We start from the raw sequence: 72089 nt of genomic DNA on the forward strand, positions 1-72089 counted from the left end.
TCATTTGAAAAAATGGCGTCCTCGAGTTCGGTGGTGGAGGGAAAATTCACTTTTAAATGTAAGTATTATGTTTTCATTTACTTAAATAACTAGCGAAACCACAGTCAAAAGCCACACGTTTTTCTTTCTTATAAACTTCATCTTAACTCCTTTGTTACCATTGGGTGGCTTTATTTGTCAGGTGGTTAGACGCAAAAGTTGTGCTAATTACTTTAATAATTTTCAGGGAGCAAGGAGCAGACTGCTCAATTTATTAAATTGCGGTCTGAAAATGACCATCTATTTACTGGGGCAAAAAACTCCGCCAGCGTGGCTTGGAGGTAAGACAACAGTTGTAAAATTTGCAGTAGTCTGTCTCACTTTTGTATTACAATAAATATCACTCACCCTAGAAAACCCATAACATTAAGAAAAGCAGTAGATGATGCAATGGGTTTCACTTTTATGTGTTTTTGTAGTGTTGTCATGTAAGTTATGTCTACAAAGTTTTTAACCACATTTGAGTATCCAGAAATACGATTTCTAAACTATTTTCAATGCATGTCCTGATGTGTAATTTTTCAATGTTAACAATGCACTAATGTTAATATTTCATTTGCACCCCTGTGTTATAATGTTTCATAAGTACCCTTTTCTGCTTTTTTAGAGCAATTCTGGAGAAAATGAGGCTGCAGGGGAAGGTAACCCCCATGCAGGCAAAGAAAAAGTGGGACAACTTAAAAACAAAATATAAAGTAAGAAAGTTAATACACACATCTTTGCTAAAATGAATTGTGCTGTTGTTGTTAACAAGCCATGGTTAATTTGCTCTGCCTTAGGATTGCAAGTGTCCTGGGACAGGAGAGGGAGTGGGTGGGAAACCCACTGCTGAAACTTGGCCCTGGTTTGTCCTCATGGATGAGGTGTTGGGACAGAGGCATTCTGTCAATCCCCCTGTCCTCATCGCCTCAATCCCTGAGGACACACCAGGGTCAAGTTCAGCAGTGGGTGGCCACAGTGACGAGGAGCCAGCACCCGCAGCACCACCAGCAGGAGCACCCGCAGCACCACCAGCAGGAGCACCCGCAGCACCACCAGCAGGAGCACCCGCAGCACCACCAGCAGGAGCACCCGCAGCACCACCAGCAGGAGCACCCGCAGCACCACCAGCAGGAGCACCCGCAGCACCACCAGCAGGAGCACCCGCAGCACCACCACGGAGAAAGTGGGACTTTGAGGAGGATATGCTGAACCTCATTAGAGAGGACATGCAACTACAGAGGGATGCAGAGGAGAGGAGAGCTCGAGAGAGCAGGGAGAGGATGGACAGGCTGTTTGCTCTTCTTGAGCGTATTGTTGAGAAATAGTTTTTTTTTTTTTTATGTATATAAAAGAGAACTTTCCTCCTTTACAGTTTATTTTTTTATTTACATTAAATGAGGCAATATATATTTAAAAGAGGAAATTTAAGTTGTGAACCGTTTATTTTTGTAATCTAAGTTATATTAAAGAGTTATTTATTTTTTCAAACTTGTGTACAGTTTATTTAAAATGAATAATAAACTTTTTTTTTCCCATTTTTGTGCATTATTTTTTAAATAACTTGTTGGGATATGAAATAAAAAGGAATAGTTATTGACATTGCTTTTTTTTAATGACAGGTGCAATTTAAAAAAAAAAAACAATATTTTGGAATAACATTTGGAAAAAATAAATTATATAGATAAATAACATTTTGTAAATAATAAATAACCATTTACAACATAACTTGTATATCTTTTGACAACAATTTAAATGAACAGTACATAAAATGAGGTTTCAGCTGAGCAGGGAGACCCTGGTGGAGCTGCTGGACCTGGGTGGGCTCCACAATAGAGACCCTGGTAAGGCTTCTCTGCCGGTGGGTGGGACATCATCTAGGATTGTCTCCAGAGTGTTTGACTGCATAATTCCCACTGTCCACTGCATTGTCTAACAGCAGGTTTGCAGGGCTGACTCAATCGACGGCTGCCATCTCACTGAGATCATTTCAAAAAAGGGAAGAATAAAATAAATTAACTCACATCCTCAAATCAAAGCATCAAAACTTTCAACATGTAAACCCATTCTATGGACATAAATTTTTGGTTTTGGCCATTATAGCTTTAAAGTTCTCTGACTTGCCTGTTACAAGTAATCATGGTCAATGGGAACCTCCTCCAGGGCAGACACCTCTGCAGACAGCTGGTCACGCCAGGGAGCCCCACTGACCGTCTCCAAAACCTGCTCCCCCTCATCCTCCGCATCATCCTCCTCGTGCTCATCCTCCGGGGCCATGATGTCACCAACCCCAAGGCAGATGTTGTGGAGGATGGCACAGGCTGTGATGACCTGAAATGAAAAAACAAAACAAAAATGTATATAGTCTGGAAGAAAGAAGTTAATTATGTTTTTTGCAAATGTATTTTTCATTTAACTTACATGAGGTACAAAGGTGTGGTGCACCTCCAGCGCTTGCAGGAAGATGGCCCTGAACCTGGTCTTCATCATCCCAAAAGCATGCTCAATAATGGAGCGTGCCCTGGAATGATGAAGATTAAAGTGCTGGGCTCCCACACCTCGTACTGGCCTCTTGTAGGGAGTGATGAGGGGGAGTGGGTGTTGGAGACACGGGTACCCTCCGTCTGCGAGGATGAAGTGCCCTGGAGGAGGGTACACTGACCTCCTGTACAGTGGGCTGTACCGGAGCACCCGTGCGTCATGCACTGACCCCGGCCAGCCCACGTAGGTGTCGATGAAGCGGCCCTGATGGTCACAAACAGCCTGGAGGATGATGGACGGGAACAGTTTCCTGTTTCTGTAGCACTGACCATCGGGGCCGCTTGGAGGCTTGATGCGGACATGGCAGCCGTCGATTGCTCCTGCAGCTTTCAAGAAAGCTCTGTGTCTGGCCAGCCCTGCAAACCCACGGCAAACTGCCTCCAGGTCTTCTGGGGTGTTGGGGAACCGAATGACCTGGTGGCGGATGGCCACCACCTCTTCAGCGACTCGATGGACAATGCGGTGGACAGTGGAACGAGGTGTATCAAATGCTCTGGAGACAACCCTGTAGGATGTACCACACGCCAGCCAGAAAAGAAATACCAGGGTCTCTATTGTGGAACCCCATCCGTGTTGCCGGTCACTTCTCAACAGGTCCAGCAGCACTCTCAGGGCCTCCCTGCTCAGCCGAAAATCAGGTTGTGTGTCCATGTCATTAAAAAACCTGTCCAGCACTGGGACATTCAGGTTTATCCTGCAGTACAGGGGTCTGGTCTGATTTAGAGAAACAAACAAAAGAGAAATTGTTGGAAGATATTAAACTACTTTTAGTAAGTATTAATGGCACATTGGGGAAATCTAAGTTATATTTAAAACCTTACTTATGTACAAGTGTTATCTTGTATATTTGTATTTAATTTACTTAAAATATTAAGAATAAAAGTACAATTATGTATTCTGCATAAAAAAACTCCTTGTCAGGGTTTTTAGATATGTTGTTGCATTCATATTACTGTTTGGCTATGTGTATATTGCATTTTAATTCTGAATATGTTGAAGGTTGTTATATTTAAAGTAATTTACAATTTACTGTTGAGTAGTTTACTATACAACAATGCATCATATTGTAATGGTTTTGTAGTGTTGCTGTCCTGTGAGATTAAAAAAAAAACTCATTACTTCACATTTGTATGTGAATACTTAGCGAATGTACTTGCTTACAGTCAACAACAGGTTATTTTGAAAATGAAACGAGCACAATTTTAAGGATTTGTTGCTATACAGATGTGTGCCAAATAAAAGGTTGCATCCGAAGGCGAGCGGGAGTAGCCATATATATATATATATATATATATATATAGCTAGCCTATAATAAATGCACGCGCAAACATGCCTGAATAAGATCACCATGTTCAAGAGAATAAACTCCATAAAAATCGCATCTTCGTAAGGTAGCCAATAACTAAACATTTGAACAGCTTTATGTGTAATTGTGTATTTTGTATTTGTAGCCTATCATAACATGACAGTACACCCAATACTTGTGTACTCCAGCAATTAAGGACGCAACTTCTGAATTGGGATGCAGCAAACCAGTTTACTTTACCTGGCCACGGTCTTGACAAAGCCGGAGATACATCACCCGGCGGCGCCGGGGATGAAACATCCCCACCATCTCCTCCAATAAAACATAAAATAAAAAAAATAATAAAACATTTTTATTTTTAATAAATGCCGCGTAGGGTGGCAGCTCTCCTATCGCACCGTTGCTAGGCGACAGCATAATTGGGAACACCTGGTGGCATTTACAATCCTACTAAGGCTAGACTCGGAGCGTCCTTCGAATGCTGGGAAGGCTGGGTAGGCTGGGTCCTTCAACGGCTGGGAAGGCTGGGTAGGCTGGGTCCTTCGAAGGACGTGTCCTTCAAAGGACGCAGCCTTCACTTTGGGACACAGCTCTTGAAAACTTATGGACTTTGGAATTATATTCAGCTGTGCACTCATCAAACACTATAATTATCACCTATATGTTCTGCTTCAGTTCAGTGTCTGGTATTGTCTTTTGTGGATGTGTTGCATGTTGTTCGTTTGGATTACCGGTTGGATTTATTATACATTACCATATTGCCATCTTCATTATTGTGTATGTTTTTTTTTATACAACCTGCCCTGCGACAGTTAAAATTAGTACAATAATTGCATTATTAATGTAAAAATACAAAATAGAATTCTTTTGGAGGGGTTTCTTGATAGCGTAATGTTTATTTAATATAAAAACTGTCAACATTAAGTGTAAATGGAACATGAATTCACAAAAAACAAAGAAACAAACAAAGCATAAAACAGTGAGGCCTCATACAGAACACCACTGCACACCATTAGCTACTATTATATTTACAAAGGCGGCAGCCAATGAGCGTGAGGATTCACCGCAGGTCAACATGCTGAAATATATTGAGAGGGGCGACCATAGAGCTGGTAAGCCCCGCCCCTTCCGCAAAACCCCGCTGGACCTCAAAGTTGAAAAACCGTCAATGCAAGTGAATGGGAGAAAATAATTATTTTCTGGTCCCGTTTGAATTGTGCCATGAATGTGAACATATGTTGTCTGTGCATTTTTTATATAACTTTTCGTGTAAAGAATGCTACAATTTAGCGTGTAGAAGTTTGATACGGTTAGACTTTGTGTGAGAGCACTTTGTGGACTACAACTCTCGACGCGTTTGAAACGTCAACACCACTAGCACATGGACACTAGCTCACGGATCCCGCTAAACATGGCTGTGTCTTTGGTGCACTTCACCGCCTTCTTTCTGGGAGAGGACAAAATCGTTGAGGTTGGCGAAAACCACGGGTAAGTCAACTTTATGGGGTGACGTCACATAGGCGACATGTAGTCTTTCTCGTTATGTCTTTTCCATAACTGCTAGCCGAAGAATCATACCATATACTGTCAAACTCGTAACATGAAAAGTTATATAAAAAATTCACAGACAACATATGTTCACATTCATGGCACAATTCAAACGGGACCAGAAAATAATTATTTTCTCCCATTCACTTGCATTGACGGTTTTTCAACTTTGAGGTCCAGCGGGGTTTTGCGGAAGGGGCGGGACTTACCCGGGCGACCCATACCATCATAATTAAAACACTTATTATAGAAAACTATCATGAGTAGTCTTCCTCTCATGTTCATCTTAAGACAAAATTGTTGATCTGTCGACATTCTCACAAAACAATTTATAAAGTAAAAATCAAATGTATAAATGACAAATATTTCAGGACATGTTTCATGTTTGATCTTCACTGGATCTTTGAAAATCTTTCTTCTTTCTGAGCTGGGCTCTAAAGTCCTTGCAGAACATGAAGTATATAAGAGGATCGAAACAGACATTTAGCACTGAAATCAAGATAGTCAGCTCCTTCAGGATGTTTATTGCTTGAGCTGTTGTACAGTCACTGCTGAACACGTAAGGCAGTCTCACCAGATGATAGGGCACAAAGCACACGCAGAAAACTACCACTAGAACTAGCATGTTGCGTTTAGACTTGTCAAACTTATGCATGCTAGATGTGGTCTGTGTGGACAACTTGGCTTGTTGGATCTTTTGCAGAGTCTTCCAATATAGAAAAACCAGAGACATTAGCACAAACATGAAGACTACAATGGAAGCACAGTGGATGATTTTGTAGGCCACACTGAGCTCGAGACTGTGCTGGGATTCACAAGTAAATTCACCAAGCTTTTGACCCCGGGCTGTCTGAAGAAAGAGAATCAAATAGATGGAAGACGTGGCTAACAGCAGGAGCCAAGTAGCTGCGGAAACGTGGCGGGCGGTACGAACCGTCTGCAGAGAACGAGTCTCCAGTGGCCGGACAATCTTCAGGTACCTGAGATGACAGAGTGAAGTAATCAGAATGCTGTAAATATCAATTTGTGTTCCACTATGAGATTCATTTACAGTGTATAACATACACATATATCAATCCAGGCTTGGAAAAACATGCCTGTGGTGACATTTATGCATAATGATATTACGTTGCTTCTTGCACTTTTCACGACATGTATAGTGAGTGGCTCTAAGCACGTCTAGGTTTATCCAAAACAGATGAACTTGAATCTGGCAACATTCTGGCAATGAAATGTCCGGTGAGTGGCACTAAAAGGTTAATGCTCTAATGTACTATCTACAATCATCCTGACCCATACACGTTAGTTTTAACAAAAGCAAATGTGAGATAAAAATGCATTTGCTGAAGCAACCATGTCATTTTTATTTTAACTTGCTTCAACAAGTCTTTGAGACTATTTAGAGTGACTTGTTTGTCACAGGATTCAAGCTCTCCACATCTGAATGCTGTACCAGGTGAGTTACCAAGCAAGTTCACAGCATCTGAAAAGCCATATGCATGGAGCTGGTTATTTAGTTTACAAATTATCCAAAATGTTAAGTGTTTTGAGGTCATAACATAAAATTGTGCACGTTAGCACAAATCAAGTTACTGGTGTTTTACTTTACTGCCACTAGAGCTCATTTAAGATGGAAAGTGTAGTAAATGGTATGTATAAAGGCTTTTGGAGTTTTTCCAAAATGTAGGTAGAGGCACGTCTTTTTTATATATGTGCCTAGGTTTTTATATATGTGCCTAGGTTTTTTATATATGTGCCTATCTACTTGTTTGATTGCCTTTGATTTTACATTTAAAACCTTGAGTTAATTGGAATAATAATAACTACCAATGATTTTTATATGTCTTTGAATGTGTCAAACTCACTGCCACAAGTCATTACTGTGTGGTTGCAAAAGGTGTTTGGGTGTTCTCTTACAAATGGTCTCTCGTATTGCGTAAGATATCTTACGCTAGGGGAAAATCCTTTTTCCGCGAGATATTGAAGCCAAAAATTATCCTTAATTTTGTAATAATGCAAAACGCGTTGCGGCAGCATACAGACATAGGCGAGGTAGCTCGCGCGCCTATTGGCTGTTCTGCGGCAACTGCAGCAGCCTATCGAGCGAGGCCTGGCGTGATGCCAGACCCAATGAGGGTGCTTCGCGTCCGCTGCGTCACATCCCGCCGAAACGGGCATGGTCTAGGCCTATAAATACCGCTCGCAGACAGCGATTATCTGATTTTTCATCCTTCAAGCGAAGCAAACGCATCGCTGGAGCACCTTCAGCGGGACGAGTCACTGAAGTCGCTGGCCGCGCCGCCTTCCTTGCCTTCCTGCTGCGCTTTCCAGTGCTTATATCCTTTTATTCTCTGTACTCTGTGTGTGTGTGTGTGTGTCGCTGCCGCGACACACATTCTAAAAGAGCAGCGTCTTTTTCAAGATGCCTTCCTGCGGCTCGTGCAGAGCCACACTCAGCGACGGGGACCGCCATGTTATCTGCGTTTCCTGCCTGGGTGAGGAACATGCAGCTATCGCGCTCGCTGACGGCGGCTGCCCTCACTGTGAGCTGATGCCCATGGCGACTCTGAGGACTTGCCTGGCTTTCTTCACCGAGACTGCTCCCTCGCCCGCCGCTGTGTCGCGCTGTAAAAAAGCGCCGTGCCCAGCGGGTCCCGGAATCTTCCTCCAGCCGCCAAAGCTCGCCGGTTCGCCCGCCTGCTTCACAGGCTTCGTCAACTTCTCTTCCTGACGGACAGCGGCCGTTGTCTGCCGTCACTTCCGTCAACATCGCTGACAAGGAAGCCGTCAGGCAGTGAGGATTGGGCGAGCTCTGAGGATCTCGCGCCCCCTGCCCGCACATCGTCAGGCAAGAGAGCGTCCAGCGAGACGGAGCTCATGCGGATACTCGCACAGGCGAGCCTCTGCCTCGAGTGGTCTTCGCCCGAGCAGCCCGCTCACAACCGGCTGGATGGCTTTTTCCTGCCTGGGGAGCGCTCTTCGCCTGCGTCCAAACCAGCGCCCTTTCTTCCTGAGCTACACGAAGAAGTCGCTAAGTCTTGGAACGCCCCCTATTCAGCTAGAGTGCGTCCAGCTGTTTCTTTGGCATTCTCTGCAGTTGACGATGCCAAGAACAGGGGATACCTTTCGCTGCCGCCGGTCGAAGAGGCGATAGCGGCCCACTTATGTCCGCCCTCCGCTGGACGGCGCGCTAAGCTGGCCCTACCCTCTAAAGCTTGCCGCCGGGCAAGCTGCGTCAGCGCTGCACACCATGGCCACGTTGCAGATCTTCCAGGCCGATCTCCTCCGAAAGCTGAATGAGAAAAGACCTGACGCGCTCTGCGTGCCGGACTTAAGAAGCGCCACGGACCTCGCTCTCCGTGCCACTAAGTCCGCTGCACAGGCCATTGGACGAAGTATGGCCTCTCTCAATGTGACCGAGAGACACCTGTGGCTGACGCTCTCAGAAATGGCCGAGTCCGAGCGCACCGCGTTCCTCGACGCCCCGCTTTCTCCCGCTGGCCTCTTTGGATCCTCCGTCAAGGATTTTGCGGAGATATTTGCAGAGGTACAGAAAGCGTCACAGGCTATGAAGCACTTCCTCCCATATGCATGGAGCTGGTTATTTAGTTTACAAATTATCCAAAATGTTAAGTGTTTTGAGGTCATAACATAAAATTGTGCACGTTAGCACAAATCAAGTTACTGGTGTTTTACTTTACTGCCACTAGAGCTCATTTAAGATGGAAAGTGTAGTAAATGGTATGTATAAAGGCTTTTGGAGTTTTTCCAAATGTAGGTAGAGGCACGTCTTTTTATATATGTGCCTAGGTTTTTATATATGTGCCTAGGTTTTTTATATATGTGCCTATCTACTTGTTTGATTGCCTTTGATTTTACATTTAAAACCTTGAGTTAATTGGAATAATAATAACTACCAATGATTTTTATATGTCTTTGAATGTGTCAAACTCACTGCCACAAGTCATTACTGTGTGGTTGCAAAAGGTGTTTGGGTGTTCTCTTACAAATGGTCTCTCGTATTGCGTAAGATATCTTACGCTAGGGGAAAATCCTTTTTCCGCGAGATATTGAAGCCAAAAATTATCCTTAATTTTGTAATAATGCAAAACGCGTTGCGGCAGCATACAGACATAGGCGAGGTAGCTCGCGCGCCTATTGGCTGTTCTGCGGCAACTGCAGCAGCCTATCGAGCGAGGCCTGGCGTGATGCCAGACCCAATGAGGGTGCTTCGCGTCCGCTGCGTCACATCCCGCCGAAACGGGCATGGTCTAGGCCTATAAATACCGCTCGCAGGCAGCTATTATCTGATTTTTCATCCTTCAAGCGAAGCAAACGCATCGCTGGAGCACCTTCAGCGGGACGAGTCACTGAAGTCGCTGGCCGCGCCGCCTTCCTTGCCTTCCTGCTGCGCTTTCCAGTGCTTATATCCTTTTATTCTCTGTACTCTGTGTGTGTGTGTGTGTGTCGCTGCCGCGACACACATTCTAAAAGAGCAGCGTCTTTTTCAAGATGCCTTCCTGCGGCTCGTGCAGAGCCACACTCAGCGACGGGGACCGCCATGTTATCTGCGTTTCCTGCCTGGGTGAGGAACATGCAGCTCTCGCGCTCGCTGACGGCGGCTGCCCTCACTGTGAGCTGATGCCCATGGCGACTCTGAGGACTTGCCTGGCTTTCTTCACCGAGACTGCTCCCTCGCCCGCCGCTGTGTCGCGCTGTAAAAAAGCGCCGTGCCCAGCGGGTCCCGGAATCTTCCTCCAGCCGCCAAAGCTCGCCGGTTCGCCCGCCTGCTTCACAGGCTTCGTCAACTTCTCTTCCTGACGGACAGCGGCCGTTGTCTGCCGTCACTTCCGTCAACATCGCTGACAAGGAAGCCGTCAGGCAGTGAGGATTGGGCGAGCTCTGAGGATCTCGCGCCCCCTGCCCGCACATCGTCAGGCAAGAGAGCGTCCAGCGAGACGGAGCTCATGCGGATACTCGCACAGGCGAGCCTCTGCCTCGAGTGGTCTTCGCCCGAGCAGCCCGCTCACAACCGGCTGGATGGCTTTTTCCTGCCTGGGGAGCGCTCTTCGCCTGCGTCCAAACCAGCGCCCTTTCTTCCTGAGCTACACGAAGAAGTCGCTAAGTCTTGGAACGCCCCCTATTCAGCTAGAGTGCGTCCAGCTGTTTCTTTGGCATTCTCTGCAGTTGACGATGCCAAGAACAGGGGATACCTTTCGCTGCCGCCGGTCGAAGAGGCGATAGCGGCCCACTTATGTCCGCCCTCCGCTGGACGGCGCGCTAAGCTGGCCCTACCCTCTAAAGCTTGCCGCCGGGCAAGCTGCGTCAGCGCTGCACACCATGGCCACGTTGCAGATCTTCCAGGCCGATCTCCTCCGAAAGCTGAATGAGAAAAGACCTGACGCGCTCTGCGTGCCGGACTTAAGAAGCGCCACGGACCTCGCTCTCCGTGCCACTAAGTCCGCTGCACAGGCCATTGGACGAAGTATGGCCTCTCTCAATGTGACCGAGAGACACCTGTGGCTGACGCTCTCAGAAATGGCCGAGTCCGAGCGCACCGCGTTCCTCGACGCCCCGCTTTCTCCCGCTGGCCTCTTTGGATCCTCCGTCAAGGATTTTGCGGAGATATTTGCAGAGGTACAGAAAGCGTCACAGGCTATGAAGCACTTCCTCCCGAAACCGTCTGCACAGAGCTCACAGCCCCAGCCACCGTCCACTGCCGCCACTTCGCAGCGTCCAGTTCTAGCAAATGTGACTGTTCCAGTGTTTTCTGCAGGCAACAAGCCGGTTCTGTTGCCCGCTTGCCTGCACACAAATGCCGTTTTCCTCCGTCTCTCTACCTGCCTCAGGTGATAGAGCGGATCAGGGAAGAAGGATGCGCAGTACTGCATGTAGTACCATTCTGGGAAAACCAACCTTGGTTCCCAGTTGTGATGCAGCTAGCGAGCACTGCCCCATGGCCAGCGCCAGTGAGGAGAGACCTCCTCTCTCAGGCCCACGGCTCGATCTGGCATCCTCACCCGGAATTGTGGTCCCTTCATGTCTGGGCCATCAACGGGTACATGTCGAACTCCCTAAGGGAGTATTAAACACGATCACGCAGGCTAGAGCTCCGTCTATGAGACGGCTCTACTCCTCGAAATGGTCAGTGTTTTCGGGCTGGAGCCACCGTCCACTGCCGCCACTTCGCAGCGTCCAGTTCTAGCAAATGTGACTGTTCCAGTGTTTTCTGCAGGCAACAAGCCTGTTCTGTTGCCCGCTTGCCTGCACACAAATGCCGTTTTCATGGCTACCCAGATAAATCCCCAAGAGAGTGTATTTTCTGGTGTCCCGGCCACGGCCGATGGTGTCTCATGTGTAGTAAGAATGCCCACTGCCCAGTGCCCATCTCTACACACAAGAACAGCCTGTCACACAGGGCCCGCACACATAAAATCGACTCAGATCGGTTGCGCTTCAAACGTGGTAAATGTGCCCACTACCCAGTGCCCACAAACACCACGTTATGCATGTCTCACGGTTTCTGTAAAAACGAAACCAGCGTGCATTCGCTTCACTCAAGCGAACAATGCTTTCGGTGTGATAAATGTGCCCACTGTCCCGCGCCTACATCCACACATAGACATGACAGTTCCTACAGGACTCACCCAGCCCTCCCCATCGCAGTTGACCGCCACAGAGGAGTCGAGCGCGGGCAATCTGCCCGCTGTTATCAGTGCACCCCATGCCTCAAATGTCACGAGCGCGACGCTTGTGTTACAGCACACCGAAGCCTCTCCATCGCTGAGCGAACGGAGCGCGCTTCGTATTCAACCCCTAGCTATTCATGCTGCCCGGGGGTTTCGAAGTGGGTGCTGGACATTATAAAAAGAGGCTATTCGCTTCAGTTTCGCCGACACCCTCGCCGCTATATGGCGCGCGTCGAGACCACGGTAAAAGCAGAAGTAGCACATTTACTTAGAGCCGAAGTGGCGAAACTATTGAACAAAGGGGCCATAGAGCCTCTCTCTCAAGTTCAGAGCGAAGGAGGGCTATACAGCAGATACTTCCTGGTACCGAAAAAAGACGGGGGTCTCAGATCCATACTAGATCTAGGGCAACTGTACAGAGTGCTTGTGAAGCGACAGTTCAGGATGCTCACGACCAGAAAAATCCTTCCGCAGATTCGCCAAGGAGATTGGTTCGTGTCAATAGATCTGAAAGACGTGTATTTTCAAATACAGATAGCGTCACGTCACAGGCGATATTTGAGATTCGCCTTTGAGGGCCAGGCATATCAGTACACAGTCCTGCCGTTCGGTTTATTCCTGGCACCCCGTACATTTATGAAGTGCATGGATGCGGCGCTCGCACCCCTCAGAATGAATGACTCGCTGTCCATGATAGCGCGACTATCACCACAGCACGCGGTAGACATTCAGCGTACAGCGAACTCGTTCCGCTGCGGCGCATCTGTCCCGCTCAAGAAATTTCAAAAGATGCTGGGTCTCATGGCCTCAGCATCATCAGTGCTCCAGCTGGGCCTGCTGAAAGCGCGAGTCCCAAGCCAAGCGTGGGCATCCGGTCTGCTTCGCCTCAAGGTCAATCAGAAGTGCGTCACAGCTCTGAAACCTTGGAAAGCGGACGACTGGTACCAATCAGGTGTAAGCCTGGGGACTTCCTCGAGGGTGAGAGTGGTGTCCACGGATGCATCCACCTCGGGATTGGGAGCGCTGCTCGAGGGCAGACCGTTCTTCGGCCAGTGGTCAGAACGGGAGAAGCTCCTGCATATAAACTGCCTCGAAATGCTGGCAGTAGACAACGCGCTGACGCGTTTTTGTCCCTAAATAAAAGGACGCCACGTCCTGGTCCGCTCGGACAACATGTCTGTGGTGTCCTACATAAATTGCCAGGACGGCCTCAGGTCCAGGAACCTGTACAGGCTAGCAGAACGCCTCCTGGTATGGGCTCAGCGCAACCTGCGCTCGCTGAGAGCAGCGTACGTGCCAGGGCTCCTAAACATAGGACCAGACAGACTGTCCAGGAACAATGTTCTGGCAGGCGAATGGTCTTTACACCCACAGACAGTCCAACTGCTGTGGGAAGAAATTCGGCAGAGCGGAAGTAGACCTGTTCGCGTCTCAAGAAAACAGGGGATACCTTTCGCTGCCGCCGGTCGAAGAGGCGATAGCGGCCCACTTATGTCAGGGCATTACGAGCTTATGTGTCTCGCTCGTCTGTTTTCAGACAGACAGAGCAGCTCCTTGTTTCGTTCAGCGGGCATTCTAAGGGACTAGCCGCGTCAAAACAGAGCCTATCCAGATGGATAGTTGATGCTATAGCGCTAGCATACGCCTCCAAGGGCATGCAGTGCCCGTTGGGTGTCAGAGCGCACTCCATAAGAGGCATGGCCTCTTCGTGGGCCTGGTCGAGTGGGATTGCCTTGCAAGATATTTGTACGGCGGCGGGCTGGGCCTCCCCGTCTACATTTATAAGGTTTTACAACCTAGAGGTTCCCGCCCTGCAGGCCAGGCTGCTGTCGGTCTAGTTAACCAGTATTATCTGACCTGATGCTATCAGCTCAGAATGCTGCGTCTACTGAGCACAGCTCGATGATCGACAGTGAAAAGCAGTAGCACAAGATGTGCCTGGGCAAACTGTGTAAAACTCACATTTCCCCATCAGTTCAGGCCGTACCCCGCCCTGTCTGTATGATGAAATTCACGTCTAAGCGACGCTGCCATATGTGGAAGAGTGCGGCTTCGCCCCTCCCTCTTCCTGGACTCCCTGTTAGTTCCCTGGGTGATTGTGCACTATATGAACCCCGGGCTTTCGCCCTTGGGTCTTTGGTCTCAGATCTCAGCATGCACAGCGTTTTGCATTGGGTCCCCTAGCGTAAGATATCTTACGCAGTATGAGAGACATCTCGTAAGAGAACGTTCTCGGTTACTAATGTAACCTCGGTTCTCTCTAGAAGAGGGAACGAGTACTGCGTATCTTGCCGTGCATGCGCACGCTCTGGTTGCTTCGATGATGAAAAAACAGATAATAACTGCCTGCGAGTGGTATTTATAGGCCTAGACCACGCCCGTTTCGGCGGGATGTGACGCAGCGGGCGCGAAGCACCCTCATTGGGTCTGGCGTCACGCCAGGCCTCGCTCGATAGGCTGCTGCAGTTGCCGCAGAACAGCCAATAGGCGCGCAAGCTGCCTCTCCTATGTCTGTATGCTGCAGCATACGCATTTTGCATTATTTCAAAATTAAGGATCATTTTTGGCTTCAATATCTCGTGGAAAAAGGATTTTCCCCTAGTGTAAGATATCTTACGCAGTACTCGTTCCCTCTTCTAGAGAGAACCGAGGTTACATTAGTAACCGAGTACGTTTTTTGCACACTGCAGTGTGGTTGCCTTGGTGTTTTGGGTGGTTGCTAGGTTACTGGTTCAAACTTACAAGCCAAATCAACATTCTTTGCTAAGAGAATGTTTTTGCATGTTTCCCTCAATGTTTTTAAAACATGTTACATTATGTACATTTTAGTTAACACTGTTGTGTGATTAAGTGTGATCATGCATTTTAGAGACTTGAGGTATTCTGTACAAAATGGTCTCTAAGTTTTCATTCAAAATATCTTCATTTTTGTTTTGAAGATGAAAAAAGTCTTAGGGGTTTGGAATGACAGGAGGGCAAGTAAATAATGACATGATTTTCATTTTTGGGTCAACTATCCCTGGCTAATGCCCACTCTTAAATGCAAGTGTTTAGGTTTTTCTTACTCAGATTTATCATTAACCAGATTAAATAAGTGAGTTGCATACCTGTTTGCAGCAATAAAGTCCATGAAGAGAATACTTGCATACATGTTTATATAGAAGGCTGTTGCTCCAAAGCTGCAGTAAATATTGTGTATCTTCACGGAATAGTTAGCATTGTTAGCAATGCGCAAAGGTAAACAAAGACAAAGGAAGAAGTCAGCTGCGGCCAGGTTCTTCATGTAGACTGTGACGCTGGACCTGACACACTGATTAGTGCAGAAATACACACGCATTGTGATGCAATTCAGCACCAGACTGACAAGAAACACTAATGAGTAGCTTAATATGAAAACCAGGTGGGCTGAGACCTCTTTAAATTTACAGGAAACTTCTGTTCTGTTGGTTATGTTTGGTACTGTTGAAGAGTTGAAGATGGTAGCAGTCGCTGCAGACTCCATCTATATACACAAGAGAGACAGATACCAATGAGAAAACATTCTAATTTTCATTGTCATATACAAACTTTGCAATCTACTGTAGCAAAAAAAACTTGCTGTAAAAACAGCCAAATTCTGACAGTAACAATGTTTTACACTGGAACAGTAACATACTATAGAAAGCGATGCATTCTGGATAATATTTGCAATTTACAATAAAGCAGCCTGTTGCAATTTACTGTGAACATGTATATATGTAGAGTCCACACTCAGAAACTGTGCCCGAAATTGCCCCTTATACTATGTTGATGCCTGTGTATAAATCATTCAGTTGTTCAAATAATCAACACAATATTCTGAATATGATTCTTTCAAAATATCATTATTATACCACTTAAGTGATCTCATGATATAGTTTCTCAGAGTTACTGTAATTCATAATGTGAAGTCCATCATTTCACTCTTAGGGTCCAATCATACACCTGGAGCAATGTGGCACTAGGCCTAACGCAAGTGTTTTTTGCTATTTTCAGCCTGACGCAGTTATCATTTTCATGACCTGCGCCACATTGTTTAAATAGCAAATGCATTTGTGTCTATTTGTGCACCCATGAGCATTCTGGTCTGAAAGCGAAGTGTGTTCAGGCACATTGTTGCCTTGTTTCTATGTTGAGACAACTGAAATAGACTGCGCCATTAACCAACAAAAACCTAGTCTAATGTCAATGGCGCAGTATATTTTTATTTATTTAAAGGGCGCATTAGTAATATGAGCCTATAGGCAGGTGCACAACGCGCGTACAATCTGCTTATTACACAGGGACACGCAGCAGCACACAAACATACCAAATATAAAAAATAAAAGGATTACAATGTAAAAGATTATTATTGTGTACATAAAGATATGGTGGAATCCGGCTCGTCCTGTAGATCAGGGGTTCTCAAACTATCTGGAGATAGGGACCCCTCATAGGGCAGAAAAAATTCCAAGGACCCCCTCATAACCGCAACACAAATGTAATAGCTAAATGTAATAGCTAAATAGCTAAAGAGAAAGATGGGAAAGGGCCAGGGGCGTTTCTAGGTTTTAAAAACATCAGGGGCTGAGCCTGAAACATTAGGGGCTGGGGGTGGGTTACAAGATAACATGATCCGATACAGAGAATAATGTATATTTTAGGCCTATATGCAGGGGACAGCCACACCAGCCCACATTACCCCACAGACACGTGTATTCAAATGTGAGGTAAATAGGGGGGTTCGGGGGCATGCTCCCCTGAGAAAATTTGGATTTCTCGGAGCTACATATGTGCATTTTAAGGTGTTTGAAGGCCCCCAAAAACTGGATAACAATAGCTTTAAAAGCATGTCAGTGGGCAGCAGCATAAATTATCAAGCAGATAACAGATTCTTAAACATGAGAATGAGAATAAATGTTGAAATGAATGATCCACACTACAAAATGGAAATTGAGAATGTTTCTGCTTGTTGACAATACACAATCACATATTCCAGACAGGAATGGCCTTAAATGAGAAATCTTTCAAGGATTATTTTGCATATAGATGTTACATTTCAATCAAACACCAGTGCAATCTTTTGTTTGTTTATTTTATAAATATATATCTATACTTATATTTTGCTTATAGTTTCTGTAATTAGCAAAAAACATCTGTGTTAAATAGGAATACATTGTAATAATGTTAATCAAGCTGACTAAATCACACGACTGTGCAGCAGTTCCAACACACTCACAATAAAAATACAATATAATTTAAAACAAAGACAAGCTCATTATACAAAGGAAATAATATTACAGATCTAGACAAATTGGGTTGCTTATAGTTAAAAGAATGTCAAGAACGATCATTTAGGCTAGATGTATTTTTCACATTTTTGGTCACAAAATATTTTTTTATGACACGAGTCAGTTTTGATGACTTTGCAATATTGACAAAATGTTAGAATATTAATAATGTAAAATTACGCAGTTTTAATCTCCCTTTTGGTTATTTCAATACTTAATTGACGACAGAACACGACGTACATGCTCGTAGTTTCTTTTGCGTGATACAGGGCGCGCCGCATTTGCGCTTGATATCGAAGAGTGCACGCTGTGAGCACACGGCTGATACGACAGGAAAGCTTTACTGACATATGGCAGCAAAGCAGCAGCAAAGCCTAAGCACAATGAAATAAGGCGACTTATGATTTCGGGGGTTTACATAGGCTATTGTCCAGTTTCATTTTTGTCAGTCAACTTTTCAAAAAACATTCAGGGCTACACTCAAAACATTCGGGGCTGAAGCCCCGGCAAAATCGTTAACGCATGTGCTGAGGGGGTGCTAGATCATTGACAGGGGGAGGGGGGGGGGCTGCGCAATTATATATATATATATATATATATATATATATATACACTATTAATAAATGAGCTAAACTTGGCCACTAAATATTTAATATTCAATTATTTTAATGATCACAATTAAAGTTTCAATTTTATTAAATTGAACAAGCGCAACATTCAGCATTCAATCAAATATTCTAAAAGATGTATTAATTAATAATAATGTTATAATATGTGTGCGTACAACAAGCAAGATGTGCATTTGTAAATCCGGTGGCCGCAATTGATTTTTATTACAGTGCCGGCTGCAAAGATGAAGTTGACGATCGCCATATTCGTAGTGGACGCGCCTATAGAGAGAAATGCACATCATGGATTACATAATCAGAGAGTAGCCTTTTTCTTTTCGTTTTGAATTATTTCGTTTAAAGACATTTCAAGCTTTGTGTATTTGATGTATTTCTCATGTCTGTGTGAGGCATACACTGAGTTTCGTTAAGTTAGGATGAGATGCGCTCCAGTTCACGTGCAGTGCAAGTGACCGCGCGGGCGCCACCATGATTATTGTCTGTTATATTTGCATCTTATTCATTAAAAACAATCAATTGGTTGATGAAAAATGTATTAAAATTAAGATACAATTTATACAAAACGAAATTCACTTTAAAGAAAGGCTTTCTACAAAACAAAACTTAATGAAGTGGTCAAAATCATATAACCCGCTCCACGTCTCTCGATATATTGCGCATTCTATCTTACTCGTGCTGTTGCACTTTTCATAAATCAACATAAACGAAACAAAATAACATCATAATATTTGAACAAATGTGAAACTAAATGCGCTTATTTAAAGGGTTAGTTCACCCAAAAATGAAAATTATGTCATTAATGACTCACCCTCATGTCGTTCCAAGCCCGTAAGACCTCCGTTCATCTTCGGAACACAGTTTAAGATATTTTAGATTTAGTCCAAGAGCTTTCTGTTCCTCCATTAAAGTCAATGGACGTGTCACTGTTCACGTCCAGAAAGGCAATACAGACATCATCAAAGTAGTCCATGTGACATCAGTGGCTCAATCTTAAGTTTATCAAGCGTCGAGAATACTTTTTGTGCGCAAAAACAAACAAAAATAACGACTTTATTCCACTATTCATTTCCTTCTCTCTGGGCCTCGTAGTGTTTTTGCGCAGTGTTGCACGTCATCATGCTTTACACATGACCAGCGTCGGCCAATAGTGAGCCTACGTGGTGACGTGCAACACAGACACGCTGCGCAAAAACACTACGAGGCCCAGAGAGAAGGAAATTAATAGTGGAATAGAGTCGTTATTTTTGTTTGTTTTTGCGCACAAAAAGTATTCTCGACGCTTGATAAACTTAAGATTGAGCCACTGATGTCACATGGACTACTTTGATGATGTCTGTATTGCCTTTCTGGACGTGAACAGTGACACGTCCATTGACTTTAATGGAGGAACAGAAAGCTCTCGGACTAAATCTAAAATATCTTAAACTGTGTTCCGAAGATGAACTGAGGTCTTACGGGCTTGGAACGACATGAGGGTGAGTCATTAATGACATAATTTTTGGGTGAACTAACCCTTTAATGGCTACAACAATAGGCCTACAGACTCTCTGCAAATTGCTGCACATTCATTTAATTCAGAATTTTTCACAAACAAGTTGAAAGGCATTTGATGAAATCAAGTTCACGGATAATTGTGCGTGCATTTATTAATCATTATGATACTAAAATCATAACAAAGTAGGCTATGTAAATCAGATGAGCCCAGAATATGAACGCAACGTTCAACGCAACAAATGCATACACGTTAAGTTTCCTCCAGAAAACCATTATAAGAACGCTTAATGTGGCTTAATGCAGATAAGAATGTCCCCATATTATGGCGAAATTACGAGATATTATGTCGAAATAACGACTTTGACAGATTGACGTAATACAACAGAGTTTCTATTGGCCCAAAGTTAAAGCGAGGGGAGTGCTGATGAACACAATGCGCCTGTTTAATTGACTTTTATTCATTCATTAGCTGTGAGACGTGAAGTTAAAACCTGAGGGAAATGTTTTGGTAGATTGACGTAATGTAAAAGCCGAATGTTCATTGGTCTAACGTTACACGCGCGGGAGTAATGAATGACGATGGGCCCTGCACTTTCTCCGGGTGTGATTTTATAGCGAATTTTCCACGGACCCCCAGGCAGTGCGCCACGGACCCCTAGGGGTCCGCGGACCCCACTTTGAGAACCACTGCTGTAGATGGTCTGGTTGGTCGAGCTTTAACCTCGCGCACGAGCAGATCCATTTCCTCTCTGGAGAAGTGTTTAGTCTTTCTGCTTTCTGCGTGCGCAACTGGCTTTTAAAAGGAATGGGAGATGAGACTCTGACTGGTTTATTGCACGTTATGCCCAAAAACGTCTCGGTTACTGATGTAACCCTCGTTCCCTGAAGGAGGGAACGGGAGACGTAACGTCGATGTGACGACGTAATTGGGATCACTTCAGGGAGCCCTATCAACTTCGAGTGTCTACAGAACGAGCCAATGAAAGTTGGCTTGCGTGAATCGCGTCACGCGCCCCCGCCCCGCCGCGCGGGTATCAACAGGAAGCGGGCGCACGCACACATTGTTTTTCGCTGAGGAGCCGAGATTTATGACGGCCATGCAGCGATGGTCAGCAACGGTGGCGACGGGACGTTACGTCTCCCGTTCCCTCCTTCAGGGAACGAGGGTTACATCAGTAACCGAGACGTTCCCTTTCAGTCGCTCACGTTCGACGTAACGTCGACGTGACGACGTAATTGGGATCCCATGGAAAACGCCACGGTTGCTGCCACATCCAGCGCCCTACGCAAGACTCTCAGACCCCCAACTGCTGGGGCGGAAGACCTGCGTAGAGGGAGTTCAACTGCTGTTCCATTATACCCCACACAGCGGAACTCTTGGATAACACTGGGAAAGCGTACCTCTCCAGGGGAAAGAACGCTGCGGAGCCACATCCTGCCCAAAGGGAGGTAACATGTGGAGAATACACATATGGACTGGCCGAAGGGGCAGTGCGACATATGGAATGTCACTGGGGTGGCTCCACCCAAAGGGGGAGACACACCGGACAGTGACGGCAGAGCAGACTCTGCCAAGGGAAGACATGGGCTCACCGCAGGGAGCTGGTCGTGGAAGAATACACATATGGGATCGCCGCAGGGATCACCACATATGGAACCCAGCCTAGCACAAGTTACACAAGCATACGAGCACTAGGCCTGGCGTCGGACGCTCCGCAACGTCCGACTGCCGAAGGGGTGCGGAGGAACTCACAGGGTTCGCCAATGGGGAACTCGACTGGAGTAAAAAGCGCACGTATCCGTTCCTAGGAAGGGAGTGGCGCAGCAAGCCGACATTAGAGCGGGAACTTCGGTGTTACCGGCTAGTAGAAGCGAGCACACAGGAAGAAACCGGCTCAACACGTAAGCTATAAAACCTAGCGAACGTGTTAGGTGTCGCCCAGCCCGCAGCTCTACAGATGTCTGTCATCGAGGCGCCGTGAGCCAGCGCCCAGGAAGAAGCGACACTCCTAGTGGAGTGGGCTTTCAACCCAGGCGGGCAGGGCACGCCTTGGGCTTCGTAAGCCAAGGCGATGGCATCCACTATCCAGTGGGCCATCCTCTGCTTGGAGACAGCCTTCCCTTTCTGCTGGCCTCCGTAACAGACGAAGAGCTGATCTGAGGTCCTGAGGCTTTGCATTCTGTCCACGTACAGACGCAGAGCGCGAACGGGAGAGAGAAAAGCCAGGGCTGGGTCTGCCTCCTCCGAAGGCAGCGCTTGCAGGTTCACTACCTGTTCCCGGAAGGGAGTGGTAGGAACCTTGGGCACGTATCCGGGCCGGGGTCTCAGGATGACGTGAGAGTTATCCGGGCCGAATTCTAGGCACGATTCGTCGACCGAAAATGCATGCAGGTCCCCTACCCTCTTGATAGAGGCCAATGCAACCAGGAGTACTGTCTTACAGGACAGAATTTTTAACTCAGCTGATTGCAGAGGCTCAAAGGGTGGTCTCTGAAGTGCCGAAAGGACGAGAGACAAGTCCCAAGAGGGTATAGAGAGTGGGCGAGGAGGATTCAGTCTCCTCGCTCCCCTCAGGAACCTGACGATCAGGTCATGCTTTCCCAAAGACTTACCATCAACAGCATCGTGATGTGCGGCAATAGCGGCAACATACACTTTAAGGGTGGAGGGAGACAGCCTTCGCTCCAGCCCTTCTTGCAGGAAGGAAAGCACGGCTCTGATCGAGCAAGATCGGGGGTTCTCCTCATGAGAGGAGCACCAGTCAACGAACAGGTTCCACTTCAATGCATAGAGGCGGACCACCTGGGGATGGAGTCGCCATTCTCCCGGTAGCACCTGCTGCCGTGAGAGCTCGTCGGCTGCACGGTTGAGCAGGCCCGGAATGTAAACGGCACGAAGCGACCTCAGATGCTTCTGACTCCAGAGGAGGAGATGGCGGGCGAGTTGTGACATGCGGCGGGAGCGTAGACCACCTTGGCGGTTGATGTACGCAACGGTCGCAGTGCTGTCCGTACGGACCAGTACATGCTTGCCTAGTAGCAGCGTTTTGAAACGGCTCAATGCAAGACGTACTGCTAACAACTCGAGGCAGTTGATGTGCCAATGCAGTTGAGGCCCCGTCCACAGACCTGAAGCTGCATGCCCGTTGTACGTGGCCCCCCAGCCGGTGGTAGAGGCATACGTGGAGACCACAGAGTGCCTGGACACTTGTTCCAGGGGAACACCTGCCCGCAGGAACGAAGGGTCCGACCACAAGCTGAGAGTTTGGCGACAGTGCGGAGTCACTTGGACCCGGCACGAGCCGCTCTGCCACGCCCATCTCGGGACTCGATCGTGGAGCCAGTGTTGGAGCGGCCTCATATGAAGCAATCCGAGCGGCGTAACCGCGGCTGCAGATTCCATATGCCCCAGGAGCCTCTGAAACAGTTTCAGTGGTGCCGCTGTTCTGCGTTTGAGCGTGCTCACGCAGTTCAACACTGACTGGACACGGGCCTCGGTGAGGCGCGCTGTCATGCTAATCGAGTCCAACTCCATACCGAGAAAAGAGATCCTCTGCCCGGGGGTGAGTTTGCTCTTTCCCAGTTGACCCGAAGCCCTAGGTGGCTGAGGTGACTGAGCACCTTGTCCCTGTGTTCGCACAACTGCTCTCTCGACTGGGCCAGAATAAGCCAGTCGTCGAGGTAGTTGAGGATGCGAACACCACGCTCGCACATGGGAGCAATGGCCGCCTCCGCGACTTTCGTGAAGACGCGGGGCGACAGGGCCAGCCCGAAGGGTAAGACCTTGTACTGATATGCTCGATCGCGTCCTTCGCCAGTAGCACTGCGATCTCCGCCCTGAGCACCGGGGCATTGTCCGCCAGAACACGGGTGAACAGGATGCCCCTGAAAGCAGGGGGGCGCCGGGCGAACTGAATCGCATAGCCGAGTCTGATGGTACGGATGAGCCAGCGAGACGGGCTGGGAAGCGTTAACCAGGCTCCCAGAGACCGAGCAAGCGGGACTAACGGCACCACAGACGTACCCGGGGTGGGGCAGCGCGGCGGAATGCAGGGACCCGACTCGGACGGCACAGCGGCCTGAAGTGGGGTCTGGGTGTGTGGTGCAGCACATACCTGCTTCTGTCGAAGGGCAGAGTGAGTGTGTGGAGGCGACAGCACGTCCGGAACACAGCCACTGCTGCTCGCTGGCGATGAAAGAGGGGCTCGGGAGTGACAAGGCATGGCGGCGTCGTCGACTGCCAAGCGCACCCTCTTGGGGCCCAGAGGTTTCAGAAATTGCTCTTTTTTTGAAAATGTGGGTACCACGTAAGGAAACCAAAGATTTTCCGCCCGGCCCTCCACCGGGGGAAGGAGTGGCGCCTTCGCCATCTCCTGAAGAGCAACTTGATCCACCTCTGGGCCGCCCGTCTCAGGGTCGTTTGCACCGTCGCTTGCCTCCTGGTTTGGCAGCGGCCTGGACGGGCGGGGTCGGCTTCCTGCGGCTTGCTCCACGCTGAGGCCTGGATGATGGCTGCTGCTGCTGGGGCTTAGCGGGAGCGGAGGACGCCGTAGAAGGCCGACCACGGCGACGAGTAGATGGAGGGTCTGCGGCCGGCGGACGGGTGGGAGCAGCAGGGGTCCGCCGGGGCAGGATGTGCCGGATGGCCTCCGTCTGCTTCTGTGCGGCCGAGAACTGTTGGGCAAAGCTCTCGACCGCGTCGCTGAACAACCCAACCTGGGAAAGAGGGGCATCCAGGAACCGATATTTATCGGTGTCCCTCATATCCGCCAGGTTGAGCCAAAGGTGGCGTTCCTGGACCACCAGAGTGGACATCGCCTGACCAACCGAACGTGCGGTTTCCTTCGTCGCCCGGAGGGCGAGGTCGGTTGCCACACGGAGCTCCAGGAGGAGCTCTGGGTCAGAACCACCCTCGTTCATGTCCATGAGCGCCTGGGCCTGGTGGACCTGCAAGAGCGCCATGGCATGGAGGGCGGAAGCAGCCTGTCCACAGGCCTTATAAGCCCTCGCCGTTAAGCCGGACGAAAACTTACAGGCCTTGGACGGGAGGCGTGGATTACCCCGCCAAGAGGAAGCGGACGCCGGACACAGCTGCATCGCGACGGCCCGCTCCACTGGGGGGATATCCACATACCCCTTAGCTGCCCCGCCGTCGAGGGTGGCGAGGGGTGAGGAGCCACTAGAACGGCTTCGGGCACTATACGGTGCCTTCCACGTCCTAGAGAGCTCCTCATGCACTTCCGGAAATAAAGGTACCGGGGCGGCGCACTGAGAACCAGCACGGCCCGCCCCAAGAAACCAATCGTCCAACCGAGAAGGTTCAGGACGTGGTGGAGGATTCCACGCAAGCCCGACCTTCTCGGCGGCCCGGGAAAGCATAGCGGTCCATTCTGGATCTGGCTCGGACGACGCTACACACCCCGAGGGGGGCAACGCAGCCGAGTCGTCATTTCCAGAGGACAGCTACCCCTCCGATGCTGCGATCGACATCTGGTCATCAGCCGGAGCCCCAAAGGAAACGGTTGGTCGTTCCGGAGAAGGACCAAGGCGTCCACTAAGGGGCCCCAGTGGCGACAGCGCTTGTGAGGCGTGAGGGGCGAGGGGTGAGGGAGGATGACTCGACGGGGAAGCCCTCACGGTAATCCTCAGATCACCCTGGTCATGCGCCAAAGTAGGTCTATTCTGCGGGGCAGAATAGACACTAGATCGGGGCATAGGCGAGGGGACTGCACCTCCCTTGAGGTAAGCAAGTCTCGATCTCAGCGCTGCGATAGTCATATTCCCGCAATGGGAACATGAACTATCCACAAAAGCTGCCTCAGCGTTTTGAATGCCCAAACACGAGAGGCAACTGCTGTGGCCATCTGCTGGCGCCAGGGAACGACGGCATCCAGAAACGCACAAGCGGAATGACATCTTGAAAAAGACGCAGGGTCACGCTTGTGTTGGCTCTTTTAGTAAAAAATAAAAAAGGATTTAGAACTCTCTTTTTGTGTTGAGGCACCCAGGGGTAGCCGCAGTGTGAATGCACACACAGGGGAAACGCCCACCGAACCGACACACACACACACACAGACACAAACACAGTGCTGTGAAAACAGCAGTTGAGAGCTGCAATGCTCGCGGCCACCGCTGATCACGCCGTCACACCAACACAGGAACAGAGAGAGAGATGATCCTCTTTGAAGTCTTCAAGGCTGATTCTCATAGACAAAAAAGTCTCACAGAAACTCGGCTCCGAAGTGAAAGACAATGTGTGCGTGCGCCCGCTTCCTGTTTATACCCGCGCGGCGGGGCGGGGCCGCGTGACGTGATTCACGCACGCCAACTTTCATTGGCTCGTTCTGTAGACACTCGAAGTTGATAGGGCTCCCTGAAGTGATCCCAATTACGTCGTCACGTCGACGTTACGTCGAACGTGAGCGACTGAAAGGGAACACACCCTTTACTCATGAAGAATAGGTACAACCCTTTTAGACCATAAGCTGGGCGTGCTGACCATTTTAGCAGAAGTGGAATTGGACACGCCCTAAGTACACTTGCGCCATGCACTTTAGACCATGCGCTTAGATCTTTGAAATAGGGCCCTTACAATCAGTGATTAGACTTTGAATGATATTCATGATTCAGGCCACTATATCATCAATTGTATGCAGCCAACGTCACCTGATCTTATTTTCTCTTTATTTTCCTTGCCATTGCAAATGCACCTTACAAACACAGGCATTACATGCCGCACCCCCACGTCCGGGTATTTAAGGCAGCGTGCGAATACTCACATAAAGTTTTCAGCTGAGGAGCCGAGACGGGGTCCTGGTCGTGCCAGCGGAGGTACAGGAGGTGTGGCAATGGGCGTTAATGTCTTCCAGGGAACGGGGATTACATTAGTAACATAGACGTTCCTTATCTGTCAGTCACGTTCAACATTAATGTCAGTGACTGAAGAACTGGGATCCCTATGGAAGACACTAAAAATTCTGCCACCTCCAACTGGTCCCCCAGCACCTGCTGGGGTGGAAGAAGGGACAGGGCTGTGCACAGAGAATGACCTTCAATGAAGTTTCTATTACCCTGTACTGTGAGATTATTGGAATACACTGAAAAAGCGTGCCTATTCCACCTGGAAAGGAATGCTACGGAGACTACATCCTGCCCTTAGAGAGGTAAACATACTGTATGGAGTTACAAATATGGACTGACCGCTAGGGCAGTGCTACATATGGAAGATCTCTGTAGTAGATCCAGCCTTGTTCAGGGGTGGAGTCATACCGTTACAGAGATGACCGAGTGGACTTTGCTGAGGGAAAGTCAAAACCGGGGCTGACCAACCGGGCATGCACACAAGTATTTGACCTGGCATCAGATACCTCCACCGCATCTGACTGCCGAGGATGCTGGAGGAACTCCACCAGGGTTCACCAGCCAGGGAACTTTCCTGAGGAGCAGAATAAGCGCTTGTATCCCGTTCTCAGAGGGGAATAGTGCAGCAAGTGAGACACAGAGCCATCCTTCCTGTATATTTTCTGTTTGTACACAACACATGGGAAGACACCGGCTCCACTCAGAGATTGTAGAATTTTGCTAATGTGTTATGTGTCACCTAGCCTGCAGTTCTGCATATGTCTGCCAAATAGGCTCCCTGCGCCAATGCCCAGGAGGAAGCAACACTCCATGTTGAGTGAGCTCACACTCACAGGGGGCACGGCTCATTTGGCATTGGAACGCTAAGATGATGTCGTGCACTATCAAGTGGGCCAATCTCTGTTTGGAGACAGCCTTTCCCTTCTGCTTGCCTCCATATTAGACAAAGAGTTGTCGTGAGGTTCTGAAGCTCTGCGTGCGGTCCACTGACAAATGCAAGGCCTGAACAGGACACAGCAATGCAAGGGTTGGGTCTGCCTCTTCCGAGAGCAGCGAAATACACTCACACACACACACACATATATACCACATATTTTAAAAACATTTTTACGTAAAATTTATATTTATTTGCAACAGTTGTTAACAGCAATAATAATACATTTCTGTCATAAGAACAGCTAATCAGCTGATGGACATTGTGCTGCGTTGTCATGGGAACATCCCAGGTGAAGATGATGAGAAAATTACATTGTCTTTCATTGCTCCCTTCACCAAGTGCGTTCCAAACAACTACATAATGGCACGCAAGTCCCTGCGCCCTCCAAAGTCCTCACTCGAAGACATTGCTCGGTTATAAACTCAAGAATTAACAGAATGAAGTGGCAGAACCATGACACCAATAGTGCTTGATGTATTGCTATGTTAGAATTTAAAGGGGGGGGGGGGGGGGTGAAATGCTCATTTTCACTCAATCTCCTGTTAATCTTGAGTACCTATAGAGTAATATTGCATCCTTCATATCTCCAAAAAGTCTTTTGTTTTATTATATTTTTAAAAGAAAGATGGCTGTACCCGCCGAGTCTTTCCGGAAAAAAACAAACGGCTGGGGGCGGGCCGTGTGGGCGAAGCTTAGCTGTGCTAACGCGCCGAGCTAACAACACACAGAGACATTTGTTCAACAGTTTTACTCACCGTCCGGTTTCAACGCACAACCGCGAACCTTTATCATTGTGACTGCTCGATCCTTAAGCATTAGACGATCTGCAAATCCGTCGATCTGGGCTTTGTTTATAAAACAATCATTGTCGAAATGCAGGGAACAAACAGTCTTACACAACTCCGTTTATGCTCAGGAAAACAAACTCCATCCACGGGTTCCTTAACGCTGGGTTCTTTGGGAATCTGTGCAGGGTTGTCTTGCCCTGGCAACCAAAAACACACTTCTTTGGTGACATTGACTTCCCAAAAGCCGGGCAGGGCGCTTTGATGGCGAACTGCTTTCACTCTCTTGCTCTGGTCTACGAGTGCGCGCGCGCCCGCGATCTTACCGGAGAAGTGCCCTTAGGAGCCATATAAGGAAATTCCGCTCTATCTTACGTAAGACAGAGCCATACTCGAAAAAAACTTTCCGAAACTTGTGACAAACCGGAAGGAGTATTTTTGGAACAAAAATACTCCTTCAAACGTACAACTTAGTTTTTGAAACTTTGTCCATGTTTAGCATGGGAATCCAACTCTTTACCAGTGTAAAAAACTCAGTAAGCATGAAATAGCATTTCACCCCCCCTTTAAAATGATTTCTGTTCTGACTTGTGTGGTTTACCATTGTGCCTCTGGTTTAGTTGAGGATATGCCAAAAAAAAACATGCTACATGTTGCTTTATTTAGAAGGCAGTAAATGCGTAGTTGCTGAAGCAGTGTCTATTTGCTTGTAATATTAGCTCATTCATGTGTGATATATTGTGATGTTACAGTAATCTTTTATTTTTACACATGAAGTGTTTGAGCAGTGTTTGTAGTTTAATTTTATATCAAGAAATATTCTGTTAAGTTGACTCAAAAGAAATGTTTACAGTACTTACATAGTATAAATATTAGTTTTTAAACTTAAATGGTTCAAGGCAATCAATATCCCCAAATGAAATTAACTTCCATGGAATTTATTATGGTAACATATTGTAAATTAGATTACTGTAGGAGGACTTTAAATTAACAGTAAACTACTGGCAACCCCTGCCAGTTGTTACTGTTAATTTGCAGGGCAGTGATAATCCTAATGAAACGAGATAAAATGCTCATAAATTACTTCAAAAAGGTATTGAAATTATTATTTTTTTTTGCATGTGAGGTTATATATTAGACAGTCCAACATTTTTTCACCTACATGAACTTGAAGTAAAATAACCTATTTGCAAACAGTACATTCACATTAAACAAATACTGCTAACCTAATTGGTCAGAGTACAAATATTAACGATTAACAGCATAAATCATTGAAGAGGATATAACAATATATTGTATAATTCCCCTTTTAATAATAGGCTCCTATAATTATACTTATTATAAATCATAATTTGAAGTATTGTTAATCAATCAAACTTACTTGAAATCCACTTGCAACAAAGCTGTCCACTTTGGTGCAGTAGTTTGTCCTTCAGTCACTTCAATTTTCTTCTGCGGGTTCATGCAATAAAAGTGTGAAATATAAAGGAGCTGCAAAAGAAGGTTGTTAGTGATGTGTGAAAAAGGCTGGTATTTTGCGGTGAAAGAAAAAAGACAGATGCGTGTTGGTTATATTAATAGCTAAAGACAAAATGATATGCCGAATTCATATTCATGCGGTAAAGCATGATAATAAAGGTTATTTTTAGGTTTTGATACATTTTTGTTGTAACATTGAATTATTGATTTACAGACACTTTTTTTACATTTATTAAATGAAATGTATTATGTATCATTCATTTCTATATACAGGGCAAATTTGTTGCAAACGTCCATAAAGAAATAATATAAGTGTAATATTAATAATAATAATAATAATAATAATAATAATAATAATAAACTTTATCCACAGTTTTGGAGCAAAAAAAAAAAAAAAAAAAAAAAAACAAGTGCAAAGGCCAGTTGGAGGGAAGAAGATTAAGTTTTTGTGTGTGAGGCATTAATGTCACAGGTATCTGCAGAAAATCCAACTGACAAGATGTGTGACACAGAATGATCAAAATAATAACATTTAATAAACACAGACAACAATAACACTGCAAACATGAGTCCAAACTGAGGAGGGACGGAAGAGGCTCAAAATATATGTGGGACGGAAGAGTGTCAAAAATATATGTGACGTATATTCCAAATACACTGAAATATATTTGCATTGTTCACTTATATTTATCATTTTGAAATATATTCTGAAATATAACAAAAGTATATGATGTTAAGTGTGAAATATATTTGTATAACATGTAATGTAAAATATATGACATGGTCCATGGTCCAGGCCCATGGTGGCCAGTGTGACCACTGGTAAATCCAGAAACAGTTACAGCAAACCAAACCTGCTGTGAAGCCAGTAAGATTAAATAATGAAGTGTAAATGTAGACTTTTCTCCACATGGATGATGATATGAATATTGACAATAACAGCACTTTACAGCCTGTCACCATCATGCAAACATTAAATTTCTTCACGGAAGCCCTATTCATAAACACATGCCTGAATAATATGAACCAGCAACAGGCACAATTGATTAGAATCACAACAAATGATCCCCATACAGAAAAAAAAAATATATATATGTTGAAATATATTTCTTTTGTGTATGGGTCTGTTAGAAAAAACAACAACTGTGGATCAGCTTTGCAAAAGAGTGAGCGATGCCTCTAATGGTTTTGTGATCGATGTGAAACAGGAAACTGCTATGGTGGCTGTTGTCAGACCACAAGCAGAATGGAAACAACAGCAATATTAGGGCTCAATCTGCTATAACTGTGGTAAGCAAGGTCACATGCAGAGAGATTGCAGATTTAGATCTGAATCTAATAGAATAGATAAATACAATAGATACAAACAGCAGCAAGGGTATAGAAATAATTGCCCCCCACAGACACAACCACAGCAGCCACAATACCAAAATACGTGGCACAATAAACAATAGGGATGCCTACAAAGTGATGTCAGTTCCAGTTTCTCAATTATTAGTTTATCTTTCTCAAATAGCCCTGCACAATTACCACATTTGGCTCTGTGGATACCTCGAGTCTGCAGGTTTCTGCTGAGCCTCTGCCAAACGCAGAGGATGCTATTGAATTGGTTAAAGAACAACATGTAACAAGTGACGCACCACATCCTGACCACACAGACACAACTGATATTGTTGCAGTTAAAATGATCCATCCAAATCTTTGGTCAAAATTCAAGGATGATACAAGTTTTGTAGACATTGAGCCATATCAAACTAAATGGAAAACCACATCGCCAATGTCTGTCAAGCATTATCCATTGTCATATGACAAAGAGATTGGGATACAACCAATCATTGACAATTTTCTGGCACAAGGGGTCCTCATACCAATTCATTCACAATACAATACGTCTATCAACCCAGTTGCCAAAGCAGATTTGCGTGCAATAAATCAATTGATTATACCATTAGCACAGGTTGGTCCTGAAGAACCGACCATTATGAATTCTATTCCATGCACACATTCATTTTTTACAGTTGTAGATTTATGCACCGCCTTTTTCTCCATTCCTGTGCATTGCGATACGCAGCCATTTTTTGCATTCACCTTTAAGAGTAAGTGTCAGACTTTGGGGAATCTGTAACCAGAAAACCCCCATGCAGTGCTATGTCAGTGTCTTCCCAAGTCTTACACTTGGAACACACTCACACACCACTATGTGTCTCTGTCAGGTACATTTCCTATACTCTTATAGTCATCTTTGAGCAATTGTTGATTGATGTTATGTGTTTATTATTTCTGAATTGTCTTCTAATTGTTTAATTGTGTAATTGGCATGATACATTTTTACCTGACAATTAAAATGTTATATTTGATTTATTCTGTATGATTCTGATTCATTATTTCTAGTATAGATTAATGTGTGAGTCTGGGGTTACCTCAAATCTCTGTCCAGGATAGATCAAACCGAAGACACTAATGAATGGAGCAGGGAGCACATCATTCAGAGACCTTCTGATTTCAGACTATTACTGATTTAGCAAGTGTCACGATCCACACATACAGGAAAGGGAGAGAAACAGGTGGATCCAAAAACAGCTATTTTATTAGTAGGGCAATCCAATTCGTCATCATCCATGCAGGGGTCAAAATCTATATTAGCAGTCCAAAGATACAAAAGGAACAGACGAGGAACAGACGAGGAACAGACGAGGAACAGACGAGGAACAGACGAGGAACAGACGAGGAACAGACGAGGAACAGACGAGGAACAGACGAGGAACAGACGAGGAACAGACGAGGAACAGACTTGCGAAGTGTCAGTGACATAACAAGGACTCCGTAACACATACTAAAACAGATAGGGTATAAATACACAGGTAAATGACAATACTAATGGGGAATAGGCTGAGTGTAATAATGAGTGACAAGGGACAGCTGAGTGCAATGAAGAGACAAGGATCGTGGGGAATGTAGTTCAATTGTGACATACACCGTGGGGAAGGAGGACATCTAGTGGTGACCCGGGGAACACAACCCAGACACTGTGACAGCAAGTTGCAGTTTCGCGACTATAAAAAAAAAGTACACTTTTTGTTACGAGTCAGCAGAGAGCTTACACGTAATTTTACCCCTTAAAGGTAAAATAGATCGCCTCTGACTAAATTCAGAACTGGCTAGTTTGTGTTCGTGAGCTCACATTCGTGACGTGCAGTCTCAAAGGGACACCGGGTCCCTTGATGAACGAGTAATTGAATTGGATACCCAGAATAATCAAATATCTAAATGAAATCATAAGCAATATTTATGATTATTTTCTAAGAAACACAATCTAAATGTTATAAACATTTGAAACTGGAGTCAGATTAAGCACAGAGCTAAAGTAAAATTGAAACAAAATTCTACAAATGAAGTGAACATCACAGAACGCTGAAAAGACATGATACGCATTATACCTTCGCCCAAACCGTTGGATTCCGTCATTGGGCCTTTACAGAAAATAAGGTTCTTCATCTTAGTTTCAGAGAAACAACAGCTGACATTCCTTAACTGGTGCCATGAGGAAAAGGGAGTAAGAGGTCATCTTACACTCTCAAGTTATGTGCTCTGGCTACGGGACGAAAATAGCCTCTGGTGATCGCTCTGGAAGCTCCCCCTAGGACCATCCATTCATGTGATCCTTGAGGGAATGATTCCCCTGCAGGATTCCCCTCTATTTTTAGGTCTCACATTCTGTCATTGTTAGCTGTAGTAAATCCAACAGACGAGATGCACGATACAGAATGAATTATATAATCACTTAGAAACTTATAAACACTATACTGTACATAAAGTTATTGTGAGACAATGAAATGAGGAAAACTGAGGGCTTAAATACAAAAGGAAAGATTTTAAATGCAACAGGAAAGAACACAGCCACAGTTCCGCTGACAACTCCTGCCTGCGTATGAAATAAGGCCGCAGTGCTTCCTCCTGAACATGACTGGGCCATCCATTCATTGTGTAGCTCCACACTTTGTTCAGTATAGGATCTTTTAAAGTAGCTCTCTCAATGTCTTTTGCACCCACTGGTAGTTCCTCAATGTGTGAGAAGTAAAAAATACCTCCCTCTTCTCCTGTGTTGTCGACTGAGGCTCTGGGTAGGCGAGACAAAGCATCAGCGTTTGCATGATCAGGTGATCTCCTGTACTCAATATCATAGCTGTATGCCATGAGAATGAGAGCCCAGCGTATCATCCTTAATGTTGCTAAAGTTGGAACCGTTGACTTTGGTCCCATGATAGTTAACAGTGGTTTGTGATCTGTGAGTGTGAATTTCCTCCCATATAGACTTTTAGTGAATTTCTTTACTCCAAAGATGATGGCAAGTGTCTCCTTTTTGATTTGGGCATATTTTCTTTCAGCCTCAGTTAATGTCCTTGATGCAAAAGCCACAGGCCGTTCCTCTCCATTTTCCATGACATGAGAAATTACCGCCCCACTCCATAAGGTGACGCATCACATACAATCCGGAGTGGCATCCATGTGTTGTAATGCACCAACACCCTATTTTGCTGTAATAGCTGCTTTGCATCTTCAAATGCCTTAGCACACTCAGAAGTCCAAACCCACTTAGCCTCTTTTCTCAGCAGGTCGTGTAGAGGGTGGAGGATGGTGGAGGAGTTTTGCAGGAAACGGCTGTAGTAGTTAAGAAGACCTAAGAAGGACTTCATCTCTGTGACATTTGTTGGCTCAGGCGCTTTGTTTATGGCTGCAACCTTTTCATCAGTGGGGTGCAGGCCATCCTGGTCAATGCAATGTCCCAGGTACTCCACACTACTCTGAAAAAACTGACATTTAGACAGTTTCACTCGGACTCCATGTTTTTCCAGACGTGAGAGCACTTCTTTCAGTCTTTTTAAATGCTTCTCCTCAGATGAAGCATGCAGTGATGAGAATATCATCCAAAAAACATGTCACATGGTCCAGCCCTTGTAGAATCTGGTCCATAACAGACTGAAAAATTGCAGGTGCGCTGGAAACACCATAGCTGAGACGATGAAATTTGTACAGGCCCTTATGAGTGTTGACCGTCAAATACTTCTCTGACTCTTCATCTAACATCAGCTGCTGGTAGGCATGAGAAAGGTCAAGCTTACTGAATGATGTTCCTCCTGCTAAGGTAGCAAACAGATCTTCGGTGTTAGGTAGTGGGTATGTCTGCTCTTCCATACATCGATTAATACTGACCTTGTAGTCACCACAAATCCTAATTGTTTTATCTGCCTTTGGCACGGTGACTATCGGAGAGGCTCACTCACTCTTCTCAGTCTTTGAAATCACTTTCATTTTCTCCAACCTGTCCAGCTCCTTTTCTACTGCTTCCTTTAATGCGTAAGGAACTGGGCGAGCTTTGCAGAGGATTGGTGTGGTGCCTGGTTTTATGCGGATTTTGGCTTTAAAACCCTCTATGCAGCCTTGCTTCTCAGAAAACACTGCCTGGTGGCGCTGTAACACCTCGTTGACTCCTGGGGTCCACTCTGCCTGTGTAAGCACCCTGAGTACTGTGAAAATCTGTTTCCAGTTCAGGTGTAGTTCCTTTCCAATCAGAGCTGGTCTACTTCCCTTTACAATGACAAGAGGTAGGGTGACTTGCTGTAGTTCATACTGCACTGGTATCATGATGTATCCTCGAACAGCAATACTTTGGCCTGAATATGATTTCAGCTTTAACTTGGGGGCTGGTTTTAAACGGAAATGGTTCAGATTCTTCTGGTAGTAATCCTCAGATACCACTGACACAGCTGACCCTGTATCCAGTAGCATTGTTGTGCTCTTATCACCCAGTGCAACATCCACTGTGTACCCCTTTTCACAGCTTGAGGTGGAGTATACTCCATCCATACACTCCAAAAAGTTCAGTCTCTTCATCCCCTCTGGATGTATTTCCTTCAGCGTCCACATACTGTGTTTGAGAAGTGGCTTTTCCCTTTCTACATGCACGGTCTACGTGTCCAATTTTGGAGCAGGTATGACACTTTTCATTTATAAATCTGCAGTCACGTGCTGAGTGTCTTCCCTCACGGTAGCATGTCTGTTGTGTCCCAAAGTAGTTTTTTACTCCTTTTTGGCCTTTGCGTTGTGCTTTATTATCATTTTATCGTCTAAACTGTCCTTTCCTCCCCTTCTTAGAAAAGCTTGCACTTGACAGGGCATTTACCTGATGAGGCTCGCTGTGTCCAGAAAACTCCATTGATTTCTTTGACGCCAGTTCCATTGCTACTGCAATCTCACAAGCCTTCGGGAAGGTCAGATACTTTTCAGACAGCAACCTGCGCTGCACGGCATCTGAGCGTAGTCCACTCACAAAACGATCTCTCAGCGCATCATCCAGGTACTGTCCAAAAACACAGGTAGCTGATAGCTGCCTCAAAGCCACCACATAATCAGAGACAGTTTCACTCTCTTTCTGGTTACGCTTCTGGAAACGAAACCGTTCCGTGATTACAATCGGTGCCGGCTTGTAATGTGTGCTCAGTGCTCTCACCAGATCAGGATACTGCATAGTACTCAGTACTGTCTGCGACACCAGATTCTTCAGCAGCTTATAAGCATCATCCCCAATCACCGAGAGAAACACGCACACCTTATTTTCATCCTTGATTTCATTTGCCAACATCCACTGCTCCAGACGTTCCAGATGACTCAAAATCCTCCTTCGCGTCATTGTATTCGTCCACACGACCGACTGGCAAAGCCATGGCAGATTTTTCCGATGCTAACTGCTAATCCAACACGTGCCTGGTTCCTCCGCAAAAAAAACCCCAAAACTGGACTACGACCAGTGTACGATGACTCTTACAGTCCATTTACGCAGTGATATTCATTTAATATCCTCATCGCCATTTGTGGTGTATCGTGCAGGAGACAATAAACAGACCGGGAATGGCTACCGAAAACACGTCTTTACTGTGTTACTTCTCGGAACAGACTAAAACTACAGGTGCCGCTTGGCTGGGTAAAACACCAATAATCGTATATATATATATATATATATATGAATGTGAAAGAAGAATGTATGTGTGTGAGAGTAGAAATGTATGTGTGTGAAAGGAGAATGTATGTGTGTGTGCGTATAGAAATGTATGTATGTATGTGAAAGGAGAATGTGTGTGTGTGAGAGTAGAAATGTATGTATGTGTAGCGGGTAGGGTGGATGAGATGGGAAGTGTACCTTTAAGGCCTGCTCATTGGCACTGGTTATTTGGATCAGGTGGCGTAAGTGCCTTTAAATGTGTCGTGAGACATGAACAGAAAAACATTAGTGCGGTGTGAGTTGAAGAGTGAGCCTCTTGGTGTATTGGCTGTGTAAACAGGAGAACCTCGGTCTGGCGTCTGCGTGTATGGTGACCAGTAAATGGTACCAGCAGTTACGAGTCTACAGAAACTGGCCCACATAATAGCGAGTAGTGATTCTATACGAGTTTGCAGCAACAAGCAACACTGGGGAGAGTGCACAGCTATTAGTCATCCACACCGTTTAAATTTATTGTTACGGGGCATATAGCTCTAATTCATCTAGGCAAGAAAAATGAGGATTGCCTTCGTCTGTCACTAGCCACTGTTTTTCCTGGGTTTAATCATTCTGCTTTACTTTTTATTTCTTTGGATGTTTGTGTGTTGTCTTGGGGATCTGCTACCATCGTTTTGTGATGACCTGGACCTAGGTGGGCCTAGGATGGAGTCTTGCTAGTGGTAGCTTGTTAATCTAAATGTTTTGTTTGTTTGTTTGTTTTTGGTTTTTGTTTCTCTTTTTGGCAATCATCATATTCCAATATTCGGCCTATGGGCATTGCGCAATATCTCCTTTGGGGACAGTGTCTATTTTGCAATGTTCACTAGTGTGAAGTACGAAATGCTGTGTTAGTGTATGCACGGCCAATTTGGGTCTCTTGCAGTGTTGGAGTGTGTATGTGAACAGTATCTATTTAATCGACTTTATTCACTGTAGTCTTGACATTGTTAGACTTTATATCCTGTACCTCATTTACTATGAGACTTTTATTCACTGTGATTTATTTATTGTAGAATTGTTCACTGTTACCTATGGGGAACATTTGTCTGCTCTGGTTGCCAATCAGTATATTGTCCAGTGTTTTAATAAAAGTATATTTGATTACATCAGTCCCATTTCTGTGACTTCATTGAATACATCCTGCCTAAATAGTTTAAAGGGGAGCACTGTTTGGGTTTTCTAGTTTAGATATCCAAATTGTGTGCGGTGGAGCGCATATGTGAAAGGAGAATGTATGAGTGTGAGAGTAGAAATGTATCTATTTCAAAGGATAATGTATTTGAGTGAGAGTAGAAGAATGAATTGTGGCTTATTTGGCTCTTCATATAAAACAGTGGCCAGTAACATAACACACCTACTGTACGTGGCTTCATCATTTGTGCTGTGCATTGGGTTATGTGTAGAATGGCTATAAAAATAACCACACTTCTTAGCGAATAATCAGAATAATGAAAATAGTATGCAAACTGGAGTGAAATAGTTTGCTTGTGTCATGCAAACATCTTATTACAGTTAAGCAATGTAAACATAGTCATTGACTATGGTCTTATTACTGTTAAGATACATGCAATTCAGAGACATCCATGGTTTTTGTGTCATAAATGAATATAATGTAATTACAACAGTACAACTTTTCAAAAAGGGAATCTAAAGGGATCTTTAAAAAATGCTTTCATTCAGATCAAGATGGCACCTGTGTTGTTATGGAAACAGGTCAATTTAGCTCAAAGGGAATTATTAATTAATTTTTGGGGAATTTTGAAAGAATCACCATTTATGGCCGAACAAATGACTTGTCCAGCGTTCACTTGAACGGGCTGAAACTATCAGCTCTGCAGCAGATATTAAAGTCCCCCTGAAATCAAAATTGACCCTTTTTACTTTATTAGCGCATATTACTTGTCTTGTGGTGAACAATTAATCCGTGCAAGTAAATATATATAAAAACATATATACAATATAAAACATATATAAAAAAATATATATAAAAAATAAATTACACCATGGTAATCTTTAATCAAAATCTGAAAAGTTACTTCCGGTATGGAATGGCGTCTTTTTCTGATGAGGTAGGTTTGACGGCTTGGGTTGAAAACGCTTAACCACTCCCCTCAAACCGTTAGTCTGCTATGAGCAGAGATGGAGAGGAGGAGCGCTAGAGTAAAACCCTGCCCTCTGTTCAATATTCCGTTTCACTGGGAAATACATCACAACACTGGAGAAAAGTCGTTTGCAACTTCCGTTCACGGGGACTTTAACATCCAAACTATAGTGAAAACACTATTTATTAGCACGATAACATAGATCAGCAGTTTAAGACATTAAATTTGTAAGCACACAACACAAGAACACTTCTCTTTAAAATACAAACAAGACTTTATTCATTATTCTAACACATAAAACTATTATCTTAAACAAACACATGCACACACACACACATTCATACAAGAAAGAAAGAAGGTGAGGAAAGAATGAGAGGTCTATGAGCAACCACTGTGCAATAAAATTTTTCCTATGAGATGGAATCTACTCAGACTAAAAATAAATGAATAAATAAATAGATAAAAAAATAAACAGCATTGAAGGTTGGAAATGTATATGGAATCAATTAAATTGACCTTTACATTATAAATGGTGTACATGTGTGATGAAACAGAGAGGTCCAGAGACGAAAAGCAGGTAATGGTCTCTTTAATTAAAACAAGATAACGCCGTGCAGGCTGATAACAGAAAGTCACCTCTCAGATAATGAAACAAAGACTTAGTTCGTTGCTTTTCTCAGAATACGAAGAAACAGAGGAAGCTGTAGATCAGCTCATTGAATGTAGAAACAGAGGATACTGTCGATCTGGCCACTCCTGGGCAGCGAGGACTGGGAAGCAGGTGAGCAGTGGAACCCTCTGCTATTCTCCACGGAGAACACTGGGTACAGCACAGAATAGGTAACTCACAGCAGATGATAACAGTTGCACAATAGACAGCGGGACCCGTCAGGACAGGATTAGGTTTCTTTTCAGAGCAATAATAATCGACGTGCATCACAGACAAACAATAATCCGACAACACAGACATGAAAGAGAGAGCTAGATATAGCGAAGACAAAAGAGAAAGATAGAGAACAGGTGTGTAGGAGGGATGTGAATGAGAACCAGCTGATGGAGATGGGATGTGAATGAGAACCAGCTGATAGAGATGAGGTGATGCGTTAAAGGGATAGTTCACTTTGAAATTAATTTTTTATATGTTTTAGCTTACCTCAAGGGCATCCAAGATGTAGGTGTCTTTGTTTCCGCAGTAGTTTCAATTTTGATATTTTTACCGCGGGCGGGTATAGATATATACACTACATGTCGCTTGGCTACGGTTTCGTTCCAATGAACTGCAGTAGCCAAGGCGACATCTATGTATATATCTATACCCGCCCGCGCCGTCAGATCATTTGGACGTGTGCTGTTTTCAAGAGATAACAACGATATAAATACTGTTCGTTTTCTCACACAAACCGCTCGTTTCGTGTCTTAGGCCATCAATATGTACTTATGATGGGGAATTGTTTCATTTGGACGATGGGGAATTGTTTTAATTTGGACTCTGTGCTTGTGTTTTGAGACAGTGACCATCGACCTGCATTATATGACTGACAGACAAGAACGGTTTGACCTAAAAATATCAAAATTGAAACTACTGCGGAAACAAAGACACCTACATCTTGGATGCCCTTGAGGTAAGCTAAAACATATCAAAAATTAATTTCAAAGTGAACTATCCCTTTAATGAGTGTGTGCGTAAATGTGTGAGAGAGGAGGTAGTGAGACGTATAACAGCCAGCAGAGGGAGACAAAGGAAAGAAAAAGAGAAGGACAGAACCAGGATCATGACAACATGTACATCAATATGGCCTATGAAAGAATGTACCATATTCTAAAGTCCAGTTTCAACAATTAAGTCTTTTCATTATATAAATAATTGTTTAGGTTATTATCAGTGTTTTAGTTATACCCCGTCCATGAACACAAGACCTTTTCCACTGCAATTTCACTCTTTTTGCACCCATAATCTTTCAACAAAGATCCTCATTCTCTGTCAATAGCAACAAAATAGGGAAGAACATCACAAAAGCACAAACAAGATAGCCCTCATTCATGGACAGTTTAGGCAACTGCTAAAATTAAACTGGGCTCTGAAGGCCCTGGAAAACAAGAAGTAAATTAGTGGATCCAAGGAGGCATTTAGTGCTGCTAACAGGACGGCCAGGTCCTTCAGGATGCTGAACACACGGAGTACTGAACAGTCATGCAGCAGGGGTTTTAGGAATAAGTTAATCAGTATGACCAGATGATAGGGCACAAAGCACAAGCAGAAAATAACTATTAGCACAAGCATGTTGCGCTTAGAATTTCTGAATGTTTGGCTATTGAATGAGGTCTGTGTAGAGAATTGAACTTCTCTTAGTTTTTGAAGAGTCTTCCAGTATAGAAGAATCAGAGATACCAGGACAAAAATGAAGATCACAAAGGCCACAGAAGTGATGATTTTGTAGGCCAAACTGATCTGGAGACTGTGTTGGGATCCGCAGGTCAATTCATGCTTTTGATCGTGACTCTGGTAGTTCTGAAGAACGAGGATTAAGTATATGGAAGATATGGCTAACAAGAAGAGCCAAATAGCTGCAGAAATGTGGCGGGCGATACGAACTGTCTGTAGTTCATTAGTCTCCAATGGCCGGACAATCCTCAGGTACCTGAAAAGAGTGTAAAGAGCACTATCAATAATACGTTACATTTTGCATTTATTTACATGTAATCATGTAAAAATACTGCATAAAATCCTCAACATTCATTCAATTTGTCAGTTGTCTGATGTGTCTATCCAAATATTATAGTAGACTTATTAAAGGAACATGGAGCAACATGTGTTTAAGAGCTTTGATCACAATGCATTCATGGATCACATCCTGTTGAGACTGAGCCAGCAATCTTTCCAGTATCAGCTCTTTTGATATTTAAAGTGCCACTATTATGCCTTTTTGGATATTTTATTTTTACATTTAATTTCTGAACTAATTGTAACTGCATGTAAAATAAACCTATTGTACCTGACAAACTTAATTTGTTTAATTTATATTTTTATTATATTATATGTATCCCATTGTTTTACTTCTTTTTTTAATGACAGAATTTAGATAAAATAACAAAATAACTGTATCATGGTATATATCGTTATCATGAAATAAGGTCGTATTGTCTACCCCATCTTACACAAATCTAATCCCTTTGTAGTGTGTAATGTGCTGCAAATACAATGTTGGGCATTGGAGATAAAATGTAACTAGTAACCCTTGATATTCTGAAATGTACAATTTTTTTTTTTAATTGTTTCAGTATTTAAGCTACAATATTTGTAAAAAAAAATAATGTATCATGTTTCTCCCAAATAAAATTGAAGACATCTGAAGACAAAGCTGATACCTAAATGAGACATAGAAGAGAATCACCCCTTAGTATCCTAAGCTTAGACCTTTGTCAGAATCACAGCCGTGTGGGCAGCACTTCGACATTAAGGCACTTTTTTCCCCATACATTTTGCATTCTTAATCAGCATATTAAGAGCATTTCATAATAAACAATGATATAAATTGGAACATTTTTACAAAAGTTTTTCTTGAGAATTAACAGGAGTTTAACTCTAATGTGTTTCATTTGAAGTCACCATAACGGTGATTAGGGTTTCCATTAGTTGGGCTCTTAACTCTTATTATATATTTTGTCTTTTTTGGCCGCTGTGACAGTGTGTTTTTCAAACACATTTGCAGCAGCAAAGGACGCTAAAGTGAAACGAGAAGGCAGAAGTTGCGTTACCTTTTTTATGATCATATTTTCTTTTTCTTTGTTACCTCCCCTCCTGACCCCTAGACTAGGAGGGGAACGTAACAATTGGAGGCCCGTCCGGGATTTGAACCCGGGACCTCTCGCACCCCAAGCGAGAATCATACCCTTAGAAAAAACATAGATTTATGTATAATGTTTATTTATATAAACATTATACAGATTTATATAGATAGCACATCTTTAGTACATAGATTTATGTACCTGAACAGAAGACTGTTTTGGGAGTGGGCAGGGAACAATTGGCTACTGCTCAAAGAACAGACCCTTCTTTAGCAAGCTGTATTGAGTCTGTTATGAATCTCAAAAGAAAACATCACGATAAGGTAAAGTACTTTTGGGAAGGGGAAGTTATAATGTGAAGATAGAAACCCATTGCTCATACTTCCCTCAACTAAGTTCATCAAATCATTCTGCCTCAGCAGTGTAGAGAGCCTGTACTGAAAATCGCTCATGAGCATGTATTCTCAGGACACTAAGGAGTTACCAAGACGTTCAAACGAGTGTCACGCTACTTTTTCTGGCCAGGGCTAAAATCAGCGGTGTCTAATTTCTGCCACTTGTGTGCTGCCTGTCAACTGTCAACTAGCTGTTTCACAACTGTTATTCTGAATGTTCTGATCCAATCTGACTTCTGACCTGTAATGCTGCCTGAATCATAATCATAGCCTGGTTTCTCCCAAGGTTTTTTTCTCCATTCTGTCACCTGATGGAGTTCTGGTTCCTTGCCACTGTTGCCTTGGCTTTTGGCTTGCTTAGTTGGAGACATTTAATATTCAACAATATTATTGATCTGCCTTACTTAAGGTGGAAAATGATGCAATTTTCTTCTAGTAACAAACTTTGTTGTATTATTTTCCTGTTATCATTGTGAAGCTGCTTTGATACAATCTGTATTGTAAAAAGCGCTTTATAAAAAAAACAAAAACAAACAAAAAACAAACAAACTTTCAAATAAAACTTGGGTTGCTGAATATTCGATCATTTACTCCAAAAGCACTCATTGTTAATGATATGATTACAGACTATAACCTAGATGTGCTGTGTTTGACAGAAACCTGGCTAAAACCAAACGATTACATTACTTTAAATGAGTCCACCCCACAAGATTATTGTTATAAACATGAGCCTCGTCTGAAACGCAAAGGGGGAGGTGTTGCTGTAATTTATAGTAATATTTTCAAAACCACTAAGAAATCAAGTTTTAAATATACTTCTTTTGAAGTGCTGGTGCTTAATGTAAAAATATATAGTGTAAACGATAAATCACGTTTGAGATTTGTGCTGGCTACTGTATACCAGGGCACCATAAAGATTTTATCAAAGCATTTGCGGACTTTCTATCAGAATTAATATTGACTGCAGATAAAGTACTAATTGTTGGTGATTTTAATATACATATAGATAATGAAAAAGATGCATTGGGTATGGCATTTAAAGACATTGTAAACTCAATTGGAGTTAGACAACACGTGTCAGGACCTAGATCTAATATTATCACATGGAATAGATATTGATGCTGTTGAAATTCTGCAGCAGACTCCGTGTTACAAATATGTTAGACCTATCACTTCTGCCACTAAAGATTGCTTTATTAATAATCTTCCTAATCAGTTTCATCATCTCAGCATCCCGGATAGCTTAGAAGAACTTGATATTGCAACAGAAGCTTTAACTCTCTCTTTTCCAGCACTTTAGACACAGTTGCTCCGTTGCGCTTAAAGAAGATTAAAGAAAACAGTCCAACGCCGTGGTACAACGAGCACACTCAGGCCCTTAAGAGAGCAGCCAGAAAAATAGAGCGCAACTGAAAGAAAACAAAACTAGAGGTATTTTGCATTTCATGGAAGGAGAGCTCGATTGCTTACAGAGAGGCTTTAAAAGCTGCTAGATCTGCTTATTTTTCAACCCTATTAGAAGAAAATAAGCATAATCCTAGGTATTTATTTGAAGCGGTGGCTAAACTAACGAAAAAGAAAGCTTCAAGCCCAGAAGTTTCCTATATAAAGTAATGACTTTATGAACTTCTTTACTTATAAGATTGATAATATCAGGGAGAAAATTATAACTATGCAACCATCTACTACAGTATCACATCAGGCAGTGCATTGTAGTCTCCCTGAGGAAAATTTTTATTCATTTATTGCTATAGGAGAGGAAGAATTTTGCAAACTCGTTAAATCATATAAATCGACATGTATGTTAGACCCTATTCCGACTAAGCTACTGAAAGAGATGCTCCCAGAGGTCATAGATCCTCTTCTTAATATCCTTAATTCGTCTTTGTCTCTAGGATACGTACCAAAAACCTTTAAGCTGGCTATGTTTAAACCGCTTGTTAAAAAAACACAACTTGATCCTACAGAATTAATCAATTACAGGCCGATCTCGAATCTACCTTTTCTGTCAAAGATATTAGAAAAAGCAGTATCCTCACAACTGTGTTCCTTTATTTAAAGAAATTATATCTGCGAGGATTTTCAGTCCAGATTTAGACCGTACCATAGTACCAAGACAGCTCTCGTTAGAGTCACAAATGATTTGCTGTTATCATCCGATCGTGGTTGTATCTCTCTATTAGTGTTACTCGATCTTAGTGCTGCATTTGACACTATCCACCACAACATTCTTTTAAATAGACTAGAAAACTATGTTGGCATTAGTGGAATTGCACTAGCATGGTTTAAATCATACTTATCTGACTGTTATCAGTTTGTAGCAGTAAATGAAGAGATGTCTCATCGATCACAAGTTCAGTATGGCATACCACAAGGCTCAGTACTAGGACCGTTGCTGTTCACTCTGTACATGCTACCATTAGGAGATATCATTAGGAAACATGGAATTAGCTTTCACTGTTATGCCGACGATACTCAGCTGTATATTTCTTCCAAACCTAACAAAACTTACCAATTCACAAAATTAACGGAATGCATTGCTGATATAAAAAATTGGATGACTCGTAATTTCCTATTACTTAATTCTGAAAAAAAAAAACAACCCAGAGATTCTAATTATTGGGCAAAAAACTTCCTCACGTAATTACCTAGAATACTGTCTAACACTTGATGGCTGTTCTGTTATGTCTTCATCGTCAGTTAGGAACCTGGGTGTGCTCTTTGATACCAATTTTTCATTTGAAAGTCACGTGTCTAGCATCTGTAAAATCCCATTTTTCCATCTTAAAAATATATCTAAATTACGCCATATGCTCTCATTGACAAATGCGGAACAGTTAGTTCATGCGTTCATGACCTCAAGGCTAGATTATTGTAATGCTCTACTGGGTGGTTGCCCTGCACGCTTAATAAACAAACTACAGCTAGTTCAAAATGCAGCAGCTCGAGTTCTTACCAGAACCAGGAAGTATGACCATATTAGCCCGGTTCTGTCAACACTGCATTGGCTGCCTATTAAACATCACATCAATTTTAAAATATTGCTGATTACTTACAAAGCACTAAATGGTTTAGCTCCGCAGTACTTGAGCGAGCTCTTAACGCATTATAGTCCTTCACGTCTATTGCGATCTTAAAATTCCAGCCAGTTAATAATACCTAGAATATCAAAATTGACTGCAGGCAGTAGATCCTTTTCCTATTTAGCACCAAAATTTGGAACAGTCTTCCTACCATTGTCTGGGAAGCAGACACACTCTGTCAGTTCAAAGCCAGACTAAAGACACATCTCTTTGACCTAGCATACACATAACACATTATAGACTTCTATAATTCAATGTTAGGCTGCATAGATTAGGTCAGCCGGAACCGGGAACACTTCCCATAAATCCGTTACATCATAAGAAGAATGGCATCTATGCTAATTTTAGTGTCTTTGTTTATCCTAAGGTTTTCCTGCAGCCTGCTGGATCCAGGCCGTATCCAGATCTGACGAAGGACCTTCGCCTGAACCCGATCCAACGCAGTGCTGAAGTGCCAACTAGTCTCTCCCTATGGAGGATCCCTTTACCACTCCAAATAAAGCATTTTCGGGAAATTCGTTTTGTGTACCTACCCCGAAGTGATAAAATAAAATAAAATAAAATTCTGTATCAAAATTTAGAAAAACTGGAAAGCCCAGTACTTTGTTTAGGCTTGGTCTGTAGGGAATTTCAAACCTGCGCACATATATTCAAACGCACATAACTATAGAACCAATTCTTAAAGGTGCCCTAGAATGTGTTGAAATATTTGAATTTTGTCTCTGATATCTGCATAGAGAGTATGTGGCTTATTTAAGGGCATTTAAAATGTCCAGATATGGTTTTACAGGTCCATTTTCAACCCTAGAAACTGGCCCTAGAATGAAATGGTCTGTTTTTACCTTATTTGGAAAGGTCATGAATAGTAATGAGGAGTTCTGCTCTGATTGGCTGTTTCACTGCGGGCTCATTACAGTAGCTCAGAGTGACAGCAAACAGGTCCCTGATGTCCAGCATGACAATGGAGAGATTAGGCATTCAACCGTACATCAGAGTCCTACATGGGTCTGATTTTGTAAATACGCACCCGCCTGTAGTGCTTCAAACCGCATCCGACACGTTTTCCGACAGCAGCACTAATTAAAATCCGCACCCGACCCGACCCGCTTAAAATAGAACCGACACCCGACCCGCACCCGAAATAAAATAAGTTTAGCCAATCACATTATAGACACAATTGCAAAAATGTTTATTGCCAGGTCATGCAGAAGTTATTACACGACAATTAACACAAGGACAACTTCAGCCGAAGCTGTAAAAAGGCCAGTACATGAAAAACATGGCTAACGTTTCCACAAAACTGAGTAGCCTTATCACATTTTACCAATCGAACAGACGTGGCTACAACACTATATCTGCCACGCAATTTTGTCTAGCCTACATCTGACAATTTTGGGTTCAGCACACCACACATTCTTCGATAGAACTGCTTGGTTTGTTACCACAGTTATCTGCGTGCTTCCTCGGCGATGAAGTTCTACATTTGCGGCTATCCAACACGAAAATGCATGCAGCAAATAAGCCTTTCACAATATTTTCTTCAGATAACTCCAAATTTCTCCCACACACAGGACTAGATTTTTGATGACGTATTGTCGACAACTTTACAATCTCCACTAGCTATTCTTTTCTTCAACTCTTCAGCATCCATCTCGACGACTGCAAGCAGATCGCGCGCACGCGCGCAGTTATGATGAATTTTTAAAAGTGAAAGTAGCCTAGGTAACGTCATAGATTCCTGGGAGGGCGCAGTTCCGCCAGGCATTGATCATGGGCTGGCATATGCTAATTTTTGGAGGCGTACATATTAACAATCCCGACTGTTGCATCACAGTCGGTGTTATATGGAGATTCGCCTATTTTTCAGGGGTGTTTTTCAAAAACGAGATTTAAATAAGGAGGAGAAAACAATGGTGTTTGAGACTCACTGTATGTCATGTACTGAACTCTTGTTATTTAACTATGCCAAGACACAGGACTACGGGAAGATGACTTGACTTGACTTGGTAAACCGAACCAAAAACTTCCAGTTGCTCCTTTGCGACCTATCCCTGTGATGCAAGAACCTTTTGAACGCCTGTCATTGGACTGTGTGGGCTCTGCCTAAGTCAAAATCCAGTCAAGAGTACATTCTGTCTATAATGAGTTCTTCTACACGTTTCCCCAAAGCGATCCCCTTGCGCTCTACGAAAGCCCACATCATTGTTTATGAGCTGATCAAGTTTTGCACTGTCTTTGGATTGCCAAAGGTCATACAAACTGATCAGGGTAGAAATTTTACCTCAAAACTGTTTACACAGACTCTAACTCAGTTTGGAATTAGGCATGAACTGTCAATTGCATACCACCCTCAATCTCAAGGTGCTGTTGAAAGGTTCCACCAAACGCTTAAGATGATGCTGTGCACTTACTTTCTTTCTAGTTGTAAAGATTGGGCAAAAAGTTTACCATTCTTGATGTTTGCTAATCGAGAAGTAGAGCAGGAATCTTGTTTTTTTTTAGTCCTGCCGATCTTGTCTTTGGTCACACGGTGCAGGGCACTCTTAAAGTGTTAAGCAAGCAGTTATTGGCTAAAGATGCAATGCCTGTCATAGTCCAGATTATGTAAGCTCATTTAGAGAACAGTAATACAGAGCTTGTAAACTGGCTAGAGAACACTTGACCACAACCCAATCTAAAATGAAAGACCACTACACCAAAAAAAGTGTTTCTCGTAGTTTGCAACCGAACGACGAAGTTCCTATACTTCTACCTGAGCTTGATACATCCGTCCATGCTAAGTTCACAGGTTCATATTCTGTGAAAGAAAAACTTTGTCAGCACTCCTGATAGGCAGCGCACATATTCTGTGAAAGAAAAACTTTGTCAGCACTCCTAATAGGCAGCGCAAAACCAGGATATGCCACATTAACGTGTTAAAGATATTTGTTTGTGACTCTAAGCCAGATCCCCCATGTAAAGCCTTGTTTATACTTTCGCCTGGCTCTGCTGCGCGAGTCTCCGCTGACTGCGTGCGCACCTCCCCAAACGGACGAGGCGTTTATACTTGACGCGCTCGCCATTGTACTATTCTTTGAAACAACAGGGGGTGACTCAAGTAATTGTCCTCTAAATCATCAGGAATCAGCAGTGAGAAGAAGAAAGCTACACACGTGACCATGTTTATTTTTGTACACCACCACCTATACCACACTACAAAAATAATTGTGTAAAACCCAGTAAACCCTGAGATTATTACTTGTGACATTAAAACAAAATATATGGATATGAGAACAAATATACCATATAACTAAATTAACGATCTCTTAAATATTTTTATTAAACGACATTTATGTTCATTAAAAATACTTTTTATGCTATTGTATGCTCATTTTTTAAATATATGCAACTAATTTAGACATCCAAATTATAGACATTAGCAAACTGGATGCCGGTGTGATGAGAAGTTCGTGCTCGGCCAGATTCGGCTCGAAGACGTGCATCTTCGGATGTGGAGCCGCGCGTGCTGTTAGAGAAAAAGCCGTGCACACTGCCATGTGAAATGGGGTCTTGTGCACCCAACGCGCACGACCGCCTACACCGCAATGACGTAATTTTTGGCATGCGCACCTTCGCGTATAAACCTAGCTTAACCTTGTGACTACGTCCTTACCAGTTGCTGTAGCAGTACTAGTTGCTGAACAAGATGGTAAAAGTCTACTAAACTCTGCTGTGATGAAATATCTACCTTCCTTTCTTTCTCATCTAGAACCTGAGGAGGTCAATCAGATTATGCAATTAATGCATCGTTATTCACCTCTGATTTCTGATGTGCCAGGGAGAACCACAGTTCTTGAACACGACATCACATCAATGTAGGTTCAGCTAAACCGATTAAACAGAACTCCTACAGAGTTAACCCAACTAAGCGTCACATAATGAAAACCGAAGTCGAGTATGTTACAGCGCGGTCTGGCTCAGCATAGTCAGAGCCCGTGGAGCTCACCGTGTTTACTAGTTCCAAAGGCAGATGGCACATACCGGTTTTATACTGACTTTCACAAGGTAATCGCAGTGACAAAATTTGTTACAAAACCTGACTTGCTGAAGGATTACAGGCAAATGCCACTAACTACCCATGCTGCAAAAATCTCTGCGTTTGTTACTCCAAATTACTTCCTGGAATACGCTGTCCTTACCTTCAGAATGAGAAATGTGTTCAGAATGAACCAAATTGTGATGCATACTTTGATGACATTGTAGTCTCTACTGAATTATGGGAAGACCATATTAAAACCTTGGAAATGGTCTTTGAAAGGTTCAAACGTGCTTTGCTAACCTTAAACCTGTCTAAGTGTGAGATAGGGAAGGCTACAGTTACCTAGCTAGGGAAAAAGGTAGGCCATGGTTGGGTGAAACCTGTTGAAGCTAAAGTGGAAGCTATTATAATCGGTGTGAGCATCACCGATTTCTGGGAATGTCAGGTTCCTACAGAAGCTTTTGCAGAAAGTTTTCCTCTCACAGGTAGTAGTCCTCTCACAGACCTCCTAAGCACAAAGAGAAGGTTTAGGTGGAGCAGTGACTGTGATCGAACATTTTAAGCTGCTAAAGACCTGTTGAGTAATGCCCCTATGTTAGATGTCCCTAACTTCAAACTGGCATTAAAACTGCAGGTGGATGCAAGCCACTTTGGTGCTAGAGCTGTCCTTATTCAAGAAGATGTTCAAGGCATTGAACACCCTGTCTCTTATTTCTCCCGCAAGTTCTCAAAGTGTCAGCTATCCTATAGCACAATTGAAAATGAAGCTTTGGCTTTATTGTGGGCTTTACAACATTTTGAGGTTTACATTGACAGTAGTGCTCTACCTGTAATTGTGTATACAGACCATAATCCTCTAACTTTTCTGTCCAACATGTCTTCTAACCAGTGTTTACTGTGCTGGGCTCTCAAGCTTCAAGATTTCAATCTCCAGATACAGCACAGCTGATGCTCGGTCCAGATCTGTTGAGATGACAACTTAGGTGACGTGCATGTTGGGATGGTGATACAGAAACCTTTTCAAACCTTGGTCTGTAATCTTAGTGGTGGGGGTGTTACGTCCCAGGGTGCTCTAATATAATTTGTTGTGAGAAAATGCTTGTGTGCCCTGAGTTTTGCTCTGTTTCTCTCCCTCTCTCTTACTCAGGTTAATTACCATCAGCTGCAACTTGTTGTATAATGGGCGCACTCAGAAAGGCCTGCGCTGAGGAACACTTCTCCCCAGCCTTAAGCCCTATTCGGACAGTAATTGTTTCACAGGGGGTCGTAAGGTATTTTCACCATTTACAGGGGTTAGTCTGAGATTTTATTGCTGTCTGAATCCAGAATGTCAGTGTTTTTCTCCCACCACCCGCATTAATATCCCAGGCCGAATTACTTACTGTTTTTTGACAAATACCAAGGTCGTGTGGTGATTTAATTGTCGTCCGAACACACCTGAATGGGCAAGGCACATCTTGGGATTGATATGCCAAGACAATTGCATCCACTATCCAGTGGGCTAACCTCTGCTTGGAGACAGCCTTTTCCTTCTGCTGGCCTCCGTAACAGATGAAGAGCTGGTCAGAGGTCCTAAAGCTTTGCGTTCTGTCCACATATAACCGCAAAGAGTGGACGGAACAGAGAAAAGCCAGGGCTGGGTCTGCCTCCTCCGAGGGGAGTGCTTGCAGGTTCACTACCTGGTCTCTAAAGAGCATGGTGGGAACCTTGGGCACATATCTGGGCCGGGGTCTCAGGACAACGCGAGAGTCAGCCGGTCCGAATTCTAGGGCCGATTCGTCGACCAAAAACGCTTGCAGTTCCCTTACCCTCTTGATAGAAGCCAGCGGCACCAGGAGCACTGTCTTTAGTGACAGGATCTTTGACTCTGCTGACTGCAGTGGTTCGATGGGTGGTCTCTGCAGTGCTCTGAGTGGCTCCCAAGAGGGTATAGAAGGGAGACAAGTTGGATTTAGTCTCCTTGCCCAGCTCAGGAACCTGACGATCAGGTCATGCTTTCTCAATGACTTACCTTCAACTTCATTGTGATGCGAGGCAATAGCGGCGACATACACTTTGAAGGTGGAGGGAGACAGCCTTCACTCCAACCCATCTTGCAGGAAGGAAAACACAACTCTAACCAGGCATCTTCAGGGGTCTTCCCGTCGGGAAGAACACCACTCAAAGAACAGGTTCCACTTCAATGCATAGAGGCGCCACATAGAGGGGGTCTGGACGCGGGTGCCACAGGGTGACCCATCTCTGAGAAAGCAGAAACACCTCCAAATCAGCTAGACTACCTGGGGATGGAGTCGCCACTCTCCCGGAAGCGTAAGCTGTCGTGAGAGCTCGTCGGCTGCACGATTGAGCTCGCCAGGGATGTGAATGGCACGAAGTGACCTCAGATGCTTCTGATTCCATTGGAGGAGATGGCGGGAAAGTTTCCACATGTGACAAGAGCGCAAACCACCTTGTCGGTTGATGTACGCAATGGTCGCAATGTTGTCCGTAAGGACCAGTACATGCTTGTCTCAAAGCAGAACCTTGAAGCGATTGAGAGCAAGACGTACTGCTAGCAACTCAAGGAAATTGATATGCCAATGCAGCTGAGGCCCCGTCCACAGACCCGAATCTGCATGCCCATTGTACGTGGCCCCCCAGCCGGTGGCAGATGCATCCGTGAAGACCACAGCATGCCTGGACACTTGTTCTAGGGGAACACACCTGCCCATAGAAATGAAGGGTCCAACCACTTGGTGAGGCGCGCTGTCTGGTTGACCGAGTCTAGCTCCATACCGAGATAAGAGATCCTCTGTGCAGGAGAGTTTGCACTTGTCCCAGTTGACCCGAAGCCCCAACAGGCTGGGGTGCCCGAAGGGTAGGACTTTGTACTGATACGCCTGACCCTCAAAAGCAAAGCGCAGGAAGGGCCTGTGTCGAGGAAGAATTGAGACGTGAAAGTACGCACCCTTCAGGTCGATCGCTGCAACCCAATCTTGGGGATGGGGATTCAAAAATGCGTTTCTGTGAGAGCATTTTGAATGGGAGCTTGTGCAGGGCCCGATTCAAAACTTGCAGGTCCAAGATTGGCCTTTCTTGGGTACAATGAAGATAGGGCTGTAGAACCTTGACTTCATATTGGCTGGAGGGACCGGCTTGATTGCGTCCTTCGCAAGTAGGACTTCGATCTCTGCCCGTAAGACAGGAGCACCAGTAGTCATCACTGTGTTGAACCGAATGCCCCTGAACTTGGGAGGGTGCCGGGCAAACTGAATCGCATAACCGCGTCTGATGATGCAGATGAGCCAGCGGGATGGTCTGGGGAGCGTTAGCCAGGCTCCGAGAGAGCGTACCAGCGGAACCAACGTAACCACAGACGTACCGCGGAGGGGCAGCGAGGTGGAGGACAGGGACCCGACCCGAGAGACACTGGGGTGGCTCGGAGTAGGGTCTGGGTGTGCAATGCAACACACACCTGGCTCCACGGGTGGACAGAGGATGCGTGGGAAGGCTTGACTGCATTCTAGCAATTGCAGAAGGGGATGAGAGTGGCGAGGTTTCATAATGGTGCACACTATCGACCTCGCCTTCTTGTGAAGAGGGAAATGAGAGTGACAAGGCATAGTGTCTTGCACTGTCATTCTCACCCTCTTGCCAAGAGGGGAACAAGAGCTGCGAGGCATAGCGTCGCAAGCTGCCATTCTGGTCCTCCTGGGGAGAGAGGAACGAGAGTGGGGAGGCATGGCAGTGTACCGCTGGCTGAGCCGCCAGAGACGGAAAAATTTTGTTAAATTCTGCACCCGGCCCTCCTCCGGGGAAAGAGCAGCTTCATCCCGGTCCAGGTCGCCCGGCGTCTAACTGCAGTAGTCTAACTTGCTGTAGTAACACAGGGTTTGTGATATGAATATATAAATGGTACAATAAATTTTTTAGATGTTTTTTTTTTTTCAAATGACATCAGTGAATCAGTCTATTTCATGATGATTATAAAGCCATAAAAAGGTAACCATCATCACCTGATCTCGTTTCACTTTAGCTTTCTTTGCTGCTGCAAATGTATTTATCAAACACAGTCACATCAGCAAAAAAAAAAAAAAAAAAGAATGATATAATAAAAGTTAAGAGCCCAACTAATGGAAACACTAATCACTGTTATGGTGACTTCAAATGAAACACAGAGTTAAACCTCTGTTAATTCTCAAAAACTTTTGTAGATGTCTGACAGAAATAAAGTCAATTTGGTTAGTAATAAATGAAGCTGGTAATGCTGTTTGTGGAGTTGTTTAATCCTCTGCTGCTGAGATCTTCAGAGATTTATTGTCTTCTCGTATCTTCAGTTGATTTAATCTAAGGCTTTGGCTGGAAGTCAGTTGTAGTTCATAGTCTCTTTTTCTGTTCTCTTTTTTTCTTCTGTGATTCTGTTTGTTAACATGCTTATTAAGGCTCAGATGACTCCATATTTAATATACACAGATTTTGTGGCTCAGATAAGGTCCAGTTCTGGTTTATTTATTTGCTCTTGGCTGACATGTGGCATTGCTATGGCCTGCTTGTGGCCCAGATCTGGCAAACAGGAGTGAGCCACCCAAGGGCCGTCATTCCATGCTGCATGTGGGCCAGATCATCATTCAACGTGCCAGATACGGAGCTGGGACGTCACAATGTTGCTATGTGGGTTGTTACCTCCCCTCCTGACCCCTAGACTGGGAGGGGAACGTAACACAGTGTTGCGGCAACAAACATCCCCACAGATCTGGCCTGCCGTAGATGAACAGTGGAATATCTTTTCATCAAGCCGAAGCGCACACTGACACTGAAAGCACACTGAAACTGAAACTTTTCCAGCAGGAACATGATATCATTACAAATGTTCGTCCTACAAAAAAAAAAATCACATTTTTGTACTGCTATGATATTAAGTAATGACAACAAGCATTAGGTGTATACCTGTTTACAGCAATAGCGTCCATGAAGAGAATGCTTGCATACAAAGTTGCTCCTGCAAAGCTGCAGTAAATATTGAACATTATCTCTGAATTATTGGCATAGGAAGCAATGCGCAAAAGTAAACTAAGGCAAGTAAAGAAGTCAGCTGCGGCCAGGTTCTTCATGTAAACCGTGATGCTGGACTGGACACGCTGATTAGTGCAGAAATACACACGCATTGTGATGCAGTTCAACACCAGACTGATGAGAAAAAGTAGTGAGTATGCAAATATGAAAACATAATTAGCTGTAAATTCACAGAGAGGTTGCGTTGTATTTGTCATGTTTGGTTCCATGGCGTCATTTCTGGAAGTTGTGAAGATAGCTGCAGGCACTGGAGACTCCATCTATGTAAGCAAGAAAACATACAGGTCTCACCCAGTCTGACTTTGAAAGAATTCCACAGTACCTAATAGTCTAACCCAACTATCTAATACCTAAAAAAAAAAAAAAAAAAAAAAAAATATATATATATATATATATATATATATATATATATATATATATATATATATATATATATATACAGTGCTATGCATAAGTTTAGACACCCATGCTAAAGTTGACTAAAAAGAAGAATAAAAAATCATCTTTTGGAAATTGAACTTAATGCCTTAATTTAAAAAAAATAGGAAATATCCAACCTTTAAGGACACCAATTTTCTTTGTGAATGAATAATGTATCGTAAATAAATAAATGCTCTTCCTTGAAATACAGGGTGCATAAGTTTGGACACCCCTATGTTAAATTCCCATAGAGGCAGGCAGATTTTTATTTTTAAAGGACAGTTACTTCATGGATCCAGGATACTATGCATCCTGATAAAGTTCCCTTGGCCTTTGGAATTAAAATAGCCCCACATCATCACATAGCCTTCAAAATACCTAGAGATTGGCATGGGGTACTATCCATAAGATCATCTCTCAATGCAAATCAAACCAGCTATTAGGCTAACTGAAATAAAACCATGCCAATCTCTATATGTTGAAGGCTATGTGATGATGTGGGGCTATTTTAATTCCAAAGGCCAAGGGAACTTTATCAGGATGCATAGTATCCTGGATCCATGAAGTAACTATCCTTTAAAAAATAAAAATCTGCCTGCCTCAATGGGAATTTAACATAGGGGTGTCCAAACTTTTGCACCCTGTATTTTAAGGAAGAACATTTATTTATTTACGATACATTATTCATTCACAAAGAAAATTGGTGTTCTTAAAGGTTGGATTTTTCCTAATTTTTTAAATTAAGGCATTAAGTTAAATTTCCAAAAGATATTTTTTTATTCCTCTTTTTAGTCAACTTTAGCATTGGTGTCTAAACTTATGCATTACACTGTATATACACACATATATATATATATATATATATATATATATATATATATATATATATATATATATATATATATATATATAGGGTTATTCCATGTCAAGTCAACCAGTGGCCTGTTGCATGAAGCTGGTGTCAGTTGCTACCCAGGTAAGTTTGAGATTAGTTTGAGCAAACTCTGGTTTTTCAGGTTCAAGAAGGTGGCTTGTTTTTTAGCGGGTTTCTTCACTATGATAATTTACGCAACACGGCTAGGTTTTTCTTTTTTAGGGTTAGAGATCACAGACCTAAACTGGACCAATAAAAACTGAGATCTTTCTATCTGCTCCAATTAAAGCAGTTTAGAGTGTAATAATTTTAGACAAAATTACCCATCTTTTGCTGCTAATTATCCATTATACTTTATATCATTATACTATATTATATGAATTGCAATTATGCATAAATCACATAATATATTCATATAATTATTATATTAATTTACAATTAATATTAAACTTTGAATTAATAATAATAATAATAATAATAAAAATAATTATATATATAAGATTAAGTTTGGAAGATTAAGATTTTTAAATGCTTTTGAAAGAAGTCTCTTAAGCTCAAAAAGTTATTTGATAAAAAGAAATACAACAGAAACAGTAATATTGTGAAATGTTATTACACTTTAAAATAGCTGTTTTGTTGTAATATAATTTAAAATATAAATTATTTCTGTGATGTCAAAGCTGAATTTTCAGCATTATTTCTCCAGTCTTCAGTGTCACATGATCCTTCAGAAATCATAGTAAAATGTTGATTTTATGCTCAATGATTATCAATTATTATCGGGGTTTTAATTTTTATCAATGTTGAAAACCATCTTTACATGCTTAATATTTTTGTGGAAACCGTGTTACATTTTTTTCTTTGATGAATAGAAAGGTAAAAGGAACATCTCAGGTTAGGATGACACTTTGGGGAATGATATACCAACGCCACCATGCTGAGGGGAGTGCATGTCAAATAATGGCTGTGACAAAAACGTCAGAAATGGCAGTTTCACTGAAATGCCAAACACTCCCCCTTCAGCTTACATACAGGCTGTTAGTGGCAGTATTCCCAATGGTCACTGCCCAAGCTATAAGCCTCAAAGTGGCCTCCGATATATTGAAGGCCTAGCGAGGCCGCTCAAAGGCTTGGAACCAACAGCTTCCGTGGAAGGGGTTCCTTAAGGGAATATGGCCAAGGTGTCCGAAAGGAGTCCCGTCCAGTCACTCTCTGATGGGGACATAAAGTCAACCCCACATGCCACCAGCGAGGCTGACCTGGTCTATTTTACTGACCTAGTCTTGCCAACAACCTGTCTGTTTCCTAAACAGAGACTCTAACATTATTTGCCTCACTTGAGGAGGCATCCGATAGGGAAGACTGCATTAATCACTCACAGACCGGATTACAGAGACGGGCATCCTGGAGAGTAGAATTCCTTATAATATCTGACAACCACACTGAAGAAAATTCACTTCATGCTAATAAACTCTCCCCTTTCTCCAGTGTCCTGGGACATCCTTGGCTCATGCTGCATAATCCACGCACAAACTGATCACAGAACACTGTATTATCCTGAAAAAGATATTGTTGTGCATCTTGTTTTGTATCTGCATGCTCATCTGTGTCTTGTTCTGAATTTACAGACCTGCTAATGCGTCCAAGGAGTACCTCAACCTGAAGGGGGTGTTGTGAGGTTTTTGCGCTCTTCGCGTGCAGCAGTGCACGAGCGCAAAACCTCACAACACCCACCCCCTGTCGGTGCAAAACCTCACAACACCCACCCCCTGTCGGTGCAAAACCTCACAACACCCACCCCTATTTTGGTTTGAGTTGTTGGTAAAACCAACTGTTTTTGTGTGCAGATCTCAGAGCCTAGGCTGCCTACAGAGACGCATTTTTTTGACGGCCTTCTTATGGGGCGGGCAGCTAGCGGATCGTTAGGAAAGATTAGATGAATGTGATCATTTATGTTTGGGCTTTTTTTGGGCCTGAAATCGCTGATACAACCTTTAATTCTCAATAAAAACTTTTGTAGACGTCTGACAGAAATAAAGTCAATTTGGTTAGTAATAAATGAAGCTGGTAATGCTGTTTGTGGAGTTGTTTAATCCTCTGCTGCTGAGATCTTCAGAGAATTTTATTGTCTTCTTGTATCTTCAGTTGATTTAATCTAAGGCTGGAAGTCAGTTGTAGTTCTTAGTCTCTTTTTCGGTTCTCTTCTTTTCCTAGAGAGTAGAACTGCTCGATCATGGATCTACACAGTGCTTCAAGTGCTTAGTGCTTCAAGTGCACAGTCCTCCACAGGGAGGCTGGATACTCTAAAAGGGACCCTATTAAGGGGAGCGCCTCTGGCTCTAGGGTTTACTTTTTTAACATTGCCAACAGGCAGTGTACTCAGCAGAATTGCTATCGACCCTTTTAAGCAAGGGGAGTACAATCTAACGCTACCGGACTATCGAGGAGGCCTACTGTAAGGCCGTCAGTGCTTTGGCTCTAAGGGAGCATACTCAACCATCCCAAATGGGAGGGAGAAACTAATCTGTCTCTACCTGAGCCTGAGTGGTGAAGGGTGATAACATACAAGCTATGGGCCTTGGCTAGACAACTCTTGTAGTAAGAGGAGGCCAGTACTAGAAAAAAAAAAACTGCTTTACAGGAATAAAATCTCCTGATGGCTCTAAGGAACCTACACTCAGATACTGAGAGGCCCGAATTGAGAACGCTTAGCAGACAGCCACCAAATTCCTAGTTACTAAGCCTAAGCCAGATATTAAGGCGGCCATCACGAATATTATATGTAGTTTAGAGCTATAATCTCAAAAACGACTCTAAGTGAGAGGAGAACTGCTGCTCTAGTATAAGGTTGCTATCAATGGCTGCGTTTACACTTGGCATTAACATGCGACCTGTATCCGGATGTTGTCCACATACGCATTGAAAAGACAAGTGTAAACGCGCTTCTGATCGGAATGTTATCCGATCAGCGTGTTCAGGTTCGGAGGTAGTCGAGGATGCATTGTGATCGGATCTCAGTGTAATGTAAACGCAATCCAGCCATCGTGTCTGCATTCTAGGGGTGTCAAAATTTCTCGTTTCTACGATGCATCGCGATGCAGATGAGGACGATTCGGTATCGGTTCAGTAATAGACCATAACCGATTATAAAGTACTGACGCTTTTCTGACGTCATTTGTCGCGTACGTGCTTTGTTGCGGTAGCATACAATGGCAGAGGGAGGCGAGACGCGAGACACGAGTGCGAGTAATTAAAGATGCTCCAACTACTTTTAAAGCCTACATCTGGGCACATTTCGGCTTTTATGAACAACCTGGTAAGCACAACCTGCAGAAGACACACGCTGTGTGCGCTCATGTCACGCACAAATAGAATATGTAGGAGGTAATACCACTAACTTGATAAACCACGTTAGCCGTTTTCACCCTGAGCTGTTAACGCCTGGCAGATTCTGACTGCTTTAGAGATGCGCGGATGAGCTCCAACGCCGAATCCGTAGCCAAAAATAAATCATCCACCCGCCCCAATAATTTTCTCTGATTTAAGTATCCGCACCCGATGGTCAGATTACAATTATTCTGTGTTGTTATGCGTGATTATAAATGGATGATCGTAACCTTCAACAGCGGACTCGAGGCGACGGTTGATGCGCGCATCTTTAATGGTAACATAATACACTGATTAATGAGCGCTGCTTTTAAATGAACATTTCTTTAAAACAAAATTTATTTGACAGATTTTCCTTTTCTTAATGGCATAAACAAGCTTTACTCCCTTGAAACTTAAACTGGAATGTCACTGTTTGAACAGGCGAGCACACATCACTTTTGAAGAAAAATTTTAAATTGAGAATGCGGTGCATCGCGATGCATTTTGATATCGAATTGAACTGAATCGATGACATGGTAATCGAACCGAACCATGAACCAGAGTTCACACCCCTACTGCATTCACAGGTAGATGTCACACAAAACCCCGCCCACTGTCATTAAAATATGAGCAGGGCACAACCTAACGCTTTGACTTTCTCTGTTTCTGTAAACCTACTTAGGGTTCAGAGTATTTATTTTTTCCCACATTAATTTCCCACGTGTCTAGTACATGTATGTGGTTTTGTTTTATTAATACAGTGTATACTTTTTTCTTGATATATCCCGAAAAAATGGAAGTGAAATGTGACAACATGCCCCATAGGTGGTACATTGTAACATGACCATTTTTAATCATTAAAAATAAAATAATTGTTGAGTTTGACAACGAACACACTGGAAAACACAGCTATACAACATAGTTCAAAACATAATAATTCTGAATAAATTCTGAACATTGACTCTCAGTCTTTATTCACCTTTTTCTGGCTTAACCGACTGTCTGCTAGCGGCCTCGCGTCACCAAGGTCAGATAAATCCTATCACATAGAGCCTCTTTCACCTAGCTATCATCATATAGAGACTGTGTCTGTTCCCCGAATTTGGAAATCCAAAAAACGTTTAAACCCAACTAAGGTTAAAAATTTAATTGATGTTCAACAAATAAAAAACAGCTATAATACAGATGAGCAAATGCTAAAGCTTGGGTTGCTGAATATTCGATCGCTTACTTCAAAAGCACTCGTTGTTAACGATATGATTTCAGATAATAACCTAGATGTGCTGTGTTTGACAGAAACCTGGCTAAAACCAAACGATTACATTACTTTAAATGAATCAACCCCGCAAGATTACTGTTATAAACATGAGCCTCGTCTGAAACGCAAAGGGGGAGGAGTTGCTGTAATTTATAGTAATAGTTTCAATACCACTAAGAAATCAAGTTTTAAATATAATTCTTTTGAAGTGCTGGTGCTTAATGTAAAAATATATAGTGTAAACGATAAATCATGTTTGAGATTTGTGCTGGCTACTGTATACAGGCCACCAGGGCACCATACAGACTTTATCAAAGAATTTGCGGACTTTCTATCAGAATTAATATTGACTGCAGATAAAGTACTAATTGTTGGTGATTTTAATATACACATCGATAATGAAAAAGATGCATTGGGATTGGCATTTAAAGACATTGTAAATTCAATTGAAGTTAGACAACACGTGTCAGGACCTACTCATCGTCGTAATCATACTCTAGATCTAATATTATCACACGGAATAGATGTTGATGCTGTTGAAATTCTGCAGCAGAGCGATGACATCTCAGATCATTACCTAGTCTCGTGTAATTTGCATTTAGCCAAGGTTGCAAAGCCGACTCCGTGTTTCAAATATGTGAGACCTATCACTTCTGCTACTAAAGATTGCTTTATTAATAATCTTCCAAATCAGTTTCATCATCTCAGCATCTCAGATAGCTTAGAAGAACTAGATATTACAACAGAAACGTTTAACTCTCTCTTTTCCAGCACTTTAGACACAGTTGCTCCGTTGCGCTTAAAGAAGATTAAAGAAAATAGTCCAACGCCGTGGTACAACGAGCACACTCAGGCCCTTAAGAGAGCAGCCAGAAAAATGGAGCGCAACTGGAAGAAAACAAAACTAGAGGTATTTCGCATTTCATGGAAAGAGAGCTCAATTACTTACAGAGAGGCTTTAAAAGCTGCTAGATCTGCTTATTTTTCAACCCTATTAGAAGAAAATAAACATAATCCTAGGTATTTATTTGAAATGGTGGCTAAACTAACGAAAAATAAAGCTTCAAGCACCGAAGTTTCCAAGCAACACAGCAGTAATGACTTTATGAACTTCTTCACTTATAAGATTGATAATATCAGGGACAAAATTATAACTATGCAACCGTCTACTACAGTATCACATCAGGCAGTGCATTGTAGTCTCCCTGAGGAAAAATTTGATTCATTCGTTGCTATAGGAGAGGAAGAATTTACTAAACTCATTAAATCATCTAAATCTACAACATGTATGTTAGACCCTATACCGACTAAGCTACTGAAAGAAATACTTCCAGAGGTCATAGATCCTCTTCTTAATATCATTAATTCGTCTTTGTCTCTAGGATACGTACCAAAAAACTTTAAGCTGGCTATGATTAAACCGCTTGTTAAAAAAACGCAACTTGATCCTTCAGAATTAGTCAATTACAGGCCGATCGCGAATCTACCTTTTCTGTCAAAGATATTAGAAAAGGCAGTATCCTCACAACTGTGTTCCTTTCTTGAAAGAAATGATATCTGCGAGGATTTCCAGTCAGGATTTAGACCGTACCATAGTACTGAAACAGCTCTCGTTAGAGTCACAAATGATTTGCTCTTATCATCCGATCTTGGTTGTATCTCTCTATTAGTGTTACTCGATCTTAGTGCTGCATTTGACACCATCGACCACAACGTTCTTTTAAATAGATTAGAACATTATGTTGGCATTACGGGAAATGCACTAGCATGGTTTAATTCATACTTATCTGACCGTTATCAGTTTGTAGCAGTAAATGATGAGATGTCTCATCGATCACAAGTTCAGTATGGCGTACCACAAGGCTCAGTACTAGGACCGCTGCTGTTCACTCTGTACATGCTACCCTTAGGAGATATCATTAGGAAACATGGCATTAGCTTTCACTGTTATGCCGATGATACTCAGCTCTATATTTCTTCAAAACCTAACGAAACTTATCAATTCACAAAATTAACGGAATGCATAGCGGATATAAAAAATTGGATGACTTGTAATTTCCTACTTCTAAATTCTGAAAAAACAGAGTTTCTAATTATTGGACTGTCTAACACTTGATGGCTGCTCTGTTAAGTCTTCGTCGTCGGTTAGGAACCTGGGTGTGCTCTTTGATACCAATCTTTCATTTGAAAGTCACGTGTCTAGTATCTGTAAAACTGCATTTTTCCATCTTAAAAAATATATCTAAATTACGCCATATGCTCTCATTGACAAATGCGGAACAATTAGTTCATGCGTTCATGACCTCAAGGCTAGATTATTGTAATGCTCTACTGGGTGGTTGCCCTGCACGCTTAATAAACAAACTACAGCTGGTTCAAAACGCAGCAGCTCGAGTTCTTACCAGAACCAGGAAGTATGACCATATTAGCCCAGTTCTGTCAAAACTGCATTGGCTCCCTATTAAACATCGCATCAATTTTAAAATATTGCTGATTACTTACAAAGCACTGAATGGTTTAGCTCCGCAGTACTTGAGCGAGCTCTTAAACGCATTATAGTCCGTCACGTCTATTACGATCTCAAAATTCCGGCCAGTTGATTATACCTAGAATATCAAAATCGACTGCTGGCGGTAGATCCTTTTCCTATTTAGCACCAAAACTCTGGAACAGTCTTCCTACCATTGTCCGGGAAGCAGACACACTCTGTCAGTTCAAAGCCAGATTAAAGACACATCTCTTTGACCTAGCTTTCACATAATACATTATAGACTTCTATAATTTAATGTTATGCTGCATAGATTAGGTCAGCCGGAACCGGGAACACTTCCCAAAAATCCTGATGTACTCGTTACATCATGAGAAGAATGGCATCTACGCTAATTTTAGTGTCTGTGTTTATCCCAAGGTTTTTCCTGCAGCCTGCCGGATCCAGGCCGTATCCAGGTCTGACGAAGGACCTTCGCCTGGACCGATGACAACGCAGTGCTGAAGTGCCAACTAGTCTCTCCCTATGGAGGATCCCACTACCACTCTACAGATAAGGCGTTGTCGGGAAAATTCGTCTCGCGGTCCTACCCCAAAGCAACAAATAAAATAAAATTCCTTATCAAAATTTATAAGGAAAGACAAGTATTTTGTTTAGGCTTGGCTTGTAGGGAATTCCAAACCTGCGTATATTCAAACGCACATAACTATAGAACCCATTCTAAATGCGCTTGTGAACGCCATCAGCGTTTCTCACAGGTTCGCGTTTAAAGTCTGTGTAGAGAGAATGGTGTCGTCTTAGCGGCCCCTAATTTAATAACAAATGATCATTGCGACGGAACCAAATCAATTAAAACTAACTTTAGATGGAAATAACTTAACTCTGCTGTAAAGCCGAAACAATCTCTGTTACCTTAAATTATACGTTTATCTCTGTAAAGCTGCTTTGAGACAATCTACATTGTTAAAAGCGCTATATAAATGAAGATGACTTGACTTGACTTGACTTTTTCTTAATGTTTTCTCAATAGAATTCATACAAGTATAGAATAGAATAGCATAGTTCTAATAAAGACTCATTGCAACGCAGAGTGACAACATGCCCCGCCTGCACAACTGGGATTTAAACCCTGCTAGTGTCTTCTTCTAGTTAGCGAATAATTAAAGAACCATATCAACTGTTAAATAACATATTGGACATTAAAATAATATCAGATTTGTCTAATTTAAAATAAACACCATAAAATAGAGATGAAAACTTAAAATAAGAAATTTACTTTTGCTCTGGTTAAATAAATGTTTAGTGATATCTTCCAAAGATTTCTGAATTTTGGCGCAATTTCTCTATAGTGTTGATATGGCAACTAGAAAATGCACTAGGTTTCGTCATGCTAGCATGTGTGGAAGTATCTAAAAACAAGGGTGTTACAACTAGCCCCGCGTTATAGGTTGTGCCCCACTCTCCACTACATCGCAAATATACTGAAATGTTTGCCTTCGCACTCAAAAGTTGCAGAACCATTCATTTTCTGTAAAGAACACGCATTTTTCCCACCACAGCTGGCAATGTTCTCGCACACATACGTTTCTCTGTACCGTTTCCATTACGACATGGATCCACATTATTAGCACTTGCAGCCTCTTCATCCTCCTCATTTTGCGAGATTTGTAAAATGTACCCTGGCTGAAAACTTTTAAAAAGAAAACCCGCTTCAGGTCAACTTTGCACCGGAGCCATCTTTTTTTTTTTTTTGCGAGAGGGAATGCGAAGGAATGCGAGATCCGATCTGTTATCCAGATACAGAAGCCACTTGATGAGGACAGGTGTAAACACAGCATGTCCTGAATGGCTTATGATCCAATCTGCTTGATCACGGGGATCACATGTTAATGCCAAGAGTAAACGCAGCCAATGTGGCCTGACGAGGGCCAACGCTTGACTTTATAGTTATTGTATAATTTATACAATAACGATCTCTCAGTCTTCAACAGAGAAGTGAATCGTGCCGGCTCTCTTGCAAGAAGTGAATCAAACTGAATCAAACTGACACTCTTCATGTTCTGTGTGATTGGTTGTTTGCTGCACGTGTCACACTTTCAGGTGCACACGCTTCAGAGTTAATCACAAACTCTGGATTAAACCTTAACAGACAGATTCCAACTTCTTGAGTTAAGAGAAGTCATTGTGAAGGCATTGTGGTAAAAATACAAACACACACACACACACATACACAAAAAAAAAAAAAAATAGCCGTGGGGAAGTTTCTGAAATGTGGTTAATTTGACAAGGAATGGCCCTATAAACAATTTTTTTTTAAGAAAATGCCCAGCATTTATAGTTTGCCTATAATTTAATTATTAGCCAGATATTTAAATGTAGTTATTAACAAGCTATTTATTATTGACAATCAATTGCTATAATCATTCTTCATACATCAGATGTAGTTTATCTTTGCAAATATACTTCTCTTCAAGGCAAGACAGTTTTCATTCACATATCAGTAGTACACACTACACTTTTTTTAAATAATTGTAAATATTAATTAGCTATGCAGCAATTAGTGGGTTTATCATATTTAACTTACTTTAAATCCAATTGCAAGCCTTTGATCCAGCTGTTGGTCCAACTTGATAAAAGTGAAAAATGTAAATGGAAAAACATCTTCTTTATGTTTCCGGGTAACAGAAAGTCATGGAAATTATTTGAATATTGGCTGGCTAAATTTGAATAGTGTATAATAGTTTCTAAAAATACTTTATGTTCCGTTGAGTTTCTCTGCTGTGGTTTTCATTGTCTCATGCTGCGTCTCATTCGCCTACTTATACTATGCCCTAAAAGTATGTGAAGATGTTTTCTCTCTTTTGTGAAGAAAAAGTACATACTTGAGTGTGTAGCAAAAGAGTAGACGAGCTTTACAAAATACTTTCACGTCTTTAAATTGCGTATTTAACCCTCTGGAGTCTGAGGTGTTTTCTTGGCCCAGGGGGAAAGGGGAGGGAGTCTGTAGAGTGGGGATGCGTAGATAAGCTAGGAGAGAAGTTTGGGCAAGGCAGAGTTCTATGCTCTTTCTTTGAGATCTTCTTTCCAGGGGTGCATTTTGTTTTATTGCAGGGTGTTTTGATTTCAATCTTACATAATGTAGTCTTCCAGTCTCTTCCAGGCACTCGTCAATAACGTGTTGAAAGCCATGGTCAATCATTTAATTTATGTCTACCTGGATGATGTATTGATTTTTTTCTCCATCTCTCCAGGAACACATTCAGCAAGTCAGACGAGTGCTTTAGAGGTTGCTAGAGAACTGGCTTTTTGTCAAGGCGGAGAAATGCGTTTTTCATGCATTCTTTTACTAATAACATAAAAGCAAATGCTATACTTTTTTCGGATACCATTTACTTTTTAGCGCAATTTTCCACCGGACAAAATTGCGATTGTTAACTCATAATTTCTGTTCTGTCTGTGCGCACCAATCTAGCAATCATGTCAATATCTACACAGCACAGATGATTGGTTGCTGTTGCATCAGCGGCCATGAGCTTGCTGCTCAAACATTCAAATACTTGGCATTGCTTGCTGTTAACAGTTTGCAGCATCTGGAATCAACATCTAAGATGAGTAAAAATGATATTTTATTCCACATATCTGCGCATATTGTGTGGACTGGTTATTAATTCCTAAGTGGAGCAATCTTTACAAGTTTAAAATGAGATTCATGTTAGAAGTGTTTTTAACTAGCGTCATGACAACAGTGCACAAGTGAATCACTTAAGTGAGTCTGTTGTATGTCATTGCAGTTTTATACGCTGTTAGCATGGATATGAAAACAGTTATAGTGATATAAGCATTTGCGCTTTAAATGGTGCTCTTCGGTCACTCCTGACTGGAAAATTTTCTGTTTTGAATTTCTAAAAATCACAGCTTCATCGGAACGGTACGAAAGTTGGTGACTTTTATGCCATTTGGAATGTGAACACACACACACACACACACACACACACACACAAATTGATTCGAGCAGACTAAGTGGTCAAAAAAAAAAAAAGTCACATTTGTGCTCTTCTGTCAAAAATGACAGACCAAAGGAAATGAATGGGAAATTGACAAAAAGACAAAAAATCTCTTCAAATCGGGCACGATGCAGAAAAAAAGTGCTCAGCAATGAAGGGTTGAAACCCTAAAACATCAATAGTGCAAAACAGACCAACCCACTCACTCACTCACACACACACATATAGCATAATTGAGTCAGAAGAATGAAATAAGAGGTTGAAATGAGATCAGATCCAGATGGATTAAGCTGTGATAAAGCATTCCTGTTTATTTTTGTAATTTTTTTTTATTTTATTGAATTTTAATGTTACGTGTAAAAAAATGCTTTCTCTGTATTCAGGTTTGACTGTAGTAATAATAATGCAAAAACGTGTACATTTCACATAATTAAAAAAAAAACCTTGACAAAAGTATTATTTGAGGATTTAAAAATAAATAAATAAATTAATAAAAAAATAAATAAATAAATAAATAAATACATACATACATACATTCAAATCCACATCTTAAAAGGAATTAATTTTGTCCCAAAACTACTGGAGAATTCACAAGCCTCTCCATAGAGAGCTATACAGGCATCTAGTGGTAACACCATGCAATGACATGTTTTATTTTATTTTCTCTTAACAAGTGGTGCTAATCTGACTTTAAAAAATTGGATTTAAAAGGCCTGGGCCCGTATCCCTAAATAATTTTTGTGCAAAAAGTGGCTCCTAGCGGCCAAATTCTAAGAAAATTCTCAGAGTCATGACGTTTTCTTAGAATTTCCCCTAAAAGTGACACGAAAATCCCAGTTAATATAAAAGCTATTCCTCAAGATTCCTAGCGCTTAAAAGGGCTCCTAAGGCGAGATCTGCTATAAGAGCAGGGAAGAGGACTTTTAGTGGCTTAGGAGTTCCCCTAAGCAGCTGCACAAAATGGCCAACAGAGGAGGCAGGAGAGATGTCCTGCAAACACTGGATGACAGGGAATTATTGAGACGCTACAGATTGGATCGTGCAGGAATCTCCATTTTCTGTGTTTGTAGGATATTTGTTAACAAGCCTTCATAAATAGACCAGCCAGCAATCACAGACATTGATAAAAGCTGAGCCGTGTTACCCTCGTTAAGACCACACTGAGTTGTAACGTTGCAATTTCTACTTCATTAAGGACAGCCCCTTGAGATAGGCCATCTTGTTTTCAATGGGGTCCATATGGGAGTGAAAGTACAAAATATGCCAGCTAGGATATTAATATGAGCAAATAAGACACGAATCATTATTTGAACAGGGTGTAATGAGCTTAAGTTTTCACATATTTTAGATTCTAATGTTAGGCTATAACCCCTACAGCTTACTATTAATTTTCCAGATATTTTCTTGAATGTGAAATATTATTTACAATTACAGTCTGCATAAGATTAGAGTGTATAATTATGTTTATTGATTTGAGGGTACATCCTTTGCTCATTATCACCAAAGGTTCATTTTCATCAAACTTGTAGGATCAACCAATCACGGCTTTTGAAATGATGACTCATACCTAGCAACGGGGTCAACCACACCTCCTCACTAAGATAGGATTTTCCATCCATTCCTTGCTCAGAGTTCACTGAAAATGTTCTGGAATCACTTCTAAGCTAAAACTCCTGGCAAGGAATTTTTAGGTTAAGTTAGGAGCTCTCTGAGAGGATTTTCAGAATCTTTAGGGATACGGGCCCTGGTCTCTATTAATCTGAAATTTTAAACTTTTTTTCCCCTCAAACATTAGAATTTTTTTTAATGGCAAAAATGTACCATAATTATTGCATAAATATTAATAAGGACCATAAAATCCTCTCAAAATACAAAAGAAAAAATATTATTGAACAAAAATAAATTACACTGGTTTTACTGGGGTGGAGGAAGTTTCATTTTTAGGTGTCCGGTCACTTCTGACCGTGAAGATAATTCGCGCTACACCCAAATGAGGAGCACCAGAGGGTTAAATGACACATTTATTTATTTTCAAGACCAATGTTTTTATTAGCAATGCTAAATGTGTGTGGTTGATTCAGATGCTTGTTGTGTTTGAGTCACGCTAAAATAACAATCAATACAGTTAAACTAGCGTCATGTTAATATTTTAATACTTGAAGCAAATTTTTGGTTTTCTTTTAGTGTACTCTCAGGAAACTACTAGTTTAGTAGTTTTATAAGGTTTTTTTTTTAAGTGAACTTAACATTATACTTATAGTTTACTATTTATATATTATTTTTGCACTTGCAGTATAGGCCTAGTCTATACCACTATGTTCAAATTAAATTTTTTATACTTGAAAAAATACCTTTAACTGTACTTTAATTTTAAAAACATTTTATTAGCTTCATGCATCCTTTTTTATCAACACTTGAATGTTGGTAAGTTTCATGATAAATAAAGGCAACATTTTAAACAAAAAAGTTGAGAAAATCTAATTTTTGTCAAAGACAAATTTATCCTTGATCAGATTCAGAACGATGATCAAAACACAGATGGAGTAGATCGAGTCCACCACCCCCATAGCTTCACAGTCGTTTTCTCTTCATGGGTTACGCTTAATTTTGGTAATATTAACCCTCTATTGCATAGCGTTGCCATATGGCAACAATTACTTTATCTTAATTTTTTTTTTAAAGCTGTGATATAAAATCTATGTTTTTACAGTTAGTTGTGAGAAGGGGGCTTTAACTTTTAAGAAAATACAATTTATGAGGTCACATGACCAGGATATCCTGTTTGCCAGTCCTTTTTGCTCATGGACATTGACATTCAAACATCACTGTCTGGGGCTCCTGAAGATAGCCTTTTATTCAGAATTTTGAAAAAAATGTCATCAAATAAAAAAATTAAATCAGTATCTGGGGTAAGTAAACTTTAATTTTTTAACATTAAATTCAGTTTTGATTTTATATGTTTTTTGTAATATGCTAAAATACATTTGTTGCCATATGGCAACTATATGCAAATATGGAAACGTCTTGGTGCATTCAACCTAATGGAGTCACATTGACTTACATAGCATGAAACTACTCTGAGACTATGTTTACAACTTTTGCTTATATTTTAAAGGAAAAAACATTAGACCTTCACAAGCTGTTGTGGTGGGGAAAAATAAAAGAGGGCCCCAAAGCTTTGTCCCGCCAGATCCTGTCCGCAGAGACCGCACAGACCACTGGCCCTTGCATAAATCTGAGAAGGGCAGATGCAAAATGCCAGGATGCAAGGGCATTGTAAGAAGCAAGTGCTCCAAGTGTTTAGTTTTCCTCTGCTTCACTGACTTTCACAAGTCATGAAGAGAATTAAATGAAATGAAACAGCAAAAAAATGACTGAATGAAATGAAACGAATGAATAGTGTATTTCAGTGAGACAGGTTCCAGGTTCCTGGTTATTATTACCAGACATTTCAGATAACTGTTGAAATTATATAATGTTTTTACTGTATACATGTTTGTTTAAACATTTCACTAAGTATGAGATGGATTTGTTGAGTCTTGTTTTAAATAAAATTAGTTTTTTTAATTTTTAATTTTATTTTATGGTACTTTCCACGATTGCATATTGTTGCCACATGCCCTTTAAACTTTTTTTTTGATTTTTTTTATATATATCTGTTATTTAGCTCATGTTAAGTAATAAAAACATGCAAAACATTTTTTACCATGTCTAAGTAATAATTCATGCAATAGAGGGTTAAGCAGTTTTGATTTACACGCTGTTTAATGTTTGATGATCGTTATTTTACATTTTTTTGAGCGAGCAATCTTCTGTCACTTGTTTCAGCGTCTTCTCCTGTGTTTTGATCCGGAGATTCTGTACTAGATGTCATATAGCGCCCCCTACCGTATAACAGTGAAAACGTCTCGGTTACATATGGTAACCCTCGTTCCCTGAGGGAGGGAACGGAGACGTACGTCGTGGTGAACGACGAATAGGAATCTCGCTAGAGAGGCCAATCTACTTCGAGTGAAACTAAACGAGCCAATGCATATTGGCGTGCAATCATTTGCATCAGCTGTGCAGCCTCGCAGCGCGGGTATTTAACGAGCAGCTGGTGTGATTGCACTTCAGTTTTTTGCTGAGGAGCCGAGCCGGTGAGCTGGCTGCCCCGGCGGGTCGCAGCAGATGTGGCGACGGGACGTACGTCTCCGTTCCCTCCCTCAGGGAACGAGGGTTACCATATGTAACCGAGACGTTCCCTATCGTACGGTCACTACGACGTACGTCGTGGTGAACGACGAATAGGAATCCCTACCAAAGTGCCACAGCTGCTGCACCCCATCCAGCGCCCTGAGCAAGCCTCAACACCTTCTTGCCTGTAAGGACGATAGGAGAGGGCTTACACCAAGAGTATCCACACTGTTGTTCCGTGATAACCCATACAGTGAGATATTGGATAACACTGGGAAAGCGTGCCCGAACTGAGGGAGGGGAACGCTGCGGGAACCACATTCTTAAGAAGAGTTATGTGGGAAAAGACATATGGACTAACCCAAGGGTTGTACTGCATATGAATAATGGGTGACTTAGCCCAAGGGAAAGACACAGGCTTCCGTTTAGGAGCAGCCGTGGAAGATATACACA

General features: G+C 42.7%; 2 protein-coding genes across 2 annotated transcripts; both read right to left on the reverse strand.

The window, feature by feature from the left end:
- Positions 1–4740: 4740 nt before the first annotated feature.
- LOC308693271 (P2Y purinoceptor 14) lies at positions 4741–29552 on the reverse strand. Its single transcript, XM_081370072.1, has 4 exons — positions 29478–29552; positions 15515–15604; positions 15210–15412; positions 4741–6393 (listed from the first exon to the last, which is right to left on the reverse strand). Exons 2-4 carry the CDS (start codon positions 15602–15604, stop codon positions 5793–5795), a joined length of 894 nt encoding a protein of 297 aa, XP_081226198.1. The 5' UTR covers positions 29478–29552; the 3' UTR covers positions 4741–5792.
- Positions 29553–40751: 11199 nt separating this feature from the next.
- LOC308693270 (G-protein coupled receptor 87-like) lies at positions 40752–55244 on the reverse strand (the record flags this gene model as incomplete). The annotated part of the gene is made up of 2 exons (XM_081370071.1): positions 40752–41352; positions 54922–55244. 2 exons carry the CDS (start codon positions 55242–55244, stop codon positions 40752–40754), a joined length of 924 nt encoding a protein of 307 aa, XP_081226197.1.
- Positions 55245–72089: the final 16845 nt, after the last annotated feature.

The sequence above is a fragment of the Scardinius erythrophthalmus genome (assembly GCF_964197995.2).
Source record: "Scardinius erythrophthalmus genome assembly, chromosome: 7".
NCBI classification, from domain to species: Eukaryota; Metazoa; Chordata; class Actinopteri; order Cypriniformes; family Leuciscidae; genus Scardinius; species Scardinius erythrophthalmus.

Excerpts from the sequence above, each read along its gene's own strand:
- LOC308693271 (XM_081370072.1), bottom strand. The coding sequence starts at position 15,604 with ATGGAGTCTGCAGCGACTGCTACCATCTTCAACTCTTCAACAGTACCA. Across the intron at positions 15,413-15,514 it reads TTTCCTGTAAATTTAAAGAG|TGTGTCAGGTCCAGCGTCAC; the intron begins GTCTCAGCCCAC and ends TGCACTAATCAG. Across the intron at positions 6,394-15,209 it reads GACTTTATTGCTGCAAACAG|GTACCTGAAGATTGTCCGGC; the intron begins GTATGCAACTCA and ends CTGTCATCTCAG.